General features: G+C 38.9%; 3 protein-coding genes across 6 annotated transcripts; all 3 read right to left on the bottom strand.

Moving 5' to 3' along the window:
- Positions 1-205: 205 nt before the first annotated feature.
- Positions 206-25,746, bottom strand: LOC135466007 (protein sel-1 homolog 3-like). The gene is made up of 25 exons (XM_064743392.1): positions 25,735-25,746; positions 24,833-24,958; positions 22,346-22,922; positions 21,798-21,918; positions 20,318-20,442; positions 19,720-19,835; positions 19,009-19,067; positions 17,362-17,494; positions 16,787-16,925; positions 15,895-16,097; positions 13,428-13,562; positions 12,512-12,629; positions 11,833-11,894; positions 10,985-11,104; positions 10,177-10,314; positions 9,563-9,625; positions 9,075-9,255; positions 8,301-8,418; positions 7,151-7,234; positions 6,810-6,900; positions 5,736-5,826; positions 5,220-5,326; positions 4,767-4,894; positions 3,693-3,795; positions 206-3,092 (listed from the first exon to the last, which is right to left on the bottom strand). Exons 1-25 carry the CDS (start codon positions 25,744-25,746, stop codon positions 2,967-2,969), a joined length of 3,276 nt encoding a protein of 1,091 aa, XP_064599462.1. The 3' UTR covers positions 206-2,966.
- A 4,639-nt stretch (positions 25,747-30,385) lies between these two features.
- Positions 30,386-42,000, bottom strand: LOC135465594 (RE1-silencing transcription factor-like). Of its 4 annotated transcripts, none has more exons than XM_064742858.1 (6): positions 41,290-42,000; positions 35,547-38,394; positions 33,945-34,590; positions 33,194-33,416; positions 31,592-31,671; positions 30,386-30,835 (listed from the first exon to the last, which is right to left on the bottom strand). In XM_064742858.1, the coding sequence occupies exons 2-6, from the start codon at positions 38,367-38,369 to the stop codon at positions 30,816-30,818; spliced, it is 3,792 nt and encodes a 1,263-aa protein (XP_064598928.1). In that variant the 5' UTR covers positions 38,370-38,394; positions 41,290-42,000; the 3' UTR covers positions 30,386-30,815. The 4 variants fall into 4 exon arrangements, with proteins under 4 accessions (XP_064598928.1, XP_064598925.1, XP_064598926.1 ...); XM_064742855.1 differs by having other exon boundaries at positions 33,912-34,590; XM_064742856.1 differs by having other exon boundaries at positions 33,912-34,590; positions 41,602-41,632.
- A 4,642-nt stretch (positions 42,001-46,642) lies between these two features.
- Positions 46,643-63,017, bottom strand: LOC135465703 (heterogeneous nuclear ribonucleoproteins C1/C2-like). Its single transcript, XM_064743016.1, has 8 exons — positions 62,946-63,017; positions 60,403-60,829; positions 59,149-59,218; positions 57,787-58,034; positions 56,265-56,393; positions 55,456-55,574; positions 52,020-52,061; positions 46,643-47,227 (listed from the first exon to the last, which is right to left on the bottom strand). The coding sequence occupies exons 1-8, from the start codon at positions 62,946-62,948 to the stop codon at positions 47,105-47,107; spliced, it is 1,161 nt and encodes a 386-aa protein (XP_064599086.1). The 5' UTR covers positions 62,949-63,017; the 3' UTR covers positions 46,643-47,104.
- Between the last annotated feature and the right edge of the window lie 9,072 nt (positions 63,018-72,089).

Consider the following 72,089-nt stretch of genomic DNA (forward strand, 5'->3'; position numbering starts at 1 on the left):
GCCTCGCTATACAGTTAGACGTATATCACTAGGATAAATTAGTGTATTTCACTTTAAGTTTGGTATGGAAAATGCGCTTTTCTCAAACCAAGCCATATAATTTTTCTCGCTGGAAAAGATTCCATTAAGTACTCGCAGATACCTTACAAAAGGCAAAAAAAAAATAAATAAATAAATAAACAAAAAAAAAACAGTTACTGTGGAACAATTTCAAAAATATAAACAATAACAAAATAACTGAAAAAAAGACACAAAAAAACACAAATCAAGTTAACAAAAAGATAAAATATAACAAAAACCAGTCGACATCAAAGAAAACTAGGAACAAATTCATGGATTTCGCAAAATAAATAAACCCGAAGTCTTAAAATACTAACTAAAATGGATGTCAGAACAGAGAGCCTTGAGGACCATAAAACTATACAAAACCTAAGGGAATCAGGAAGAGCATTGAGCAAAACGCTGTATATATGGATTTCTCACTAAAATATTTGGTACGCTGTTCTAGTATCATATTTGTATGACATTATTTCATACTTGTATACGTAAATGACGGAAGCACTTTTTCCTGAACATTATAAGATGAGCAAATGTTCGAGATTTGGAATTCAAAAATGTATGTAGAGAAGGCCTAATTATGAGAGTGTAAGATGCAAGTGTTCAGCCACTGACCATACAAAAAACAGTGTATCTGAGAAGCTTTACAGTCTTAACCCATTCAGGAACAACCTATCTGGCAATACAGATTTGGACATGTAACACACGTTTTGCCTCTTTCATTCCATAAAACTCTGCACACGCAAAACAAATTTGTATGCAGCAAGATATATATATATGTATATATAAAATAGTGTCTGTGAACAGTTGTAGGAAGGAAGATTGTTCACCAACAATTAAGAGTGAGTTCAGTCTCCTCTTCTCACAATATTACCTCTCCTCTGTTAATTTAATTCTTTAAAATCCTCAATATCACATAAACGTAATTACTTATCTACAATCATTCCTTCAACACATCTCATAATTCACAGAGAAAACAACGAGATTCTCGAACATAGAACAAGTGCATGATGATGCAGGTTTTTTGAACTTCCACATTAAAACCAAACTGATATGGACACCAACACCGATCAGGAAATCTTAGGGAAAAAAATTATTTTTTAATACCGGGTGATTTGCAACATTGTTCCAACAACTGAGAGACCAATCCAGATGGCAACAGTGAAGACCAGGTAAATATCAATAGGACTTTTCTTTCTATTGATATCCAAATAATACCTGGGTTAATAATGTGGTTCAAGTAAAAATGAAAATTGTAACCCTCATGAATTTAAATGTACACATCATGGATTTAAATGTACACATCATGAATTTAAATGTACACATCATGAATTTAAAGCTGCAGCTGAAATTAATCACTCCCACTCTGTCTACATTAGGTTTCAGTGTCATAAACTCAAACCAGCTTAGTTCACGGACAAAATACATATTTACATGTATAAAAACACCACAATATAATTAAAATTCTAGTGTGCACAATTCAATAAATAAAAAAAGATGTACATAACATGACAAATGTTTAGTTTTCTATTTCTATCATTAAATATTCTGTTCAACAAAGTCAGCAATGACATGGTATGCTAAATACACAAACCATCATAATGCTAAAAAGAAAAAAAAAGTCTTTTAGTAAAGCAGTTAGGTTAAATTGTTAATTAGCTCTTAACTGATTTGGAAGAACATGTTAAAACAATTGTAAAATTAAATATACGCACAAAGTGGAAGTATTTTTCCATAAAATACACATAAACAATCCTTCATAAACATTTGTTCTACTTGCTATTACTTGTTCCGTTGCTATGTCACATTAAATAATCATTTAGTGCGTCTCACTACTGAGAGAAAAACAAAAGGCATGGCATGAAATGAATGAAAAATACTGAGTGTACAATGATGACGTGAGCTTTGAAAGAACTGAACAGATACATGAATATATAATGTGAATTTTAATGAGGAACCAACCATAAATCCTCTTGATCTACTCCATGGATTAATATGTAGCACATACATATAAGAGAAGACTGATTTATTGCACTTAAATCTGTATGCATAGTGTATCAAATCAGAAAATATCCACACATTTTTAACACATTTGAACACTAGTATTTGAATGGGTGATTATGCCTTAACGCCACACTGGCAAAATTTCAGCCATATTATGGTGACGCTAGTATTTGAGTCCCTGCACATATACAATAAATCTGTAGGTCAGATATTGGTGGTAAATCTTTAAGCTTAACAGACTACATAAAATTCAGTCACCAAACACTCTACCTACTGGCATTTATGATTAGGTGTATACATCATATTCCTATCCTACTTTTATTACTCATGTGGTTTTGATGGACAAAAACATACTGACAGTATACAAGACTAATTATTTTTCTGGATGGACTTCAACTGTTCTCTAAAGCAACACTGGGAACTGTCAGCCAAAAAACTTAGGGTAAATTCTACCGGAGAAATCTTTTCCTGCAACATACGTTAAATTTCGAAGGGCATTGTTCACAATTATGATAATTATTTTACATGTTGATTTCTTCATAAATAAAATCTCATCTTCAAAAGCTTTAACACAGATCAAAGCAGTTATACCTGAATTTTCCCTAAAAGTTGAATACAAACCTCTACGGGAGTTATTATGTCTAAAGACGTACATGTAATCACAGTTTCAAGAGTTCGCATTGTCATTATGCTTTCAGTATACTGACTCTGTATTGTTTTTCCTGTGCTTTTCCTAACAAAACCTGACTTTACAAACAACAACAAGATTACAGATGACCTCAGATTTTGCTTAAACGTCAACAAACACCTTTAATCCACAAGACAATGAGATATGCATAAATAAATGAATGGGTGAGTCTTTCCATAACACAGTAGAGAAACATCAATGGAAAACAATCTGCTGGCTAGACTGTGTCAGGAGTTAATTCCCCTGTTGTCATGGTTGCTGGATTTCTCAAACCTTTAAAATAAGTATAAATAGAGAGGAGAGTTGCAGATGTAACGACTGTTATTCCTATTGCTGATGACACCTGAAAAGAAAGAAAATCTCACAGTATATGAAAATGAATGGAAAAATGATTATAGAACACATATTGTGTCCGAAATAAAAGTTTGAAATTTTAATCCAAATTAGAAATTTAACCTGGAGTGCTACTTTTATAAATATATATGGTCCAAACATGTTTAAATTCATATTATATCTGATCAGGCCATTTACACAGTGTCAAGTTGCACTGTACAAGGGCCATAATGACCATCCTCCAGCTATATTCATTTAAAAGCAAAATTTTTTAATAAACTGTCAATGGTCATATAATTTGTACAAATTCAATTAAGATGTCATCTTGTCATTTCAAGCCAATTGCACAAAGCCAGTTTAGATTTAGGACAGAGTGTGAAATTTAATTTTGACACATATCTGGTAACCACTGGAGACAAACATGAGAATAACTGTCCTGTGTTTACATACAAACAGATGCACACTTTGAAGTTCCTGGGACATGAACTACACGGTATATTGAAAATTTCAATTTGGCTGAAGTCAAAATCCATTTCCGGAATTGACCCCTATATTAGTTATGCCATTTATTCTGCCATTCTGAGATGTGTCTCTTAGGCCTGTGACTTACCGTCATCCACATCCTGTAACGTGTCCAGACATCCAGCAGCTGAATCCTCCAGAGGGCCAGGCTGCAAGGGAGGTAAGCCTCAGTCTTTGGAGACTCCTTACATCTAAAGAAAAACAAACAATAAAAGCAAATTTAGTTATTGTTATTCACTGATTTGATTGATGATTTAAAGGTGTGTTCAAGACTATTTCACTTATACAGCAGGACCCAGCAGAGCCATAGGTAAACCCACGACCATCCGCAAGTTGCTGACAGGCCTTCCCACGTGACTTCCCACGTGCAATAAATAAATTGCAGTGGGTTTGGCAAACTTAACTTCATTACTCAAGGGCCGATCAGCAGGAAATTGTGAGACAACTATACCATATACACATAAATATATACATCAGCTTTTCAAATCTTTTTTATTTCATCTAGATCCTGAATGACATGAAATGTCTCAGAAAGATTGAGAATAGTCAGAGAATAGACAGACAACAGACATGGAATAGATTCCAGTCAGAATGTAGATCTTGCATACATTGTCAAGAAAACAAATTTGCAATAGATGCGACATCTCATCCACCCATTTCTCCCCCACGCCATCTTCTCTTACATCTTAATCTGGAATTCTAATGAGGCCGTGCTTTGCGCCATGTCAAACCAATCAGAAACATGCCCACACATCACTCACAACCTAAGTGCATATGGTTACAAGGCAATACAGTGTGTTTGCATGATGTAAACGAAAACAGCATCATGCATGATGTAAACGAAAACAGCATCATGCATGATGAAAACGAAAACAGCATCATGCATGATGAAAACGAAAACAGCATCATGCATGATGTAAACGAAAACAGCATCATGCATGATGTAAACGAACACAGCATCATGATCATTCTCAGGATACTTTATCTATACATATATATATTTGATCCAGTATCGTCTCTTCTTTTAAGTAAATGACACATGTTAAAAGTTACGAGGTCAAAAAGCTGAATAAGCTAAAGACAGGAATAGAATGAGCGACTTAAAAAGCAGTGGTAGACACAACCATCTCAAGACTGGAGGAGGTATTCAATGTGGCCATACCTGCTATAGAGTTCAGTGAGAAGTGTGACGTTACTTCTCATGGCTCGGCGCGGCACCCTCAGTACACGTAGCACACCCTCGTTAAGTTGTACACCCTCCTCTACCATGAAGGCCAGGTTAAATATTGCCTATAACAAAAAAAAAAAAATCTTCAGTGCAAATTAACAGTGGAATAGAGTTGTTTTACGTTGTTTATAAACGTTTATATGCAACTCAAATAAAACTTGCTTTAAAAATTTTAAGTACATGATTAATCTCAAAATTTGGACGTGCATAAATCAAAAATTCCAAATTGAATACTAAATCAACATTTCAATTAAAGTGTAAAATAAGGCTGATCAAAATCAAATAAAAATAGATTACTTGAAAGAAGCTAAACTTAAAGTGAAATACAATACAGTTTTATTTCTGTCAACTGAATATGATACAATAACTACGTTCGGCACAACATACATGTGGATCTCTTTTTAGCGCAGCCCTGGTGTAAAAATCCACAGCGCGATCTGCATCCCTGTTACCCTCACAGCCATACCAGTGATAATCTCCCATCTTTATTAAAGCTACAACAACAACATGATGTAAGTCATCACATCAATAAGATAAATGATATAAATAATGAAAAAAACACACAAATTCCACTTTTACTCCTATTTTGTGCTGACACTAAACCATTAGTTTGGGACAAGTGGTTCAGATAGTCGTGCAAAATGAACCCCTTTCAAAATTCACGAATTTTTTACTGATATGACAATTACCAATTTAATGTCTAGAGGAAACCAGAGTACCCACAGTGAAAAAACACTACTGGCTGACTCTCCTTTGTGTGACTGTCATATTCATGGAAATTTCCAGCAAACTTCATCCCAGAATGGGAACTGTATTACATAACTGAACTTGTCTCTAGTCTTGTACTGTATTTTACAAAAAATATTGTTGATAAAACAGCTATTAAACTCCCTGATGACTTACCATATGGATCTATGTGTTGTTCTTCTCTCTGAAGAGAGATGTTAAAGCGATGCCATTGACATTCCTTTTCCACATAAGTCACTATACCTTCCTAGTCAAAAAAAGAAAAATATACCATGCTTAATTAAATATTTGCATTTCCATACACATCCCCCCTAATGATTATACACTCTAGAGCACAAAGCACAAAAGTATTTTACTGCGAGTGTTCCCTTAGTCCGACCACTACTGCATCTCTGAAGTTGTAAAATTCAAATTAACACTGTGTATAATCTGCAAAGTGCATTTTTATCATGCTTTGAGAATGAGAAAATAGTATCAAAAAGTCTTCAGACATATGCCATACCTCCATCTGCAATACGATAAAAATTAAGAATATAGCTTTCAGATATGAAATTCTCTATTCTCTAAAAATAATCAGATTGCGAAATTAGCATAAAAAGGTATTTTATTTATTTATTTATTTCATTGGTGTTTTACGCCGTACTCAAGAATATTTCACTTATACGACCGCAGCCAGCATTATGGTAGGAGGAAACCGGGCACAGCCCGGGGGAAACCCACGACCATCCGCAGGTTGCTGGCAGACCTTCCCACATACAGCCGGGCATAAAAAGGTAATTAGACAGCCCTAAACATCTACATGTACCATGCCTCCCATACTAATTTTAGAAACTCATACATGAATTGGGCCGTGGTACTAGCCCTGTTTTGGTTCTGTGTCACTCACCAGTACTGACAAACCATAATTAAGAGTATTTAATAAAAAAATTCCTCCCACAGATAAATGCTGTTGCAGAGCACATATAGATAAAGAGTATTCCTTGCACATTGTGGTTGAATGTATGTTAAAAAAAAACCCAATCAGCTCTAAAAACAATCCCATTATAGTAATCCTAGAGTTCCATCTGTGGCATAAAGTGGGATAACTAACTTACCTGGGAGCAATCAAGAGGAGATAACTCTAACATACAAATTCACTTTGCTGACTTGGAGAAGATGTTTTCATAGTTGTGAATGTGCAAGTCTAAGGAACAGTATGTTACAGAGACATTTTTTTTTTTAATTACATACCTTATTTTCCTCACAGAGAATAGCTAGGTTAAAATTGCCCACTTCTATTCCACTTTCAGCAGCGAGTAAATAATAAAACAGAGCCAGAGGTCTGAAACACAACATTTGATCAAACTCACAAATAGTCAAGCTATTTATAAAGCTGCAGTATTTCACTGAACAATTATACTACATGTAATTACCTGTTTTATTCATCAAATAATTGAATTTCTTGTAGCTCTATTTCAGGCAGAATTGAAAAATTTCCTTCAAAACATCAAGTTCAACAGAAACCATTTTCTAATTGCAGTATATTTTAAAACAACATAAAAATAAAAATGGATGGAAATATAAACACTTACATGTTTCCTTCCTTGTAAGTTTTCAAAGCTTTCCTCAAAACATGGCCTATGTGAGGATTCTTTTCAGCCATAAATCGTGCCCATCTGCCGAAGGAAATAATAAATTTTGTCAAACCATCATGCAAGTGTCATGTGGACACATTTTCTTTTTTCTGTGAGATACTGTAGCAGCATCATTCAGCTCGAGCAAAGATGACCTTTTAGAGGTGGCTAAATTTTAATATGCAACAGTGAAAAAATTAGAAATACAGGGGAATTCTCCTCGCTAACACTTCCCTGTCCAAACTAAGCTGCATAAGGCTTTGTCCAATATTATGTGATTCAGTCATATAACTTTTTCGTTTAGAGATAAACTGCACATAAACACCCTAAATGTATATATCACATTGGGTGCAGGGAGTGAAATCACTTTTCAATGACTTGATGTTAGATCTGAAGTACACCTTTCCGGTATATTGTTGATTGGCATATTACACCATGCTAAAGAATATTACCTACATATGATGGCAATCAGTTTTATAGGCAAAGAAACCCTGAGAGCAAACTACCAGCCTTTTGCATGTAAGCTGTTTGGTCTTTTCACCTGTCCAGAAATCTCATTGAGTATGCTATACATGTGACTGACAAGTCAATACCCACAAACTGCATGTAAGACTACCTGAAAAGTACTACAAAACCCTGTCGGCTACTTATTGCCATTAAGGCTTTGCAAAGGAATCTGTTAATTACCAATTTTTGTCAGTATATGTTACATTAACGCACTTCCTTAGTCAATGGGTACGCTTCCTTCCTTTCTCATTTTCTTGTTTTTTTCTTTCTTATTTGCATTGGCAGTACAACCTGTTTATAAACATTTGACTTCTATGCACTTTTATGTTACACCTCATACAATCAGTGTTAACTTTTGAAAATCAACATGCACTTAAAACTGTACTTAGGTTTAACGAGAGCCTTTCTTTTACCACATGGCCACAAAATGTAACATATCACTGGAGGTGTGGGTTTAACCCCGGCTTTGGCGATTATTATACCCCAGAAACTTTGGTCTCCCCCACCCATAAAACTGACTGCCATTGTATAGCATGATAATTCTGGAATGTAGTGTTAAACAATAAATTAATATTTAAATAAACAACGAGTAGTGACTCACTCGACAGCCATGACAGTGTTTGGGCTTAGCTGGTCTGTGCCCTTTATCAGGAACTGTGACAGGATCACTCCAGCGTCAAACTGGTGACGAGCTGCTGCCCACTCAAAACAACTTAAACGCCTTGTGCTAAGGAGAATAAAGAAGAAAGAGAATCAGGGGGTATTTACAGTGTAACCTAAATCTCCATGTTAAATGTCCAACAGTGAATGCAAGAATACAGAGATATAAAGTTAGTATATTACCTTGTCAATAGTGGGGTTAATATGTCAGTGAATTATCTTGCCAATACTGTGGTTGGGATGCCAGTGTTTTACTTTATCAACAGTGTGGTTGGGATATCAGTGTAGTACATTGTCAACAGAGTGGTTGGAATGTCAGTGTAGTATTTGTTAATAGTATTTTTGGGATGTCAGTATATTGCCTTGGCAATAGTGTAGTTGGGATGTCAGTATATTACCTTGTCAATAGTGTGGTTGGGATGTCAGTATATTACCTTGTCAATAGTGTGGTTGGGAAGTCAGTATATTACCTTGTCAACAGTGTGGTTGGGATGTCAGTATATTACCTTGTCAACAGTGTGGTTGGGATGTCAGTATATTACCTTGTCAACAGCGTGATTGGGATGTCAGTATATTACCTTGTCAACAGTGTGGTTGGGGTGTCAGTATATTACCTTGTCAATAGTGTGGTTGGGGTGTCAGTATACTGCCTTGTCAATGGTGTGGTTGGGGTGTCAGTATTCTACCTTGTCAACAGTGTGGTTGGGATGTCGGTATATTACCTTGTCAACAGTGTGGTTGGGATACTTCCCCGTCAAGTACATATGTCCGAGGTTATGTCCAGCATCAGGATTGCCCAGCTTGAAGGCCCTTTCTAAGAAAGCTGCCGCCTTCGTGTAATTCTTCTCCATTTCCAGGGCATGCCAGCCTAGAGCGCTGAGGGCATTTGGGTTACCCTGAAACATACCAGATTCAGGAGAAATGGTTAATTAAGGAAAGCCTCTTGTTTCCCTGTACCAATCTAGAGGATGGTTCCACAAAGCCATTTCTACCTTAAGTCACAATTCAAAAATCTTGATACACTGCAGCTTAATTTTTCAGTACTGGAAGTTGAATTTTAACACACCTGTCTCAAGATGACATTGATGAGGTGGTCAGAAATTTTCTAAAAACCCCAAAATAACCTTTCTGATATGAACAAGTCATATTCTAAATTGTTAAATTAAGTCAGTATGTAGATAAAATACAAATGAAATAACCTACCCTTTCAGCTGATCTCTCCATCAGCTCCAAGCCTTTAGTTACATTCTTTTTTGTACCTTGTCCCTACAAAAATACAATCATTTAAATGACAAGTACATGTATAAGTATACCTAAACAAAATAACTGATGACCAGCACTAATAATCATTATTAATTATCACACATAAAAAGAAATTGTCATGAGAATACTGTTTTTTTCAAATTACAGTTTCCACTCACCTTAATACTAAAAATAGTACGATGTGGAAAACAAAGCAGGACAGACATTTCCACAAGGGGGATGAATCAATCAGAATAATGCTACAATTAAGCTGATATACAGTAATTACAGTTTCCATTCAGATGAAAAACAGACGAAGTCATACAAGTATTTTGAGCAATAACAAGCAGGCCTGGGCAATGAAGGCCAGAAAATTCTTAAGAGGGTCTGAAAATACCTCACACTACCTGCAAATTACATCAGCAAGCACCTGTTCCAACAAAACCTGCTGCTTTTGTTTTGTTTCGATTTTTTTTCAATTTTAAAGAACAAAGTCTGAAATGAACAAATCAGAGGAAAATTCTCATGCCTGAACAAGAAATTAAAACCAAAAAAAAAAAAGGGCAGATACTCACCCTCATGAGAACAATCCCATAGTCGTACATAGACACTGGGTCTTGCTGTTCAGCTCCCAGTCGGAAATACTCCAGTGCCGCCTGAACATTACGCTGCAAACCCTGACTACCCCAGAAGAGCGATCGAGCGACATATTGCTGAAACAATTCATTTATTTATCTCATTACTTTTTTATGCCGAACTCAAGAATATTTCATTTATATGACAACTGGTTTTGCTGAGCAGTCCATGCCAGACCAGCCTAAAGGTTTTGAGTAGCTAGCCACAAGCGCGCCATTAACTCACTTACAGCTGGCTCTTAGAATTATCACTATGTTTCTCCACTATGGTGGCCAGTTCACTAGAATACTCTTTCAGAATTCCAACTTCAAGCCACAGGCACACCCCAGCCTAACCACTAGCACACTAGTGTCGCATCCCGAGGATATGGTCAGTCATTTGCTATATGCAGTAATTTAATCTTTAAATACACACAGAAACCAAACTAGAAGCTGTAATTTCAGACAGACTGATACATCATTGAAAGTTCCAAAGCTTTTGGGTTTTATACAAAGGGTTAAAAGATGAGAATAAAGACAATCTGCATTGTAGAACAGTATTAAACTGTTAATGGTCATATAACAAAGAGATTAAATAACTTAAGCACTACAATACCAAAGAGGCCCGTTTCACACAGCGCACTTAACGCTACATGCACGTATCTTGTTGATGCTATATCACCATGTTTCACGTGAATGTAGCACTACAAGCGCTTTTTGAAACGGGGCCCAGATGATTATAGCAGTGCACTGTACAGCACTGATTTACCTGCGCTCCCAACACTCCCTGTTTAGCCTGGTGTTTCATCCACATAAAGATGTCCCCTTCTTCATCCGTTTGTTCTTTCATCTGAAGTTCATCAGTTAACCTCACTGACTCTGTCACAATCTGTAACAATGATGATACAATGATTCAGATACATTCATTCAGTCACAATCTGTAACAATGTTGGTGTATCTGACACAATCTGTAACAATTATACACCCATTTTGTAACATTCTATTTCATGATGATCTGATTCTATCACAATTTATAATAATTATACACTTAATCTGTTACAATTTGTAACAATGATACACCAATTCAAAATCTATAAGTATTTATTGCACTGATATCACAATATGCAACAATGATTTAATGTTTCAGTGCCAGTAAGACAATCTCCAACAATCTGAAATAATGTCACATAAAATGATATGAGTGAGTGAGTGAGTGCTTATGGTTTAACAGTGTACTTAACAATTTTTCAGCCATATGACGACGAAGGAATCCTTACAGTGCATGTAATGTGCCTCCTTGTTGCAGGACCCATTTCCAACGCTCTTTTATCTAGTGCTGCTTCACTGAGCCGACTTACGGTAGGCAAGTAAGCAGCCCCGCCCGAGCCATTATATCAATATGGGTCAACCAGTCGTTGCACTATCCCCTTCATGCTGAACGCCAAGCAAGGACGTTAGAACTTCCTCTTTTAAAGTCTTAGGTGTGACATGACCCAGGATTGACCCTAGATCTACTGCTCCCGAAGAGGAAAATGATATGAGAATTCACTGCACCAGATACTTGTAACAATAATATTTGAGGAAATGAAACTTAAGACATATATGACACTGTCTTACATCTGTGTCTTTGTGTATTTCTCTGTCCTCTCTTGCCTGTTCAGCCACATACTTGTAATACACTGAAAACAAATATAAGCATTCACCTTTCTATAAATCCAGTCATTATATTAACTTGGAATAAAGACATACAAACTTGTACCTAAAGTTATTACTATATTCTTGAAGCAGTATGTCATATGACCAACAACAGAGAAACTTTTAACTGACATTCGGAAGTTCAGTAACTAACAAAAGTTTTATTATTCAGAGTAGTAACAGATTAAAGTAAAACCAGCAAATCTGGCCCATTAATGTTAAGAGGTAGAGAAATTATGGTAACCTCCATCAAAACATGAAACAGAACTAACTTGTTTTCTCTTTCTCAGAAACTGCAATCAGGATAGTTGTGCTATGTGAGTTTGAAGGCTACTTATATACAGCCATATTTAGCTTAAATGTGAATTCTAAAATTCACATTTTCAGTATTGTTTGAGAAGTGCACAAAATTGCCTTCTTTGGTGTATATTATATGCATTATTTACCGTCTACTCCTCTAAAATTCTATTTAATAACATGTAGATGATAAAAACTGTTCTGAATACATGCAACAAGGCAAGCTTACACATTAAATCATGATTAAGGACCTTACTAAACCTATCATGAAGAGAGAGAAATTGAGACAAATGTGACGACTCACTAAAAGCCTGTTCCTTGTCCAGTGGAATGCCGTCCAGACCTAGGTTGTGTTTACTAGCCAGGGACATCATGGACAGGCGGTGTCGTTCAAGCGATGCCAGCATGAGAAAAGCGTGGGACTGTAGGCAAAAGTAAAAAGCTTGAAACATAACTTTACAGAATTATTCAATGCCATTGTTTTGTCATATTTTGACAGAATTTAAACAACTTTATTTATTTATTTATCTATTTATTTATTTATTTGAGCATTTGTTTAATGCCATATATGTTTAATGCCATACTCAGCTAGAATGGTCATCTGTTTTTACGAGTGGAGGAAACTGGTAGGTCATATTGGTTGAAAGCAAACTTCATACAAGCCCACACAAAAGTGAACTGTTGATCCCCTCATTGCCACTATTAAGGGCCCTACAACTATGGAAGCAGGGAAAGCTGGGAAAGCTGGGAAAGCTGGGAAATTTAGAAAATTCCCTGTTTGAGAATAATATTATTGACTACATGTCTCATATAACCTTGTGACTTGCCCTTGGTCATTCTTTCCCGGTCTGCTCTCTTTAACCGCATATTAAACAGGCAAATCTGGAGAAGGCCAAAACTTGGCTAATTCAAAACCTCTCCAAAAACTTGCATTGAAAATTTCCATGTAGTAACATGTACTTGTAATTTTGTCATTAATTTTACATCACATCAACATAAGCTTTCTATGGGGGGGATGAAGGATTTGATTCGGCAAAATTAAAAAAAGATGGTAATCAATAGAAGCGGTAAATGTTTTAAAGCTAGTCCCCAGAAGCATCACATGTATGTGTGTAATGACATCAAGACAATGATTTCATGTCTATGTGAAAAACAATTAAATTGCCTTTCATTACTTCCACATTCTCACAATTATCATCATTATAATGTACCAGACTTACCTGTATCTCATCAGACTTCACCCAGAATCCATTGTTCAGTATGACCGACAGCATGTACATGGCATCGTAACTGTCGTAACACGCAGCCTGTTTCAACAGTCTGATCACTGAGGGCACACTTTCCACAGAGTTGTCCTACACAGACAGATAAAAGTTGTTTATGTGACAACAACTAAGTCTACTTGTAGTCTACAGTACAGCTGGATCCTAACCATCAATCCTAGGAGCATGGTTGATCTACAGTACAGCCTAATCCCAACCATCAATCCTAGGAGCATGACTGACCTACGGTACAGCCGGATCCCAACCATCAATCCTAGGAGCATGGTTGACCTACAGTACAGCCCAATCCCAACCATCAATCCTAGGAGCATGGTTGACCTACGGTACAGCCAAATCCTAACCATCAATCCCAGGAGCATGGTTGACCTACAGTACAGCCCAATCCCAACCATCAATCCTAGGAGCATGGTTGACCTACAGTACAGCCCAATCCCAACCATCAATCCTAGGAGCATGGTTGACCTACGGTACAGCCAGATCCTAACCATCAATCCTAGGAGCATGGTTGACCTACAGTACAGCCAGATCCTAACCAACAATCCTAGGAGCATGGTTGACCTACGGTACAGCTGGACCCTAACCATCAATCCTAGGAGCATGGTTGACCTACAGTACACCCCAATCCCAACCATCAATCCTTGGAGCATGGCTGACCTACAGTACAGCCATATCCTAACCATCAATCCTAGGGGCAAGGTTGACCTATGGTACAGCCAAATCCTAACCATCAATCCTAGGAGCATGGTTGACCTACAGTACAGCCAGATCCTAACCATCAATCCTAGGAGCATGGTTGACCTACAGTTGACTCAAGATTAAAGGGAAAAACATTAACATGCTGACCTTTACACGTGTCAGCGGTTCAAATTTTATAAATTGTAGGTCTTGTGTAATGTATCGACATGACTCATTACATATACATTTTCAACAGAGGCTTTTTAAGGTTTTTATATAAGGACAAAAAAGTCAAATATTTCTGCGTAACTTTGTACCCAACATGAAACAGTGATAAATTTACTGCTAAGCCAAAGAACTCGTGTCCGTTTCCATATTATGAAATATTGCCATGGTTGAACAGAGCCGTCCTGTGCAGCGTGAACTTTATAGAAAGCAAAGTGTTACATACAAATATATTTGTCGGCACATATATAACTCTGCCATAAATGCCTCTAAGTAGGCATGTTATTTAATAATTAGAGAAGTAATTTATATTAAACCAAAACATCGTATACTCAAGACGCCGGGTACAAACTTGAATCCCCTGTCCTCATGAGAACGGTGTATACGGGTGGTGGGTCAAAACAATAGGGATCCCAAACAGTAAGCTATTAAAACTCGAATTTTGTGCAAAAATCGTGTACAAGTAAATATGCTGCGGGCCCTCACAGTGTTCATAACAGACATGACGGTGTACAGGAAAATGGTCCGTATGTTGCGTTAAAACATCTGATGATCATGGGCTGAGGGCATGCTGACAGTCCGCCAAGGGTCGGCCAAGGATCCACTTAAAATGGCCAGAGGATCACGTCATATGAAGGTGCATGGGCGGCATATCGTACACTGACCATGGGCCGACCATCAGCATATTCTCCAGCTGCAATGGGTGCAGGATTGATGGTTAGGATCCGGCCATACTGTAGTGCTGCCTCACTGGAACAACATGCCAAAGACATGATGATGCTTACCTGGTCACATTATACTGAAACCAGGCCAACCAGTACTTGGCCTATTCCTCTTATACTCAGTGCCAGGATCCAAGTTTACTGATGTGAAAGTCTTATGTATGTGTTACCTAGGTAGTTATGACTAGGAGTTGAACACCAAATCTATGGCTTTCCAAGCCACTGCTTATTAGGAGGCTAATGTAGTAAAATGGGTGAATAAAACAAACTGAAGCTAACTATCAATAAGGAAAAACACAAATGTTGCTGGGCCTGCATTGTATTACATCAATCTGAACCACAATGGCCAAAAATTTTTTAAAAAAATCAAATTCCATGAGACATTATTTTTCTTTCAACAAAGCAGAAAGGGCATTTTACTAATTATGTACATTGAGAATAGCTACAGTAACAGTACAATAAACGACTTACAGCACAGAGAGTAAAACCAGAGCAGCAAGATACACTGTAGCTGTTAAATGGTCACGTCACCAATGAAATCTGTCCCCTTGTCTATTTATCTCAGTTAAGGTTTCATCTTCACTGTTCATGTAAATGCTAAAATACTAGGAAAGTACATGCCACTAGAACCATGGCTTGAGCAGAATTAGGTAAAAAAAGAATCCAATTTATTAGATAATAGACTTCACTGTTCTAGAATTACTCAAAATGCTGTGTTGTCATCACATTTAACATGCAATAACATTAAAACAGAATGTTCTACTGCAATTACAGGTACTTACTATTTTGGCCACAACTTTTTTATAAATGGCATCTCCTATGTCTTTACGACTGACCATCTGACCACTGAGTATCAGCTGTTTGACCAGTTTGTTCACAATTCCATACTGTTTTGACCGCGGAGCCTCCCATATTGGACACTGATTTCCTTCTGCGGCAAGTTTCTGGTTAACTCTGATGTCATCAAAGAAGTTTGGACACGAAACTGGTGACATAAAATAAAGAACATGGTGAACTCCTAAAATCCTGTCCATGTTAAGAAAAATGTTCTTGATCACTCAACACTCTGGCATTCTCACTGGTCACTTACTCTCCAATCAGGTTATCTTTAATGTCAAGTGTCCTAGCTCAACAGTCTGGCAATCTCATTGGTCACTTACCCTCCAATCAGGTTATCTTTAATGTCAAGTGTCCTAGCTCAACAGTCTGGCATTCTCATTAGTCACTTACCCTCCAATCAGGTTATCTTTAATGTCAAGTGTCCTAGCTCAATTGCCATATTACATGTGCCTCACTTTTTTCACTTGACCATGACGTCATAAAGTTAGCGCTCTAACTTTGATGTGGCTTTTCTTTAAAGCTGATTGAAAAGAACTAATAATATCAATAATGAGATGATGAAATGAATTCAAGTGACTATTAAAATCACAGAAATGTTCAACAAGAGACCACACCTGTAACTGATTGATTTATTTATTTGATTCTTGTTTCATGTCATTCTCTGGAATTTTTTCACTTATACTATGGTGGTCATGCCATTTTATATGTAAAGGACACCGAACCACCTATGGTAAACCACCAACCTTCTGCAACATACTAACAAACTTCCCTATAAATGTATTTTACTCAGTAAGGCATATTCACTTTCTGGTAACCATGGTAACATGCTCTTACCTTCCTGGTCCCGGATTTTCTTCAGAATACGACACTGGTATATCCGGTGTTGTATTTTACTTGTGTAAGTCTGACAGCGCTCTCCTCGGGCGGTTATCCCCAGCTCGAACATTGGGTGATACGGGCTGGGACGAGGAAGCTGTAAACAAGGTAAAAATATGGCATTAGACAACATTTTACTCAGGCCTACATTATCCTTGCTAGCATATATTTTAATCACCAGGTCACATAAGACATGGTTTCACTACTTTATTTTAAATTCTAGAGATTTTCCTGCTTGGTTCTTGGGGCATTTGGTAGCCAGCAGTGCTATGTTGTGTGACTTTTAAAGCTTTATCAAAAATACTTTTGCTACATAAACTACTTGTATTTATTTATTTATTTATTTGGTCGGTATTTTACTGATGAATATTTCACCTATATGATGGTGGCCAGCATTATGGCGGGAGGAAACCGAGCAGAGCTCGGGGGGAACCCACGACCATTTGCAGGTTGATGACAGACCTTCCCACGTACAGTACACTACTTGTAATTCTGACATTTACATTAAGGTATATAAATCAGTTTCAAACTACCTGGCCTGCATAGAAGGCTTTGTTTCTGTAGAAAGTAGCCTTGCCGATGTATCCTTTGAATGAGGGCATCAGCTCTGAACCACCAAAGGTAAAAATGTCCTCTGTGTCATCATAAACAACATCTTCATAAATACTGAAAGCAAAAATAAGCACGAATTACATGAAAATACGAAACAATTGATAATGCACACTCTGAAGGCATTGCTTTTTAAGAAAATGAACGATTAAAGTAAAAATTTATTTATTTATTTATTTGATTGGTGTTTTACGCCATACTCAAGAATATTTCACTTATACGACAGCGGCCAGCATTATGGTGGGTGGAAACTGGGTAGAGCCGGGGGACCCATCTGTAGGTTGATGCCAGACTTTCCCACGAATGGCCGGAGAGGAAGACAGCATGAGCTGGACTTGAACTCACAGCGACAGCATTGGTGAGAGGCTTCTGGGTCATTACGGTGCGCTAGCGCGCTAACCAACTGAGCCACGGAGGCCCCCTCAAAGTATAAAGAATATCTCACCAAACCTTCTTCCTGTAATTAGGCCACACCAGTTTTAGTTCACGTTTTATGAGAGAGACATCAAAAAATGAAATGAAAATAAAATTGAGTGATTGAGTGAGTGCTTGGGGTTTAAAGTCACACTTAACATATGATGACGAAGGAATCATTAGAGTGCATGTAATGTGCCTCCTTGTTGCAGGACAGATTTCACTGCTCTTTTATCTTGTGCTGCTTTACTGAGATGACTTACCGAAGGGAAGTAAGCCGCCCCACCTAAGCCATTATACTGATATGGGTCAATCACTTCTTGCACTATCCCCTTCATGCTGAGGGCCAAGCGATGAAGTTACAACTTCCTTTTTTTTAAAGTCTTAGGTGTGACTCTACCCAGGATTCACCCTGGATCTACCCCTCCCGAAGACACTCTACTAACTGTGCCATCGGGGCTGGTAAAATAAAATTGAAAGTCCACCTTTAGATTTGCCCCATCTTAATATTTTTTATGATTTTCCTATTTTTCAAGGCTTTTCGTTCACATACATGTCTTTAACCATGTTAACAGGAACAATTGCGCCCCAAATTAGATGATCTTGCATTTTTAAAACGCTTAATTCATAACCTCCTCTGCCACTATGAAAAAGATTCATTCTACCCATTAAACAAAAAATAAGGTCAGTGCAACGACTGGTTGACCCGAGGCACCACAGTGAAGCAGAACTGGATAAAAGAGCAGTGGAAATCTGTCCTGCAACAAGGAGCCACATTACATGCACTCTAAGGATTCCTTCATCATCATATGAATGAAGAATTGTTAAGTACGACGTTAAACCCCAAGCTCTCACTCACTCAAACAAAAATTTAAATTGGTGTGGCCTTCCTGTTAACTGACAACTCTTACACTTGTATCGAATGTATCCCATTTGGCAAATTGGTACCCGACAGAGGCCATAATCCTGACCATGATTCACACACGTAAGTGTAAAATTCTAGAGTACGGACTTACATGTCAAGCCAACAAAATAACTAAAAACATAAATAAATAAATAAAAACTACTTGTACATGAACAAGTATCGGCTAAATAATGTATGCAATAGAGCCTACAGAAAATGTTTATACCGCAAGGAGCGATGCAACAAAACTTACTTCAAATATGTGTTCAGTGATTTGTTGAAGTTTTCTCCATACTCCACATCCAATGCCCACTGGAAACAAAAATAAATTTGAATCATAAAATGGCAAATGTTCCCATACATGTACTTGTACACGTCCTGAAAAGTGAACAACAACAACACAATGACCAGTGGAAATAAAGAAGAGCAGTCAGTCACTGGATAAAAGCAGGTTGCATGCACTGTTCTATACCTGTCCTATTGTTCCCATTATGTCCTTTTGTCTCAAGTATAACTTATAAGTCCCTGATGAATATTCAAACAAACAGCTGGGAAGGTAGGATTTGAATTCAAACATAGATTAATTGTTTTTGTGTCATGGATAGGCCAGATACATTTGTTTGTTTGTTTGTTTTCTTCTTTATATATATTTTGGAGTGATATCACAGTGGTGTCTCCTTGTTTGTTCGCAGCACTGCCTCAATGGAATACCATATCAATGACACCAGACATGACACCCCAGTCAGCCATAATTCATATACATATACAGAGTAGACCAGTTCTTGGCTTATCCTATTTAAACCACATTTGCTGAGCTCCAAGCCAGAGAATTGTGAATAATAATAACTAAAAAAAGATATTACTCCCCTCACCGTGCCTGTGACCTCATTGGTCAGACAGAGGCTGACCTAGTAGCAGTATTAGCCAATCATAGTTCTGCTAGAGGTAAGAGATGTAAATGTACCTGTTTTTTCCTGAAACTGAACACCATATGAATCCACTGTAATTTTGGAATGACAAAAGGTGTCAGCACTGCCATTGGCTGTCCACTCCTTAACATAAACTGGATGTGTAATTTTCCTGCAAAAATGAATTTAAAAAAAAAAAATGAACACATTAACAAAATAATAAAATAAGTTATGTTCTTCATGGGAAATGTTACATTATACTACTTTTATTTTATTTTGTTTTATTTATTTATTCATTTGATTGGTATTTTATGCTGTACTGAAGATTATTTCATTTATACAACGGCAGCCAGCATTGTGGTGGGAGGAAACTGGGCAGAATCTTGGGGAAACCCATGACCATCCGCAGGTTGCTGGCTGACAGCCAGAGAGAAAGCCACCACGCTATTTTCAAAGAACATACAGTTTGATGGGAACTGATAAGAATTACAGGACAGGGTTATCACTTAATTAGTACTTAGATCTGAAAACATCAGATCTGAGTACTTAATGTAATGATTTTTGAGGATATGAAATTGATCCATAGATTGTACTCTTTGCTTCCAAGTATTATGCCTATATGATGACTTTTAATGAATGCTTTTGTAGACGTACCTTCAGGATTAAAACAGAGAAGAGGAGAAAGGAACAAATCATTTCTGCTGAAGTGATGCATGAGGCTGCAGAGCCTGGCCCCTGGGCAGTACTCCAGTATGTAAACCCACATGGACACTGTGAAACTGAAACAGAAAATAAAAACGGCTGGCTGAGCGAACAATATATAATTAAAAGCCGCTCTGGCCATAAAAACCTCCACCCCAGCAAAATGTGCAATTCCACTGATCTACATAAACAAATGGACAACACTCTACATTTCTGTCCTATCTCTTAATAAGCCCTGTCAACATTTCAGGAGCTCACCAGTTCATGCAGGTTATGGTGGTGTGTTCTCACAAACTAAGACGGCTAAAATCATAATTTAACTGTACCTATACCAACAGTACTGTTGAGTTTACAGACCTATCTATGCAAGATATGTATATTCAATGTGGCAACTCCTCTAATATGAAAATCACGTCTTTTACTGGCATTTACAAGAATACCACCACCCCCGACAACACAGAGGCACATTATGCACTCTAAGGACTCCTTTGACGTCCTAAAACTGAAACATTGTTAAGTACGGTGTTAAACTCCAAGCACTCACTCACTCTCTCAACCATAAATTTAATCCAGAACTTAATGGAATGGTCCTTAGTCCAAGGCCAAAAATTCATCTAAATGTGGATAACTTTTCCTAAAAAAGTTGTCAAAAGGAGACAGACAGACAAACAACTGCAAAAACTTGACCTCCTTTGCAACAGGTAATAGTATATAATGTAATGGAGGTTACTTTTATTAAACTAATATGACATGCACAGATATGTTATTAATTTATTTATTTAAAATGAATAAATAACACATTTACACCATATTTACGCCACACTCAAGAATATTTCAAGAATTCAAGCTGACCACAGCAACCAACACAGTGAGAGGACAGACCTGTGGAAAAACTATGACCCCTGCAGGTTGTTGAAAAAACGTCCCATGTAAACCGAAGAGGTAGCCAGCACGAGCGGGACTTGAACTCACAGCGATCACATCGGCGAGATGCTCCTGAGGCATTGTGCTGCTCCAGCATGCTACATGTAACAACTAGCCCACGAAGATTATTTAAGTTTTACATTCGGGGGTATTCCAGTTCCATCCATCAATCAAACTGACTCTCACTGTACAAGTGAAAAAGTTCTTGCAGTGAAAACCACATTAGAAAAGCTGTATACCATCCTCAGATACCATACAACCTATTCCAATATCTCCTACACGATGTACATCTAAATGCAAAGATATAACTCACAATTAAAGCTTACACTTTTTTCCAGGCATATGTATGAGTTCTAATACATGTATCTTCTAAGATAAAAACAAGGGATGAACAATCGGAATGTCACTTGCATATCAACCAAGCTGCACAATTTTAGACACAAGACAGAAAATCCCTTTGTATATACAGGCACATCCACTCTATTCCACTGATGTCAAAGTGACTTACTCTGGCAGCTGTGTTGTTCTCTGTCCTTCCAGATTTCTGTCGGTGTATCTGTCAAAATGTCTAAACACTCCGTGAAAGGAGCCAGAAAAAGCTGCTGGATAACGGACAACTTCTACTGTCTCTGAAAAATAACATAACAATACGTCACTAAGCAGCATGCAATAAAGTTATTACCTATTACCAGCGGAAGAAAATTCAAATAAAATTCTTAAATTGTATGGTGCCTTGAGGTAAAGACAGGCATATCTACTCCATTAGGTGGACTAAGCAAGTGAAAAAGAAAATATTCGTGTTACATTAACTGTATATTCGTCTTACAATTACATGAGCATACCAGATGTCCCGAACATGAGAAGAAATCAAATTTTTCTTAAGTAATTACAAACATTTCTAACAACTAGCTGCTTTTATCAAAAGAAATATAAACAATCTGTCTCTAAAATGACAACAAAAAATAAAATAGATAAAAAAAAAATTTTTTTAAAAATATTAACACTTTGTAGTAAATACAAAAAGAAAAAAAAACAAGTAGGCAACAACAGACTTACCTATTTCTTTGGGACAAAATCCAATTTTTGACCAATCGAGCATCCTGAATACACTACTTGACCATGAAAGGCATATTCTTTGATCTGGAGGCCTTATATATGGTGACACCACAGAAGTGTTGTAAGATACCTTTACAAATGCATGTTTATACGGTTCCTTTCTGGCAAGGCCCAGTTTAGACCATCTATGAGAGTCTATAACCCAGGCTCGTATGACCACACGAGACAAAATCTCAATATCTGGGTTGTATCGGTCAGGTCGATACGCATATTTGCCCGCCAAGTGAATGTGGACATTTTTATGGAGCACAGAACTGTCTTTGCCACCTGAACACTTCCATACTTTTCTGTAAATCTTTTCGGATTTTCTTCTCTCAGTGTCAGCTGTAATTTCCACTCCAGTTGTTCTGGTACGGCTGCACCTGTACTCAACAGTCAGAGTCACACTATTGTCAATCACAGTTGGGGAGTTCAAAACCTGGATCAAGTCCTGGTTCCGTAAGGAGTCTTTGCTTATCACAACTGACATCGTGTCTGGCTTGGCTCGTTCATTTTGCTGTGAACACACCACTGCAACCTAGAAAAACAAACAAACAATCAAAATAAAAGAAATAAATAAAGAAGAAAAATCAAAAAAGAAAGACATAAATAAAAAATGTGGCAGGATTACAGATTCCTCACAGATAACAGAACGATGATTTAAAACCTAGCCATGAGAAATACTGTATTTCAACTACAGTTTAGCATTTTGCAAGTGACTGTAATTCTTCAATCTTTTCACATGTTTGCCAGGTGTTTAATTTTATTCTGATGGCATTATTCATTAGCCGACTGATAAAATTATACATTTTGTGAAGCCCTGAAACTGGCCAATCCAATACATGTAGTTTTGTCTCCAAAATCAAATTAAAAATATGCATAAATTGGTTTGAAAGCTGATCTTTCATTTGCAAAAAGGTTGAGGAATTAGGGTTCACATTTTGCTTTATTCTGATTGGTTCATCCACCTATAGGGCCACTTAAGAGGGTTTTTATTAAGTTTGATTAATTTCTTAACAGAAAAACTTAAAGTCTTGCATCAAAAGAATCATTTTAAGACCTTTATGTTTAGGTGCTTCTGAAAGTGCATTTTGACATAAATAACTCTGGATGGAGTGCTTTACATGCCCCCACCACAGCCACCACCACCATCTTTTTCTTTTTTCACAGTTTCTTCAGACATGAGTAGCCTGGGTACTAACTTATCGATTTCAAAAACAAACATAAACTAATACATATTTTATACATATATTTATTCAACTTAAAAATAGGTGACACTAAAATAAATGTGTGGATCTATGTATTATCAACTGTAATCCAATTCAAAACTGATGGTGGAGATATAAGTAGGCACAAACAATTGGACAGGATACATGTCCATGAATACTCAGCAATGTACACCACCAACTGCAAATAATTCAGCTGTAACAACTTACTAGCTTCAGCTCAACTTGATAAGAAATTTACATTGGGCAAAAAAAAAAAAAAAAAATCGATCGTTATTGATAACATAGCACCAGCTCAATAACCCACTGCAATTAACACTATCTGACCCTATCAACAACGGAATGTTAAGATAACCTGCATGGTCATTGCTATTGCCATGTTTTTATGGTTATCGCTATTGCCATGTTTTAAGAGAAGGTAAATAAGGTATCATTATCCACATTTTGTTAACATTCTCAATAGCCCTGTTCTAATTACATGTTTGTATGTCATATCGTTAAATAAGAACCGGTATAAAAAAAAAAAACACTTTCAGAAGTTGACTTTGAACTATTAACTTTCCAAGTCATTGTGAAAGGGTGAAAAAATGTTTTGTATAACTAGTGTGAGGATTTTGTGACTTTTCACACCATCATTCTATATATCTAAAACGCTTTAAACTGACACTTAACTTTAACTGATTAATTCTACATATACATGTATACAAATATACAGGTTTGGGTTTTAAATTTGGGTTGCCTTGAGGTCTGATTAAACCAAGCTATGCACAGCAAAGTCACTGTGACGTAGAGTTATCAAGTTACAAGTCATCGAGCAATGATAAAATAAGTCGATAGGCAACACATGTTACCACTTAAGCTAGCCTGCCACGTTGTTGCACGTCAAGAAGTCACCGTGTACCTAAATCAAAGATTGTGCGTGTAAACAAACCAAAACTGTATTGACGACTACAAGTTTCAGCAGTTCTGATGCACACAAATAATGACAAATAAATTGAGGAAGATGTCAATTTTTAAATTCTCTGCAAAATGCGGGAATTTTGGGACTACGAAACAAGAAAAGTTCGCTAAAAACGGGACCGGTGATTCCGCAAATGCCTACTATCATGAAAACCTACATGGCTTCAACTTTGCATTACTAAAACTATAACATAGGATGAATGTCAAATATTTAGTGACTGATGATATAAAGAAATGTTTATGCACTGCTGTAACGCCTTACCTGGGTTGCAAACACCGTCAAAAAAGCGAAGAAAGCGCAGCGTGTTGATAAAGTTTTAACCGAACCGCCATGTTGCCGAGATGAAATGACGTCGGCAAGTGGAGGGAATCCCTTCGAACTGTCAAACTAGGATAAAAATAGACCATTGTCAGACAGTCTGATTGGTTGGTCTACGTGTATGTCACCTGCAAGAGCTGTTGCGATCGACTGTTTTTTTTATTTATTTATATATGCATCTCAAGACAGAGGAACATACATATTTGTACATATATTCCAGTCTGCCATATTCTTTGCCACTGAGCATAAGATATTAATTATCATTATGTTGGGGGGTGGGGGGAGGGGGGTAGGAGCATTTTTTCATGAAATGTAGGAAAACTAGGAAAAAAAAAAAAAAAAGATATCTAATATAGACAAAGCGAAAGCCGCCTGCTATAATAGATTGTAGGCGTATGGTTAATGGGATTTGTTTTTAAACACAATTTCGCACACTACTATCCTATTATTTCCACTCGCGGGGTGGTATTTTAGCCGGTATATAGATTGTCTATACGATTGTAGATCTACATATATACATCCGTTCTTCCCATGCAGCTATACAGATAAAATTCGTCTCCAGACATCATATCATGGCCTTTCACCAATTAATATGATATGACCTCCATTTGCCACGAGGTTTCTCTCTCTGAAACTTTGCCATGTGTCCCAGACGTGGGAAAGTTCGTTCGCATTAAAACAGTTTCATGCAAACATATAACTGTTTCGCCTACCTAAATGTATGAAGCCATAAATTAATGAGGTTAAAAAGTCTTTGAATACATATTTTAGCACCAACCAAACTGTCATGTTACATTGAAGATTGACATGTATGCACAAAGAGCTTTACAGAGATTCGAACTCACGCTTTCGCGCATGATACCATCGAAACATATCGATCGAATCCATGCGGGTTTGAGTGTGCAATAAAGGTGAAACCGATGTATGTATGTATGTATGTATGTACATATACGTGTGCACGTATATGCATGTATACTTGGGACGTGTATGTACGAGTGTGTATATATAAGCCTCCGATAGGTGTAGCCTATACCGTGATATGAGGGTTATATGAATAGGTCTGCCCAATATGTTATGCATGTATACCGCCTACATAGGATAAAGGCCTCTGTATGCAACATTTAACTTTTTACCTTTTTATGTGCATTTATGCTATACACTGCTACCTCCTCTAAGTAAAAACATTCAATGGTTTCCCATTATTCGATTCTGCAACATACTGCTCTCTATAGACTGCCTTGGGTGATACTACAGGTACACAAAATACCGATGACACGTGATCTACATCATGATTAATACGCTCAAAAAAAAAACGGTAAGTTTTAACAGAAAGTCTGTTGTCTGAGTCATGCTACAATGTATTCTGTTTACAACACAACATTCTGTCAAAGTCAATACAATATTATGTTAGTCTAATAGAATCATTCAGATGAATTCATAGAATATGTGTGCTATATTTAACAGAACAATTTGCTGTATAATAGCAGAATACATTTTAGCATCACTCAGACAAAAGACATTCTGTAAAATTTAACAGATTTTTTTTAGTGTAATATCATCATACTGGTCCCTATATAGGCAACTATCGGGGTAATAATAAACAGCATCATATAGATGTGCAACAGCCATTGCATCCAAGGTATAATGGGCCCCTACATGACTGCATGGGCGCAAGATCATATATAGATTTCAATTTAATATATATAGATATATATATAGTTACAAGCCGTTGTATACAGTTTCAGCTATACTGTTTTGTCAACCGCTTAATAATTGTCACCAAGAGGAGGGCCAAAAGTTCCCTGTACAGGCCAGGTTTTCAGCTCAAAGCCAGAGAGGTGTCCTACAAGCGATTGAAAGACTAGCGTCTCTATAACCGTGCACTGTAGACCGCGGCCCGCTCACGCGGCATCTTTTAGCAAAAAACAAAGATTCTGTGATCACGACACAATGTTCTCGAGTAGCATAAAGATTATGCAATAACTGAAATTTCTCTATATACGTTCAGCTCAGTTTGTTAGCGCGCTAACGCAGTGTAATGACCCAGAAGCCTCTCACCAATGCGGTCGCTGCTAGTTCAAGTCCAGCTCATGCTGGCTTCCTCTCCGACCATAAGTGAGGAGGTTAGCCAGCAACCTGCGGATGGTCGTGGGTTTCCCCCGGGAACTGCCCGGTTTCACCACAATGCTGGCCGCCGTCGTATAAGTGAAATATTCTTGAGTACGGCGTAAAATATCAATCAAATAAATAAATAAATAAAATCTGTAAACGTTCACGTTTTTACAAGAAATTGTGTGCTCTTTCTAACATTATGGATAAGTTTGCTGGCATTCTAATGAGCAGTGTTCGATTCAACGCATTGCACATGCGTGCAAATACATATATATGGTCAAGGCAGCCAGAATTTGGCGACATGGAGTCACGTATATTCTGATAGCCTGCATTTAATATTAAGGGATTAGTGTCCAGATTCATAATTTATTCATAATTAGCTACCGGTGCATATATTGTTAAACTGAGTGTAACAAAAATATCTAATTAGTGTCCAGATTCATAATTTATTCATAACTAGCTACCCGTGTATATATTGTTAAACTGAAACAAAAATATCGAAAAAGGATACATTATTCTGGGTAATATCGCACTTAAAATCACTAGATAATGAGGCTGGTGTTTTATGCATTTTTTCCCTCAAGACTCGGTAGTCTGCGACGAATACGTCATACAAGTCCAACGTTTCGCTAGAAGAGTGACAACATGCATATCGAATTTCTCCATGAACTATTTTGCTGTGCTGCATACGTTTGTAAAAACTGGTCATCGAAGAATCCTGGAGATAGTTTTTTTGAAGTCTCTAGACGATTTGGCCGTATTAAAGGAAGGCGTGCATTTACAGCACAAGAAGAAAGGATTTTGTATCCACCACAAACAACCGTGCCTGATCTCTCGAGTTACAGCTGAAAGCTGCGACAGGAATACAGCCGAACCGGACGTCCACATCCTATCTGCATCCTACACGACTCAATTCGGAAAGCCGACAACAGTATGTACCGGTTAGTCCTCATCGCATATAGGTAGGAATGTTGAATCCCACTAGGAATAGATTGATATTTATTGTTAAGCGGACAGAGGGAAAGAATAGTAAATAAATATTAAATCTTAAAATAAACACGTGCACAGAGTAACACAGGGTATAGCTACAGCTTACCAGTCTGTATATTGCCAGTGCGGTTGGAAATGCCTACACAAAGATCAAATTCAAAGTCCGAAAAACTCAGAATCTGAAGTCTGGCCAGAGATACCAGTGTCCTAAATCGGAACTTAAGCACCATCCACTATGGGTTTCAAATTGATACGGCGGTATGTTTGCTTCTGAGTAGCTAGTATCCATCTGAAAATGGCATCGTTTTGATACGAATCCGCTGGTTATTTAGGCCATACAGCTAGGCTCGAGTTGCTAGTCACCCGCTGAGCTGTAAAGGCAGACAGAGATCGCTAGGGCAGTAAATCAATTGTTTTTGGTGGATTTAAAGTCATTATTACGTAACTCTGAAGCCTTCCCGGTAACATACTGTTTAAACACGTTGTAATCTTTACAATCAGGGCCAGTACCTTCCAGAAACTAATCCTTTAACATTTTCACGTATTTCACGAATTTCGAAAAATACTGCATGCATAAACCAGGATTGTTTCCACATGACTGTTTATTAAATATGTGTATACATGCTTGGAGATAAACGTCGTATACTTAACAATTTTTGACGACGAAGAGTCATCAGGTGTGCGTGCTTGTGTTGTGTCTTCTTGTGGCAGGTCGGGTGCATGCCGCCAAAGTGCTGCCGCTACTGATGTATCATACCGAAAACACCAGACATGTCACCCCAGTCACATTATACTGATAGCATTTTCAGTAACTGTAGAGTTTTGTCGAAACAAAACACTTCGCCAGATAGGCTATCAGATAAACCTTCTGGCTTCAAGCCGATGGTAAACATGAAGATGGATTCGAACTTTCGAACATTCGAAAGTTGTATCCCGCAAAAATGACTGGTTCGTCGTTATTAAAGTCACTAGTCTATGTTTAAAGGTACACGTATATATGATGTAAAAGATTTGAGCAACTGACAACAGTGTCGCTTGCAGCCGCTAAAACTTCAAGAAATATAACTATTATACCAGTTCTTTTGAGTTCTTGTGGTTCATCTATCCTTTCAACAAGGGGGCAGACAAAAAAAATAAATAAATAAACAATTTAAAAAAAATACATATAAAGAATTGAGTTCCATTTATTAATTTATTTGATTGGTGTTTTACGCCAAGAATGTTTCACTTATACGACGGCGGCCAGCATTATGGTGGGAGGAAACCGGGCAGAGCCCGGGGGAAACCCACGACCATCCGCAGGTTGCTGAAAGACCTTCTCACACGGCCGGAGAGGAAGCCAGCACGAGCTGGACTTGAATTAAGTTCCACTGATCATGGAAAGACGATTTGAGGTTTGTGTGGAAGGAAAGCAAGGATATTATCCTCCTAAGAAAAGTAAAGTTTCAACACCAAGAGTAATAATTTACCTCCCTCAAAATTGTCTGCAACAATAAGTTTACACTAAAAGTAATACTGTCTCTGCATTTGGATCCAAAACAAAACGTGACCTTTCTCACTTAAATTGGGTCAAAGTTGTTAACTTTTGATTATTTTTGCTTTGGCGATGACCAAATTAGGGTTAGTGCTCAATGTCCTGTCAGAACATCGTCGCCACTGAGGGCGCGCCATTGAGTCTATGTTTAACCCTTTTAACGGCATATCACTGTGGGCAGAGGAAACCACGCAGAACCAAGAGAAACATGTTCCCAAGCCTTCGTCACTCCACGTAAATCCGAAGACAAACCAGCGAGAGATTGAGTCACTCGACTTCTGACAGGTCAAGGGCTATACAACTTTGTGGATAAGCCATTAACCTCTTTGATCAGTAAGGTCCCTGGAGCCGTATTTATCAAGAGTCTAATCAAAGAATTCGGTCAAAAATTACAATTAAAATATTTTGCTCTGTGCAGTTTAAAATTTGTACACTGACTGTCTACTGCATTACCAACCACAATTTGAGTTCCTTCCCGTTTGAGTTTGGCATAAGCATTTGCAATTCATGACTTCAGTCTTACGTTGCTTGACAAAATACCACAGAACCAGGAACCTATCTTAGACTTCAGTCAGGGGGCCTTGACAAAATACCACAGAACCAAGAACCTATCATAGACTTCAGTCAGACTGGGTCTTAAGTTGTAATATTATTGACGAACTTAGACTTGAACACTAATATTAACTTTTGTATTAAAAATAAAAATCCCCAAGGCTGGCAACGATTGTAATACAAACGGTTTTGAAGTTAAGAATATTTCTGACTAAAATCTGAGACAGTTTCGTGGTCCAGCGGGGAGGGGGGACATGATCTCTGTTTAATAATGAATCAAAACCACCACTTTCAAAGAATAGGTTTTTTATTTTGAACTTAACGCGTGTAAAGCAAATGTTATATATAAATTGTATGTGGCTCCAATTTCATATCTGAGCACATTTAAATTTGTACAAAAAAGAAAAGAAAAAAAATTATTTCATTTTTGAATATCTTCCTCTAACCCTTTGCTAAGGGAAAAAACATACAAATTGAACTTTTCAGCTGTCTGGCAATGGGAAAATGTCACAGTTGTTGGATGAAGCAGAAAATGGTCTTGGAATACAAAGTGATGGAAACTTGTTAAGTTGGGACAAAATGCCAATACAAAAAAAAATACTGCTTAACTTATTGATGTATAATTTGATTACATGTAACCGTGTATCAAGTTTTATTCAATAGTGTAAATGCAATTTAGGTATACTTGATAAATATATAGCCACAGCACAATCAGCATCGCCATCTTCTCAGTAATGTTCACTTCTTCCCAGTCAATCCTGAAGGAAAACGAAGAGAATGTCAAATATAGTCAAAGGTCAAATGAAATAATGTAGCCATACATAATCTTACGATAACAATGCAGCATTTTAGGTAGAAACTGTAAAATTATAATTTTCCTCTATTTAACTGGCTTGTATGTGTAGTTTACTTTGTACAGTAGTTTGCTTAAAAAAACCTGACATGCAATACCTGTTTGATCCTGAAGTTTCGTTTCAGAGATTCAAGACTTTCCATTGTTTGTTTCTAAGATTTTCTACCTGCCTGTTTGCTTGACTGCTTAAATCTGATTGATTGTAAGACTACCTACCTGGATGTTTCTTAGACTGTCTACCTGGTTGCTAATGCATATGCTACATGCTTGTTCAGGAGATTGTTTATGAAACTGCCTTCCTGTTGTTTGTGAGATAGTGTACCTGCTTGTTTGTGAGACAGCCTTCACGTACCTATTTGTCTGTGACATTGCCCAACAATTTGTTTGTAAGATCGTCTACTTGCTTCCTTTTGTCTGAGAGTACCTACTTGTTTGTGACATTGCCCACCCATTTGTTTGTGAGATTCTCAGCTAGTTTTAGAGATTGCATAGTGCCTGTTCATGAGATTGTCTACCAGCTTGTTTATGAGATTGCCTACCTGCATGTATGTGAGATTGTCTACCTGCTAGTTTGTGAGATATCCTACCAGCTTGTTTGCGAGATTGCCCATCTCCACTTGTTTGTGAGATAGTCTACCTGCTTGTTTGTGAGATTGCCTACCTGCTTGTTTGGCAGCATTTTCCAAACGCCTTGATCTCTTTGGAGAGCTGACCTCTATATCAGCCTTACGCTTTCTAGCTCTGAAATACAGAAAACAATTTGCATGCACGAATTTGGACAACAACTTTCCCTCCTGTAATAATCTCAGTGCTGCCAAAGAGAACTGAAGATGACTGTTGGTCTGGGTGAACAACTTGGCTCTATGAACCATTATACATACACCTCAGCATTCATATCAATGACAGGTTAAAAGAACACATTTATACAACCTATACATTAAATAAGAGAGCTGTATTAACTGTGTGGAATTCTATTTTTTTCACATTTTTTAAAGATTTGTAAGAGAGAAAAACTGTTTTAAACGTCGTTATTTTCTATAAAATCCACCGATTTGAGTCACGCCAAGTTTTAGGCTTGTTCAATGAAAGACCTTTCCTCCTCTTAAATATTCATTCCAATGTCTCTTGCTTCAGGTTTTACTCCTGCCATATGATTAACAGGCATTTCCAGTATTGTGACAATCATGCATTTTAAAGCATGTGAAAGTAAACTCTAAAGGAATTTGGGATGTACTAGAGGGTCACATCATGCATACACACGTGGCTGTACAATAGGCTGCCAAAATGCGTCTGAAATGCCATGCCCTCAAGCTACTGGGCAAAGATAAGCACAATGAAGTATGTAATCTGTTAAAATGGTGGCCTAAAGGGTATTTCTAAGACTTTGATGTTTAACTATTAAATACTCCAATAACAAGTACTGCTGACAGAAAATTGAGATGTTTTATTTAACCTTCTGTATAACTCTTTCATTTAAGGTATACATATAAGTTGTATAAAGGTGTTCTTTCCTCTAAACCTGACAGGTGAAATATCCATATTAAGGACACTTAGTCTCAGGAAGAAGTTTTTAATGGGCTGATCAACAGACTAAAAAACCCACAGCCTGAGAATTCTATCAATCTATCAAGTAGACAAAACCTTATTCAAATGTAGCTTTACTGACATGTTCCCCAGAGTTTTACAACGTATACATGTACAAGTGAGGCTATTTCACATACATACAGACATGTTAATATATATACTAATAGTTAGAGAAAACTGGACAGATATCGGGCAAAACCAATTATACACCTGCAGAGCTGCCAATAAAAAGACATATCAGCTGGTGCAGAATGGATTCGAAGCTGCATTGTGATTGTTGAAAGAATGTAGTGAACAATACAAAACTGAGTCATTGAAGTATGACAGGCACTTGCCAAACCATGATATGGGCTAGTCATTGAAGTATGACAGGCACTTGCCAAACCATGATATAGGCTAGTCACTGAAGTATGACAGGCACTTGCCAAACCATGATATAGGCTAGTCATTGAAGTATGACAGGCACTTGCCAAACCATGATATAGGCTAGTCACTGAAGTATGACAGGCACTTGCCAAACCATGATATAGGCTAGTCACTGAAGTATGACAGGCACTTGCCAAACCATGATATAGGCTAGTCACTGAAGTATGACAGGCACTTGCCAAACCATGATATAGACTGACTTTGGACACACATTCACATCTGACTACAAAAAAAAAAATCCTCTGTGGCTCACCTTAAGCTTTTGTCCTCTTGACTGTCTGGCTTAGGGCTGGCTGTGACAGGGGATACCACACCTTTGGGTGAGGATCGAGTGGTCATTCGGCCACGGGGAGGCAGTATAGGTGTGGAGGATGGTGTTGTCTGGACTTCTGGTTTCTCGCCTTTAACATGTGAATCAACACACTCCTCCACCTTCTTTTTAGGAGGACGTCCCCGGCGTCTTGGAGTTGGTGCTTCTGTAAAAATTGACAAGCAAAGAAGTTAAGACTACATCTAAATGATGGTATGCAGTTATTTAGTTATCTGGTAAATGCCTTTCTCTTCACTAAAACTATCACAATATATTACTGATGCTTGGCCATATGCACATTGAAGTTTAGTGAGAATTGCCTCAAAATCACACACAGTAAAAAACATTAATCGTACATTTCTACTTTTTACATGGTGTTTTAATAAGGTGTAAGCAGGTAAATAAATACATGTAGGTAATAACAAAACGTTAATCAACAAAGTATTAGCCAGTAGACAGTTGGTCTAGTTTAAATCATAGGTTGCATTCGGAGGCACACATGCATAACACAGATTCACAGACTTTTTTTACACCTATAATGTGCAAGTGCATGTACGTATAAAGGGTAAAGTACTTGCATTTCTCTTCACTCCTGAATATTTTTAATTAAGCACCAGGTCAAAAGTATCACAGTTTTAAGTTTACGGTGTACTGTTTTTACCCTGTGCAATTTGTGGTTTTGTGGCCACATCACCTTCCCCTTTCTCTCCTTGGCTTAGAGCAGGCATGCTTTCTTCAGCGGTCTCTGGAACTGCATTAAGAGTAGTGGACTCTCGTCCCACAGACTGAGATGGCTCAGTGACACTTTCAACTGCCGGAGACGGTTCCACTGCTGTAGTCGCCTCTGATATTGTCTCCACTACAGTCCTCTTCACTGCTGACATCTCCACTGCTGTCATCTCAGCTGGGGACATCTCCACTGCTGTTGTGTCCTCTGATGTTGTCTCCTGTGCTTCAAGTGCAGATGACTCTTGATCTGCGGTACTCTCATCCACCACCGATTCAATTGGTTCTGAGGTCTGAACTTCTGTAGCTTTCATTTCTGGTTCTGAGGGTTCCTCTTGTGGGAGCGTATTCAACAAAGAGGCTGCTGATTTACTGGCAGTGGGAAATTTCTGGGCACCTCTGTCCGACCTGGACCCTGCGTAACTCTTGTAGTGCTTTTTCACCTTTTTTAATGGTACATATGTTCGCTGCGTTCCATCAGATACCTCCTGAATTGTAAATGAAACTCCCTTGTGTGAAGACTCAGTTTTCCTATTTTTTGGTGCTTCAGGTGTACTGTCTTCTTCCTCCGATTCAAACTCAACCTGGGTTCCTGCCTCCTGGCACACTTGATTCTGCAAAAGAAATTAGCAAACTGTAATCCACCTATTTATGACTAGTTGTAACTTCTACATTAAACTCAAAGAATATTTCATTTCTATCATGGCATATACTACCCAACAAACTTGCTGATATAACAAGGTTCACTGACCTACAAAGAACCTTGACTATAACCAACAAAAAAGTGCCCTTTATCATCCAAAATAACTGAGAAGGCATTGTAATTCAAAAAGGTAGATGCCACTGCTGTTTGAAGATGCCCCAACCAGACTTAAATTTTAAAGGCATGCAAAAACTGAATCGATGCTGACTGACTGATTGACTTGTATATGGTGGATATACAATGTAGGAGTAGGATATCCTAGGTTAAACCCTACAGCCTCAGTCACGCTTGAATTATTCTGTCAAACCTAAAAATTCAGCTCCGGTTAGGCATTGTCTGGACTTCATAATTTCTCACCCCAGCGATGATGGGGCATCCCTTTAACAACATGTATCATTTAACTTACATGTACTGGAAAGGCTCCCGACAATACAGCACAATTTGTTAAAATGTTGCTTGAGAGATGTGAAATTTCTGATCTGTTAAGCACACATGTAGTTTACTGTAAATCTTCAACCTTTTCAACCAATGAAGCACTATTTTCAGTGCAATTTATGCATACAATTATGGTGACAACACTAAAAATTGTGTCAATAAAGAAGAATAAAAACTGTGCAACTTATTTCTCTACATCCCATAGTTCTCTCAGAATGTTTCAAAATATTGCTTCGAAAGATTGAAGATTTAAGGTATTTGTAGTGTCTGTAGGGTCTTCATTATCTTTTTTGAGCACAAAGCTACCCTGGAAAAATGGATAGCTATACTGTACCTGATCCATTTCCTACATAAGTAGTAGGCTTCGCGTAGCTAGTAAACCATCTTTAATGAGCCCCTTGAGTGAAAGTCATAACCTCTATATCTACTCACCTCATCCAGATGGAGCTCTTCCTCCTCTGAGGGGGCAGTTACTTGGGGAACAGAGGCTGAGGGGACTGTTTCTTGAAGGACATGCACTGAGGGTACAGACTTGGGGGGTCCATTCACTGAATCTGGTGTAGTCTCAGTGATGGAGCTATTCTCAGATGGACCAGTAAGAGGCTGATCAGGAATGGACTGATCAACAATAGATTCACCAGCAACAGACACATCTGTAATGGTCCTAACACCCTCATCCTCAGATACATAAGGGTTGCCTTTCCCTCCCACTCGCACCACTTTAACTTTAGAGTTGACAGGGAGCTGTCCCATGTCCTCTGCTGAGGTGTTTACTTCTGTAACAGTGTTCTGGTAAGTCTGCACAGCTAAGTCCACCATGTTGTCAGTGGACTTGTCTTCAACTTCACTCGGGTCTTCCTCCATGGGATCTTCCACAGGGTCATCAGGGTTAATCTCTTCCACATGGCCATCCAGGTGGACAATGACCACTTGTGGGGTTTTACCAGCGGGGTTCGTGAGGCGGCCCTCCTGCAATTCGGCCCGAATGTTTCTCTGTAGCATTTCAGTGGATGGGCCTTCAGTGGTTTGGAAGACCTTGCAAATGTGACTATCTGGGTCATGAAGGGCCATGTGTCTCATCAGGTTGCCCTTATGAGCAAAGGATCTGTCACACTCAGCACAATAGAACAACTTATTTTTAGGAGAGGGGGCGATGTATTCCGGTGTGTGGTACAAGTTCTTGTGCCGTTTCAAAAGCTGCTTTTGTCTGAAGGATTGTCCACAGCCATCACATTCATACGGTTTTTCACCAGAGTGTGTCAGCATATGACTGTCCAAATGACGCTTTGACAAAGCAGCATACTCACATTTATCACATTTGTAGCATTTCTCACCTTCATGAGTTCTTACATGCACCTTGAACTGGTAGCGATCTGGAAAGGTCTGAAGACATCGCTCACATTGTAAAGGCTCCTCTGCCGTGTGTAGCTTCTGCATGTGGATTTTCAAGTCTGTCTTGCGTCCGCAAGTAGTGGGACACAGTTCACACTGAAATACAGGCTTGTTGCCAGAGTGGATGAGTCGGTGAGCCTTGAGGCTATTGCTCTGGGTGAAGCGTGACTGACAGATATCGCACTCGTACGGTTTCTCTCCTGTGTGAATTCGCAGATGACGCTTAAGCTTGTAGGCATCCGGACTAGCATATGGACAGTGCGGACAGTGATAAGGGCGCTCCCCAGTGTGAGATCTCATGTGTCGCTTAAGTTTACTCAGCTCCACACTGGCGTAGTCACACTCTGTACACTTGTGTGGTTTCTCAAATGAATGGCGGTAACGGACATGGCGTACAAGTTCCCCAGAGGTTGTGAAACTGGATTCACACTGTCGACACTTGTGAGGCCGGAGACCAGTATGCGTGTTGACATGATTCTGCAGGGAGGCTAACGTTTTAAACCCACGGCTACAGATACCACACTTGTGTGGACGCTCTTGGGAATGTGATTTCATGTGGCGGGTTAAAAGGTAACGCTTCGGGCTGGTATAGTTACAGTAATGGCACATCAGCTGGGAAGGGGAGGTAGGTGATCCAGGCTTTTTCAAACGGATGATCTTTCTGGCGGTTCCGTGTTCATCAATTATCTCTTCAATCACCTCTCTTGTATCGTCTCTTGTAAAGTCGTATACTGACATGTCCACACCCATACCCCTTGTAGAGCCCTCTCGTTCACCCTCAGGCTGTGAGACGATCAGCACATAGCTCACTTCACCACCTTGGTTTAACTCTGATGGCATAATGGTCACAGTTTGGTAACTGTTCCCTGGAGTGTTCAGGATGACCTGACCATTGGGCAAAGTGGAAACCTCTGATGTGCCCATCACTTGTATGTTCTCTGTGCCACTACCATCAGGGGCCTGCACTGCCACAAGCTGAGGCTGGGAACTGTCAGAACTCTGCAAGGCCACCAGATGAGCTCCATGAAGTTCTGGCTGGGACACTGTCACGCTCTGCAGGCTTCCCAAGGCACTGCTGGAGTTCGCCGCAACGGACGCCAAGACCGCGACTGGGTCTGAGCCATCCATGATGGTTTCTCCTTGCACAATCTGCTGGATTTGCTCTTGAGTTGCCTGGCTCACATCATCCTCACCAGACTGCAATGTTTCTTCCGAGAACTGAGAAATGTCCACGGTGACATTCCCCTCTCCCATCTGAACAGCATGCTGGCCATCAGGAGCAACCATCTGAACTGTGTGTTCACTTACACTGGTACTTGTAGTTATCACATCCTCTGGAACCTCCACGCCTGCTTGAGAAATACTTCCCTGTTCGGCAACCGTTTCAAAGTCTGTCCCCACATGAACCTCCGAAGATCCTGAGAGCTCAGCAATCTGCGCATGGACGGCTGATAACTGCTCAGCAGCATCTAGGATATCCTCTTTTACTACATTCGACTCTTCTAGGATTCCAGATGTCTCAGGATTCATTGCTGCTTCTGCCTCGGCGGCTGAGGCCACAACGAAGCCCTGAATGGGCAGAGAGACAGGCACATCAGCACCATTTTGTTCCTCGCTATGTTGAAGAAGAGGTTGACCATCATAATAAACAGTGTCATAGTTAACAGTCTCTGGTTCTTTATCAGCTGATGTTTCTGCCACTTCTTCTGGGTTAGTCTCAGGATGAGGGATTTGGGTGAGAGTGGCTGCTTGAAAATGAGGCTGCTCACCTCCTTCTATCTCCTTATTGAAGCTAACCAGGTAATTTTGAATATCTGACAAATTCTGACAGTCTGGGTTTGGATCTGCCTCTGCACCACTCATGTTGCTAAATTACATGTAGTAAGGCCTGAAATATAAAATAAAATGTTCAAAAAACACTGCATCAACAAAAATGCCCAAAAGAATTGTTCAAAAGTAAATTAGCAGAAAAATATACATGTACACACATCTGTGATTTGTCTTTAACAATAATCACCCTATAATTTCATTTATGTTTCAAGACAAATGAGTTAACCATCACTTACACCATGAGGAACAAAATACGGTTCCACTTTTGAGTTCTTATCTTTACCATAAATGATGCACAGACATTATACACTATACAACACAAACACAATCAAGGTTCATGTTTCACGCAAAACGGTCTACATGTCTGACCATTTCATTTTGTGTATTTGACATGATCATCATTGATGAGAATATGGCACACATATGAACCATCAGACACAATCTGGGCAGCTGTGAAAAGTCTGACATACATAAATCACGATTAAATAATGATCCTACTTTCTTCCAATAAAAAAAAAAATCATTTGTGTAATACATTGTACATGTAATGATTTTTGAACACAGAGTAAAACACCAATCAAATTATTAATTCACTGAACTAAGAAATTTTCATCACTTGATATGGTCAAATGGTGGAATTTTCGTTCAAACTATTTATTTATTTATTGGTATATGATTTATTTATTTATTTGATTGGTGTTTTATGCCATACTCAAGAATATTTCACTTATACGATAGCACTCATACTGGTATATGATGCAGCCAGCAATATGGTATATGTAGGAGAAAACCAGCAAGCATCTGCAGGTTGCTGGCAGATCTTTCCATGTGTAACATGACAAGAAGCCAGTCCAAGTTCACAGCAACCACACTGGTGAAAGGCTGCTGAGTCACTGTGTTGTGCTAGCATGAGGCCCCAAAGGCAAACAATTGAAAAAATGTTAACTAGCTACATTAAAGGTTCAAAGCATTTTCGTAAATAAAATACACACTGTACTGAGTTTTTCTTGAAATCATCTAGTTTGCTGCTTTTTCTGACATGGAAAGAATTCTACATTGCATTTTTCCCCCTTACCCTGTACTGGCATGAAAATGACATCAGCTCACAAAAACATATTTTTCTCCATAATAATAAAAAAAAAAGGCCGCACATAATATAAAATTCAATCAAACAGAAATTCAGAGAAGATCCTGAATGTGTCCCCCAAATGTTTCAAATCTCTCAAAACCATCATACTGATTCCTACTCAAATTCTTTGAACTTTTAGCATGTTCACCACTTTCCTGATTACACATGGATATTTTGGGCCTTGTCCAACTACGCAGACTCTATTGGTTCAGCATTTTATCATGCTCACTGTATAACATTATCAGGAATGCTGTGAAAAGTGTATGTTAAAACATGAATGTGATATATGTGTGATGTTATACAATTTGTTCTAATATACGGACATGTATACTGCATTGTTTGTGCAAGTCTTGACAAAAGTTTCATTATAAATCGACTGTGTTACCGGCAATAAATATCGATATTATATGCCAAAAAATATTGATAGTATATATATATATATATATATATATATATATATATATAGAAATAGATAGATATACAGCTGTATATATAATCTGAGCCATCATCTATATATTAATATATATTCCATGTGGATAGGTTTTTTTCAAAATGATTGTTTTAATGGTAAATCTGATGGAATTCAAATGCAAATCATCCAAGAAAAGAAGGGGCCTCCGTGGCTCAGTCGGTTAGCGCGCTAGCGCAGCGTAATGACCCAGGAGCCTCTCACCAATGCGGTCGCTGTGAGTTCAAGTCCAGCTCATGCTGGCTTTCTCTCCAGCCGTAAGTGGGAAGGTCTGCTAGCAACCTGCGGATGGTCGTGGGTTTTCCCCGGGCTGTGCCCGGTTTCCACCCACCATAATGCTGGCCGCCGTCGTATAAGTGAAATATTCTTGAGTACGGCGTAAAACACCAATCAAAAAAAAAAAAAAAAAAAAAAAAAATCCAAGAAAAGAATGTTTTCTACCCAAATCAGATGAAATTTTTTCCATTAGCAGACCTCCATATTAAAGCAAAATAATGTTTTGGCCATTTCTGTGAAAGATATTAGATACTCCGAAAATTTTCCCCTTGAAATCAGCAGATCATTTGAAAATTTTCATCCCTGATAATCCTTTACGAGACAGTCATCATGTTACTTGGGACTTTAGAATATGTTGCAGTAATTTACAACCTATACATATACTACATGGATATGTGGTATCACTTTCTGTTTACCTGTGTACTTGCATGTGTTAAAACTTTTTGCTTGTTTACATATCCTTCATAATTTTTTTTTTTGTTTTGTTGTTTGTTTGTTGTTATTTAAGCAGATAAAAACGCATGAAAGTTTCGAATGGTTCCCCGACCTGACATGCTTGAAGGCCGATCTAACATAGTATTATGTCATGTCAATTTTTTTACGTCTATCACTGCCAAACACTTAGTACAGTATGTCATATCAACGTTGTATTGTTTACGACATAGCATATTTCTTCTGGTTTTTAGTCCTAAAATCGTATCGCCTCTCGGCCTGTCATCTGACCCAGTGATTATGTCACACTATTAGGAAATGTCGATTCGCTTGCATTCACGCTGCCATATCTGGTTGACCCTCGTTTTTCTAATCAAAGTGAACGATTGTTACAACGGGGCGTCCTTAGCAATGAAGTTTGCCCCCGTTGACAGAATAATTTTGGTTTTTGCTGAGGTGTGGAGCTAGTAGTACCTCCGAGGGAATGAAGCGCCACCTGACAACAAAATAAAGCGCCATCTACTGCCATTAACGGAAAGCAAAATATGCGGCTGCTGGCGACAAGCTCGACAATTAGTCTAAGTTATAGGACAATCCCATGATATTACAGTAAGCCTTTGGTTGGATACGTTTTACGGGATACCTACTTGTGTCTCTGGATGAGAATTTAGTCCGGGTACACCAGCAGAACAGGTTATTTCGTACCAAAACACCGAACTAAAACCCGCTGACCTTGAAATCAAGATGGCGGCTTGCCTTAGTTTGCCGAACTAGTTCTCGCGCTCGAATGCATAGTTGAGATACTCGAGGTCAAATGAAGTTCATGCGCAGTTTCTGTATCATAAGCCACTTTTTGTAATACACTGCATTGGTAAGACACTTCACTGAAAATTAGAAGTGATTTTAGTAAAACGTAAAATAATTTTCTTCAATTTTGGGCCAGGCATGGATTATCTTACCTAAATTTCTATTCGGACACTGGAGGGCGTTGTTGGCCGGGGAATAAGCAGACAGTAAAGTGCGCAGGCGCAAACCCACAGCTGCACGTGATCTGACGGCGCGAATTCATGCAGTGAAACGTGCACTTACAAACAGCTGTACCTTTAAAATAAGGGTTGTTTACGATTTGACAGTAATTACTTTATCTTCCAAACTAAATGTTTCGCACATAACTTTGAGGTTCCACTATTACATGTGTTTAGGTAAACCAGCTATATAATTTACAGTTTCCATTCGAGTAGCGATTGCAGTGAATTAAAGTCAATAGGTAGACGCCATAATATAATGTTGTGAACTACCAACTACATTGAACTTTGTACTGTGTTTATATAGTTCCGACTGTGTATTCGGTGTATGGAGAAGGCGCGTCACAGGGACAGTTTGTCACATACTGTACAGCACTAATGTGTTTTAACTTCTTACCAGACAAATTTTCCTCTCTTGAAAATAAAGGTGTGGTACCCACTCACTTGATGCAGACACACATTATATAAATGAGAACTTAATCACTCCCACTGCTTTTGACTATTCAGTTAGTATAATGACAAATCAGCAGGGGTTCTTCAAATTTTAGCATGCTATGAGCAACATTTTGGTGCACTTTGTGGGTACCTAGTTCCTAAAAGTGACAGGACCTACTTCGATTTCAGAATGGATTTAATTATTTGATCAGTGTTTTGAGCAGTGCTGAAGAATTCGTAATATAGGTAACAGCTGCCATGTTAATGCCTGGGTGGAGAAAATTGGGCAGAGCCCAGTGCAAAGGCATCCTGTACCAGCTAGGTACTGTATAATTTGTCATGATTGCAAAAATGTGGCCAAACCAGCAAAGAACTGGATTTGAAACCACAACCTCATTGGTCTTGGGTGAGAAAACCTTAAATTTTCTTGGTGACAGTCCTGGGACCACACAGCGTTAATCTAGCACATAAGCCTATGTGTTTTTAACAGGCATGATGCTAGTTGCAATGATGATGTTTTCATAGTGCTAAGATCTTGGGCTTTGTGCAAGCGGGTTATGGGTTGAAATGAAGCACATTTCATTTTTCCGCCCATTTTGTCCTAGTTGTCCAACTGTTTTACCACCTGGTCTGTCAGCAAATTTGTGCAATCGGGAAGTATAAAACTACATTCGATTGTTGTTTATTCAATAATTTTCTACTTGTACTGAGGCAATGTAAAGTATGGGTTGAGGAAACTGAAGTACCCAGGGTAAACCACCAACCTTTGGCAAGTTTTTTCCCCATGTGACTATATATATATATATATATATACATACACACATATATATATACACACAGTGGTGGAAGGCTAGTGGTCTTCAATGAAGGTTACATTGAGCACATGACCAAATAAGCTTTGTCAACTGCTTATTGTCAGAAGAGCTGTACAGGCTGTGAGAGTAGGTTGCTGTTCTCAGGTCAGTGAGATGCATGAACACCGTGACACCCTGGATGCCAGTGAGTTTATTTGATTGGTGTTTTATGCTAACTTGGTAGATGAGACGGAATACTGCCACGAAGTGTTACAAATGTGTAAGGAGATATAATTTGAAAGAAAGTACAGAAATAATTTTAGTCTGGATTAAGTTTTATATAAATGATGTGTATTGGGCATTTTGATCATGAAACAGAGAAATGTAATAAAGTTTAATGCCTGATTTAACTGTTGTCTCTAGATGACGACAATATGCAGACAGTTCTAAATGTGGATGTGCAACATTCTACGTGTATTTATTATTTACATTTACAGTTTTGACTTCATGAATATTTCTTTGATCACCATAGCCAAGAATTTATCACTTACAAAATGGCGGTCAGTTTTATGGGAAGAAACCAGAGGTGAAACCACCGTCCTACTATTGGCAAGTTACTTTCTGATTTATTGATTTGATTGGTGTTTTACGCCGTAGTCAAGAATATTTCACTTATACAATGGCGGCCAGCATTATGGTGGGAGAAAACCGAGCATGGCCTGGGGGAAATCCACGACCATCCACAGGTTGCTGCAAGGCCTTCTCACGTATGGCCGGAGAGGAAGCCAGCATCAGCTGGACTTCAACTCACAGTGACCGCAGTGGCGGGAGGTTTTTAGGTCATTACGCTGCAGTAACGCACTAACCAACTGAGCTACGGAGGCCCCCTTTCTCACATGTAAGACAAGAGATGAACAGCATATTTGTGCAGGACATCTGCAGGCTGCCAGTATGACATGGACTTAAACTCGAAGTGACTGCAAAGTTAATATATACTAAAATATTCCAGCTTCTTGTAAAACATACTACCACGTTAAAACAAAGGGGTTTTGGTTAAAGGAAATTTAATACAGATACATGTAGTACAATGTTTCAAGTATGAAATGATCTCTAATGACAAGTACAGTGGCCTAGCTAATAGCACGTGTACACAAAACCAACAACAATTCACCAAGAAAACAGCAAGACTATACAGAGCAGCATACATATGCAGCTGGATTGAGTGGAACAAGTTACATGGAACTAATTCGTCTTTTTCAGCCAAAACGCTTCGAAAAGGCCATGCTTCAACAAGTATGGTGTGACATATGCTCGACACCCTTTAGCCACCAGTATATGCATTTTCATCTATCGCAACAATATGTACTTTACTAACAGTTTCTGTGTTCTCCTGTTCTGTTATTTCAATTTCTCTGGAACCAGACTATCAGCACTGTATCTTAATACAAAAAAGTTTCTTGTCATGCTAGGTTCAGAAAAGGACGGCAACCCAACTTATGCGTAATATTCCAAATCAGAAATACATTTAATGCCCGACTGTCCAAACTAGCATTAGACAGGTTGTCAAAACTGACTTTACATGTGTTTTTAAGCCTTCAATCGAGATTGCACTGAGTACGCTATATCATCTATATTAACCTTTTAGCTGAAGCTGGGCATCCTTAAATTGGCCTTATTACCCTTTCTGAAGGGCACTAACTTGATTTTCAAAAACCTGTTCAACCATGATTACAAGATCCAGATAAAAATTTACAACCGCAAAGTTAAGTATTGATGAACAAGACATCAAATTTTCCCGATGCCAACAAATACATGTCGTAAATAATCCAGTCATGAATTCTTGGTGCACACCAGTTATCAGCCTAATCAACAAAGCCGACAGATTGATATATATATATATTGATTTAGTGTTTTATGCTGTAGTCCTACTCAAGAATATTTCACCGATATGAAGGTAGCCTTATCATGGTGGGAGGAAACCGGGCAGAGCCAGGGTGAAACCCACGACTGTCTGCAGGTTGTTGCCAGACTTTCCCACGTACGGCCAGAGAGGAAACCAGCATGACCTGGACTCACAGCGACCACATTGGTTTGAGGCTCCTAGGTAATTGCGTCGTGCTGGCATGCTAACCACCTCAGCCATGGAGACCCCCAGCAAACTGAGCTTCCTGGTATTGTACTATTCTGTGAGTATGTAATGAAACCTACACTTACAAACTTGAACAGTATTTCAGAAATACTATGGAAGCTACTAAGCTGAGAACATGGCCCACAGATCTCAGACAGAAAGTGAGCAAAGCCTTCTTTGCTAGTAATTGCATGTACATGTACCTATACTGTTGGCCTATTCTCTTTTGACAACTTGTTAGAGCAAAGTACAGTGTTTCACCCAAAGTTTTCTATTTTTAAAGTAACAGGTTTTGCATGATTTTGACTGATTCACCCACCTTCTAGAGCCATTTAAACAGTTGTTTGTGAAGTTTGATTAATTTCAATATGACAAATAGAAGTGCTGGCATCAAAAGTGTAATTCTAGGGCCCTTATGTGCTTTTAAAATGAGTGCATTTTTACAGGCCAACCTTTTGGTGGAATATACTACCAGTCTGGCTACCCCATCATCCCCTGGGGAAAAATCTCTGCAAAAACGATGAGGGTTCATGGCAAATGATTCCTGCTATTAATTCGCTTAAAGATGTACAAGAACAGTTTTATGTCATAGATCCAAGTAGCAATCATTCTTGATCGTCTTTCATACTTCCCATTTATCTAAAACATTACATTTCAACTGATGCATGTCAAATGTACTCCTTTTTGAAATGAAACTAGACTGGATGACTGGTCAACTTCTGATCTGAATGAAAATAGAAGTTTATCTTTCCTCATACAACACTGCTGTCAACACATGTCCAAAATGCTCCGACCAAACAGTTAACATTGGGAAAAGTTCAAGATCAACTGCAAAGTACATGTTCAAAAATACTCCAGCACACTGGACCATGTACAAGAATGTGTAGTGCATGTTTTATTTAATGGAATTCTTCTGCCCTCCAGGAAGGGATGTCAATCTTGTAATTCAAAAAACAGCAATGCCCTCTACATGAATAACAATATTAGTGATTTCATGTTGCGTTCGGAAACGCACCTATGAGTTCACGAAATGTGAATCCCGTTCTTTCCACCGCATGACCTCGCTCGGAAACTCGAAAGTTATCTGAAGGATCATGTTTGTGACCTTCACCAGCAAGACAGAAGCACGAACTGCTTATGCAGTCACCATCTGGCTTTTCAGGCACGACTGGTGAACTGTCCAAATGATTGCGTCTAGTTCCTTCAACCAAATTCACGACCTGAAAGGTGTTTACAACGGTTATCGAACGCAGCATTAGTAACACATGTGATTATGAATATTCATCACTGACATTTGCATATCTTTTTAGATGGCCAGAGAACCCCATTCCACACCCACCCCACAGTTCCCAGTGAATACAAATCTGCACTTGATTCTCTAAATAGCAAGACAATGACAAATCAGAGAAAACGTCTAACAAACATGCTAAAAATTGACGAGAACTTACTGCCTCTGATTAAAATGAATCAATAACAAGAATATGAAAAGCTCATATGTACATACATGTAAATCTCTACATGAATACTGTTCTTACAAGATGTCTGATCAAGATTTTTCTAAAAAAAAAAAGAAAAAATGATTTTCGTGACATGGCATGTTAAACTGAAGGAACATCTTTCTTTTTTGGGTTTTTTTTGGGAGGGGGGGGTGTCCTCACAAGTAAGAGATGACAATCTTACATGTTTATTGATACAAACCGAATGGTATATGGCAATCACCAAGTCATATCTATCATATACAGAAGTAAAATGGGGTCCCTAAGCCAAGATGATCTTAGGACCGGTCATCATGAGAGGTCATTCAGTTATCCTCAGATATCTTATCTTCTCTGGTTGTAAGAGTACAGATACATGTAGGAAAATTTCCACATCTTGCAATAAATTTGACCGCATGTTCACTGATGTATACCATACTCATTGCTGTAGTATAATTTTGACACATGACGGTCCTTCATTTCTACATCCTCATTCGGAAATAATATAAAAAAAAAAAAAAGAATTCCAGCCTGTCAATCCATGCTGGACAAGACTCGATGCGCCCGGATGCAAATCCAGGTATGGCGGCTTTGGCATCTTCTCCTCAATTGTCGCCAGCACCGCTTTCATCAGCCTCATTCAGGAGGGCCTCCTCCTGAGCCTCGTCCAGGTGAATGTCATCTGCTCCATTCACGTCATCCAGGGGATCTTTGTCGGCCTCGGGAGCCTGTGATACCAGGAACAGAGATATAAAATGTTAAAGGCTATTAAAAAGTAACAATACTGTATTTCACCCCAAGTTTAGTATTTTTCAGTGGATATATTTTGTTTGGTTTTTACTGATTCACCTACTTCATTGGGCTACCTGAAGAGTTTTTAATAAAGTTAAAAAAAAAAACAAAAAAAAACTTTAGCCATCAAAAGTATCATTTAACGGTATATATGTGCTTCTGAAAATTCATTTTTACATACAAAACTTAAGGTGAAATACAATATTCCATCATGTTCAGTAAAACTTTTTTTTTTCATTGTTGTTTAACACAAAATCAAGAATTGAAGTTTTCACTTACATGATGGCAGTCAGTTTTATGGATGGAGAAAGGGATAAAACCACAGACATCTGACAATGAAGTTACTGCCCAGGGATAAACCATCGACATCTGACAATGAAGTCACTGCCCAGGGATAAACCACCGACATCTGACAATAAAGTCACTGCCCAGGGATAAACCACTGATATCTGACAATGAAGTCACTGCCCAGGGATAAACCACTGATATCTGACAATGAAGTCACTGCCCAGGGATAAACCACTGACATCTGACAATGAAGTTACTGCCCAGGGATAAACCATCGACATCTGACAATAAAGTTACTGCCCAGGGATAAACCACTGATATCTGACAATGAAGTCACTGCCCAGGGAAAAACCACCGACATCTGACAATGAAGTCACTGCCCAGGGATAAACCACTGACATCTGACAATGAAGTTACTGCCCAGGGAAAAACCAGCAACATCTGACAATGAAGTCACTGCCCAGGGATAACCCGACATCTGACAATGAAGTCCCTGCCCAGGGAAAAACCATCAACATCTGACAATGAATTCACTGCCCAGGGATAAACCACCGACATCTGACAAAGTCACTGCCCAGGGATAAACCACTGATATCTGACAATGAAGTCACTGCCCAGGGAAAAACCAGCAACATCTGACAATGAAATCACTGCCCAGGGATAAACCACTGACATCTGACAATGAAATCACTGCCCAGGGGTAAACCAGCGACATCTGACAATGAAGTCATTGCCCAGGGATAGACCACCGACATCGGACAATGAAGTTACTGTCAATGGGATAAACCACCGACATCTGACAATAAAGTCACTGCCCAAGGATAAACCACTGACATCTGCCAATGAAGTCACTGCCCAGGGATAACCCGACATCTAACAATGAAGTCCCTGCCCAGGGAAAAACCAGCGACATCTGACAATGAAGTCCCTGCCCAGGGAAAAACCAACGACATCTGACAATGAAGTCACTGCCCAGGGATAAACCACTGACATCTGACAATGAAGTCACTGCCCAGGGATAAACCACTGACATCTGACAATGAAGTCACTGCCCAGGGATAAACCACTGACATCTGACAATGAAGTCACTGCCCAGGGAAAAACCAGCGACATCTGACAATGAAGTCCCTGCCCAGGGAAAAACCAGCGACATCTGACAATAAAGTCCCTGCCCAGGGAAAAACCAACGACATCTGACAATGAAATCACTGCCCAGGGGTAAACCAGCGACATCTGACAATGAAGTCATTGCCCAGGGATAGACCACCGACATCGGACAATGAAGTTACTGTCAATGGGATAAACCACTGACATCTGACAATGAAGTCACTGCCCAGGGATAAACCACTGACATCTGACAATGAAGCCACTGCCCAGGGATAACCCGACATCTAACAATGAAGTCCCTGCCCAGGGAAAAACCAGCGACATCTGACAATGAAGTCACTGCCCAGAGATAAACCACCGACATCTGACAATGAAGTCACTGCCCAGGGATAAACCACTGATATCTGACAATGAAGTCACTGCCCAGGGATAACCCGACATCTAACAATGAAGTCCCTGCCCAGGGAAAAACCAACGACATCTAACAATGAAGTCCCTGCCCAGGGATAAACCAGCGACATCTGACAATAAAGTCACTGCCCAGGGATAACCCGACATCTAACAATGAAGTCCCTGCCCAGGGAAAAACCAGCGACATCTGACAATGAAGTCATTGCCCAGGGAAAAACCAACGACATCTGACAATGAAGTTACTGCCCAGGGATAAACCACTGACATCTGACAATGAAGTCCCTGCCCAGGGAAAAACCACTGATATCTGACAATGAAGTCACTGCCCAGGGAAAAACCACCGACATCTGACAATGAAGTCACTGCCCAGGGATAAACCACTGACATCTGACAATGAAGTTACTGCCCAGGGAAAAACCAGCAACATCTGACAATGAAGTCACTGCCCAGGGATAACCCGACATCTGACAATGAAGTCCCTGCCCAGGGAAAAACCATCAACATCTGACAATGAATTCACTGCCCAGGGATAAACCACCGACATCTGACAAAGTCACTGCCCAGGGATAAACCACTGATATCTGACAATGAAGTCACTGCCCAGGGAAAAACCAGCAACATCTGACAATGAAATCACTGCCCAGGGATAAACCACTGACATCTGACAATGAAATCACTGCCCAGGGGTAAACCAGCGACATCTGACAATGAAGTCATTGCCCAGGGATAGACCACCGACATCGGACAATGAAGTTACTGTCAATGGGATAAACCACCGACATCTGACAATAAAGTCACTGCCCAAGGATAAACCACTGACATCTGCCAATGAAGTCACTGCCCAGGGATAACCCGACATCTAACAATGAAGTCCCTGCCCAGGGAAAAACCAGCGACATCTGACAATGAAGTCCCTGCCCAGGGAAAAACCAACGACATCTGACAATGAAGTCACTGCCCAGGGATAAACCACTGACATCTGACAATGAAGTCACTGCCCAGGGATAAACCACTGACATCTGACAATGAAGTCACTGCCCAGGGATAAACCACTGACATCTGACAATGAAGTCACTGCCCAGGGAAAAACCAGCGACATCTGACAATGAAGTCCCTGCCCAGGGAAAAACCAGCGACATCTGACAATAAAGTCCCTGCCCAGGGAAAAACCAACGACATCTGACAATGAAATCACTGCCCAGGGGTAAACCAGCGACATCTGACAATGAAGTCATTGCCCAGGGATAGACCACCGTCATCGGACAATGAAGTTACTGTCAATGGGATAAACCACTGACATCTGACAATGAAGTCACTGCCCAGGGATAAACCACTGACATCTGACAATGAAGCCACTGCCCAGGGATAACCCGACATCTAACAATGAAGTCCCTGCCCAGGGAAAAACCAGCGACATCTGACAATGAAGTCACTGCCCAGAGATAAACCACCGACATCTGACAATGAAGTCACTGCCCAGGGATAAACCACTGATATCTGACAATGAAGTCACTGCCCAGGGATAACCCGACATCTAACAATGAAGTCCCTGCCCAGGGAAAAACCAACGACATCTAACAATGAAGTCCCTGCCCAGGGATAAACCAGCGACATCTGACAATAAAGTCACTGCCCAGGGATAACCCGACATCTAACAATGAAGTCCCTGCCCAGGGAAAAACCAGCGACATCTGACAATGAAGTCATTGCCCAGGGAAAAACCAACGACATCTGACAATGAAGTTACTGCCCAGGGATAAACCACTGACATCTGACAATGAAGTCCCTGCCCAGGGAAAAACCACTGATATCTGACAATGAAGTCACTGCCCAGAGATAAACCACCGACATCTGACAATGAAGTCACTGCCCAGGGATAAACCACTGACATCTGACAATGAAGTCCCTGCACAGGGCAAAACCACTGACATCTGACAATGAAGTCCCTGCCCAGGGAAAAACCAGCAACATCTGACAATGAAGTCACTGCCCAGGGATAAACCACTGACATCTGACAATGAAGTTACTGCCCAGGGATAAACCACTGACATCTGACAATGAAGTCCCTGCCCAGGGAAAAACCAGCGACATCTGACAATGAAGTCACTGCCCAGAGATAAACCACCTACATCTGACAATGAAGTCACTGCCCAGGGATAAACCAGCGACATCTGATGAAGTTACTGCCCAGGGATAAACCAGCGACATCTGACAATGAAGTCATTGCCCAGGGATAGACCACCGACATCTGACGATGAAGTTACTGCCCAGGGGTAAACCACCGACATCGGACAATGAAGTTACTGCCCAGGGATAACCTATCCATCTTCAGTAATTAACGACAGCCTTTCCCCATGAGCAACATGTGGAAAGCGAGTAATCTTCAATGATTCCCTGTTTAAGGGCGGTTTTGTGCCATTGAGATTGGAAGACAAGTGTCTTAATGATTTGGCTATGAAGTGTTTCTTGTACACCTACAGTAGCCCTGGAGGATCAAATGAAATCAGTTGGACTTTGCAAAATAACTGTTCTATACTTGTATGAATATAGGAATACTGGATCCAGCAGAGATATATTCAATTTGCTATCCCACTTTTCTGTAAACACTGATTTCTAAATTCTGCACAATACTAAAGCTAATATCAACATCGACCTAGTACTACTGAAGCCCTGGATACAGAGCACATTGCCCGAAGAGACCAGGGAGAAAAAATTCCTCCACGCCAGTTGAATCTGTACATTTATCATCCATCGTTATTTGTACGGATTTTCAACACAACACAAACTCCACGATGTACAACACACTTCACAATAACCTTACAAAAATATTCATAAATTCACACCAAGAGTTTGTTTCCCTGTATTTCTGCTGAGCCATTGTGTCAATAAGAGAGACAGTTCTTTATGGCATGTTTACTTTACCTCAGTTTTCGCCTTTACATCACCCTGGCTGGCAGATTGGGCCTAGTAATTGGAAACAAAGGAATGAATTACTAACATTGTCAAAGAACAGAACAGACAAAATAACTTTAAAAAAAAAAATAACTTAATATCAGAAACCCTTCCCCACGTACTTACACTTTGAAGTTTCTACAAAACACCAAACCTACAGTATGAAAATCTCATACATCTGAGTTTCTGAGCACACATTTGTTTCAGAATTGTCATTTTATCATTTTTATCGAACATCATTTAACAATTAACAAATGTGGTCCTCCTTCATGGTTACACATCTTGCCAACCCTAACATCTGTTGCAGTTTGGTTACACCTCCAGGACACCAATGTATAGTCCCTCCATGCTGTGAGCCTCACTGCATGACACATTGCAAGCATTTCTTTCCATCAATGCACATGTTACAGTAATGTAATCAGTCATTCTTGGAAAGCCCATTGCTGTAAGAAAAAATGGGCAGTGACATAGATGTTGAACAGTTTCTCTGAAGTTTAAATTTGACAGGTCACATGACTTGGCAGCTGATGAAAACAGCAAGTACGTCTGGTAAAAACTCTTAAAAAAGCTTAATATTGGTTGAATATACGATAAGTGGTTAAGCGATAAACTCTTGTTTTAATTTTGTGCACTCAAGTGAGTTGTTTCAGACAAATACTGCAGTCTTTTTTTTTTCGGAAATATACATGCTTGATTTATTGCCATATCTGCAAAAGAAAATTTTTTTCCTTTCGGGGAACACCTAAAAGCGGACATAACTAATAGCTTTTGAGCATATGGTTGAGCTTCAACTGCCTCCAAAACTAAGTTATTAACAGAAATGTTTTCGAAATGTACACTATGCCACCTTGTTTGTCAAGCACAATATTAAGACAGGCAATGAATACTGCCACTATAAACTTTCCTGAAGCAGCGTGCCTTCTGATTTCTAGCTTCGGGTCTGTCAATCATTATACTCAATTATTTACCAAGAAGCAAAATCTATACCTCAAATGAAATATGCTTCAATAGGCTTCTTCTAACGTGGTAGAGACAAGAAGTGAACAAACTTCAATGAGGCCTTCTGCAGATATAGCAGCATCACCAAAAATGCTTACACAATACCTTAATACAAACTTTTAATTCAAGTGCATGAAAAGTGGAAAACTATAACCAATAGAAATAAACACGAAATATTCCCCAATGTACTTTGTACACGTACCTAACGTTCGACGCTTATTAGGATTCAAGGGTTCAAAAATTTCCACATTAATATTACATTTGTAGCAAATTCTATTAACCTTTGCACAATTCTAGCAAGACCTTTAATACCGTGAAAATTGTTGAATGTTAAAAAATGTTTCAGAAAAAGTAGACAAAATTATACAGGATATATTTTCTACAGAATGAACATTTCCTGAACAGCTGTCAAGGGAAGTTGAAATCAATTGGAACACATCTTGAATGTATGTTCATCATCAGTTAAAAACCATGCATTTACATGAAATTTTTCAGCCAAAAGCGAGTCCAGAGCTGAAAGAAATGACTGCATCAAACAAATATTTAAAGCACAACACATATTTCAGACATTTTGATACAGAGTTTATCGTTTTTTAAAGACAACAATTGTTGTTGTGTTAAGTGGCTAAAGTGATAATGTCAACAAATGAATTCAACTTTTTTCCATTTTTTCTTTTAGACTACTGTATATCACTAGTGAAACTTCACACTATCAATGCTGCATTAGATTTTATTTCTTAGTTGATTGTTTGACAAAAAATAAATATAAGGCAAGAGCAAACTTCAAACAGAAACCAGTAAAAAAAAAACATAACTTGTGAAGTGATAAAAATTTAATTTCATTCCTTCAGATTTGAGCACCTCCCAATGAATGGAGGTGAAAATATTTCTTTTCTTTATTTTCTGGGAAATGATACTTAGAAGCTTCAAAGCTTAACTGTAAATTATGAACTACCAGTATAACTTCAAGAGATGGAGAATTTGTGTTTCATTAGATACATGTAATTCAAACTTAACAGCTTTGTTAAACTTTCAATATATATGGAACGGTTTCTTTCTATCCTATGTCCAATCGTCTTACTTATGAACCTCGAACGAAATTTCCCACAGGTATAATGGTAAAATTTTTAATTCAGTGTTCAACAGAAGAACATCATTAAAGTCTTCATTTATACACAGGGTTTGTACGCTTTAAACATTTCAAATTTTCAGTGCCTTTCCAGGCTCAAAATTTGCATTTTATAGGCTTCTAGAACAAATATTTTATGTAAAATAAATGTAAAATAACCTTATTTAGTTTAACTCTTGTCTTTCATTTATGCAAAGCAGTGTAATAAACAATTTCAAAGATGTGGGAAAATAAAGTGCACACTATGAACTGTAGACCAGGTTGAATCTGCGTTTCAATTTCAAGGTGTTTCCAGGTTTAATGACCAAAACCTCTGACCTGAAAGTTATTTTCAAATTCCAGGCTTTTCATGGTTTTAAAAGCCCTGTACGGACCCTTTGTACATCTAAAATGCAATGCTTCAATCCAACGAGGAAAGAATACCAACGAAGCAAAACAATATTTTTTTTTATACAAAATATTTTCTGTGGGATAAGTTGTGTATGAAAGAACAAAAGTTCAGATTGCAAAATAAGTAATTCGTTAAATAATGAAAAATAAAATAAAAAAAAAATCCAGATAAACTGGTAGCTTTATTTCCAAAGAGCGTACAATTACTACATTCGTTTGACGGTTAAAACGAAAGTTAAAAAAAATACAATTAAGAAGAAACTGTGGCTGCAAATCCTGAAGCGATGGATCAGAGTTGAAAAATAGAAAACTGCTGATCACTCTCTCTGTCACATCAGATTGACACTGAGTTTCATCACTAAGGAAGAAAGCCTTCTCCAGGGCTACATCTTAGAATGAAGCACACAAAATATGCTTGAAAAGTCTGAAAAATCTTTTTTTGTGATTTTCAAGCTTCTCTCTGCAAAATTCAAAATCTAAGCATGTCAAATGAAGCAAAACATACAACATAATAGTGTCAAACTCTGCAAAAGTTCTTTAATACAGATGTCATTTTCACGAAGTCATTTCTAATATTGTTTCTACTAAAAAAATTTTAAAATATACCTTTTTATAATTATATTCAATAAAAAAACATATCAATTCAAAAATAAAATTTTATACAAAATATTTACTTTAACAACAAAATCTCTCAGCAACTTCTCAGAAATCAAAATCTACTTGATTATTTTACAAACACACAAAAAAAATATTTAAAAAAAAATTGAATATTACTTAAATCAGCTGATAAAATTCTAATTACAAAGAAAAAGATAAATTTATCTTTCAAAAATTTTTGGACAATAAGTTTACTAATGAAAAAATGTGTAATGCCTAGGCAAAGCCTACCTGAGTAGAGGTTTTGTATATGTTGAGAGAATGCTCCCCTTGACAGTGCTGGACAAGATCCCAGGCATTCAAGAAGGTCAGAGAACAGTTCGCACAGTTAAGTGGGGATGGCTCTAGATCTACGGCAGCAACCACAAACAAAAACACTGATGATAAAAATCTCTCAAAAAATCGGCTGCGCCTTTGAGGCTAGCCAATCAACGAAGAACGCCAGGGTAGTTAGGGGGTATTTTTCAGATAAATAAAAAAATCTTGTTTCTGGATCTTTACCCAAAAGTCCCAAATGTCCCATATATAGTTAATTAAAAAAAATTCTTATTATTTATATTTTAAAAAAGTTTCTAAAGTTTCCTTTATTAAAAAGTCTCTAATGTTCCAGAGCAAATAAAAAAAAATTTCATCTGAAAAATCCTCAGGTTTAAAGCTAAAAAAAATAAGCCAAAACACCGAAAAATTGCAATAACAAGCATTTAAATATTGGTGACAAGCATTTACGTTTATTTTACTTATATTTGGATGGCACCGATATAAAGACTGAAAAAATAAGCTCTGACAGCAGTAAAACCTTGCAAATGACATTAACCAGTTTAAAACTTTGAGAAAGAAAAATATCTGTTGCTGGCACTAAACTAAATTTTACACATTTTCCATAGCTATTTTATGCCTTCTACTTCAAATGTTGATAAAAATTCTAGCTGTAATCACTTAATATTACTGGTGATCATAATTAATATATTCATTTTCAGGACTGAATTTTTTGTTTAGCGATGATTTGCATCTGTGTGATATGTCTCTGTCTTTACTCCTACCTTTATTACTAGGGGACTGACACTTGCAGTTTGTCTTGACCACACAGGCCACTTTCTTATGCATGGCCAATCTGTGGACATTTGGAAACATGGCACGACACCTTCCACATATCAATATATCCCCTGAAGCTGCAAATATAACAAAACAACAGAACAGTAAGGATTTCTGCGTTAACATGACTTAACAAGATTGTTTGCAAGTTATGGTAATTAAACTTGCATTTTTCCATCAATGAATTTAACATTCTGCAATTCTCCAAATCAGCTGAACAGATTTTACTCAACTGGTGCCAATATCAACATGAAATTGTCAGTACAGTGAAATACATTCATCATATTGCAGGTATTTGATACGATTTTAACTTTGGTACGAGTGACTCTTCAGTTTTCTCCAAAATATCACAGAATGAGGCGACCAGGATTTCAAATTTTGATCCTCAGCTTTGCAGGATACCTATACATTAGAAAACACAGGCTTTACTGTTGTACAAGTAGGACTGTGATGACTGTATTAGTACCCTCAGCAAACTGTCAAACTACTTTCCCTTGTGCATGCACACCATGATAGTGGTTTAATACAAGTCTTCTTCAACAAACATTGCCTGCGCTGAATGCCATACAAGCATTCTTCACTGCCTATTGTCGACATCAAAAAAACAGTGTATTTGTAACAGTGAAAGCAGGTTAGCAATGTACCCTTGAACAGCTGATTTCAGACATGAGTAACACAAGTTGCATATTTATTTTTTCTATTTGATTGTTGCTTAAAAGAAGAAAAAACACTAGATCAAATGAATATATGAATGGATAAAGTATCCCACATGAAATTTACAAAGCATAACTTTGTATTTTTGTGATGGTGCACAACCAAGATATCGCAGTTCAAAGTAAACAATAAACAAATTCAGTCACATTGCGACAGCAGAAAAAGCCACCATATTATTAGTTTTATTTATTTATTTATTTGATTGGTGTTTTACGCCGTACTCAAGAATATTTCACTTATACGACGGCAGCCAGCATTATGGTGGGTGGAAACCGGGCAAAGCCCGGGGGAAACCCACGACCATCCGCAGGTTACTGACCTTCCCACTTACGGCCGGAGAGGAAGCCAGCATGAGCTGGACTTGAACTCACAGCGACCCCATTGGTGAGAGGCTCCTGGGTCATTACGCTGCGCTAGCACGCTAACCGACTGAGCCTTATTAGTTTTAACTAATCAGGTGCTAGTTATTTCTATAACTCAATGATACATCTGTTGCCCTGTTTATTTCACCAAAACTTTAAAAATGTTTTTAACTGTATGTGCATTTAGTAAGAGTGACGCAATATCGTGACATTTTCAATTGCACTAAAAAGGTGCTTTCCATGGCCTCACAAGAATTTATTATTGGAAGTGCATTTACAGCTGTCAGTCAGGTCTGTTTCCACCCCTCTTCCAAAAAAACTGGAGTTATATTATTTGTTGTCTTTTCTTTTAATACCAATCATGCCATCACCATATGAAAGTCTAGTCACTCACATGTATTAAGAGCTGTGGAGCCAGCAACTTGCTTGGTCGCAGCTGTCTGTGGTTTGGATGTTTTGGAGACACTAGAGGTCATTGGTTTCTTGATCACTGCCTTCGTCGTAGTTGCCCCCGGGGTGCTGGAAGATATGGTAACCAAGGTCCGCTTCATGGACGGGTTGGTATCTGTACGAACCTTCTTATTCGGTGGTCCACTACCCTGCCAGGAAGGTTTGTTAGGCCCAGAAATTTGACGTGTATTACTGCAAAAACAAGCACAAATCAAAGACTGAAAACCTCACATTGAAGTGACCGAACTCGCAGAAGCATAAAAGGATCATAAAGGTATTAATTTATTTCTTATTTTATCATAGGCCCTATAATCATACCTTATAGGGCCAATTTCAAGTTTTTGGTGAAGTTCAATGAATTTCTCATCAGGGACACTTCACTGATGGCATCAACAGCGTCAATTTAAGGCCATTATGTTCTTCTGAAAGTGCACGGCTACATGCTGAACTTCAGGTGAAATACACCATATGAGAAGATGCAAAACAACCCTCCATGACCACAAAATTCCATATCACTTAAAGTGAGTGAGTGAGTGTTTGGGGTTTAACGTCATACTTAACAATTTTTCAGTCATATGACGACGAAGGAATCCTCAAAGTGTATGTAATGTGCCTCCTTGTTGCAGGACGGATTTCCACCGCTCTTTTTATCTAGTGCTGCTTCACTGAGACGGTTTACCAAAGGTAAGTAAGCCGCCCTGCCTGAGCCATTGTGGGTCAATCAGTCGTTACACTATTCCTTTAGTGCTGAACGCCTAGAAGCATGGCTTACTTATGCACCTTATAAGATGGTAATATCCAATAAGTTACATTTTCGAATGGTGAAAATCACTAACTTTTTCAGGACTACTTTTTTAAGGCGACAGTAATTTTATTTTGTGTTTTACAGACAAGCCAACACTAAAAAAAAACACAAATGTAATAAAAACAAAACTGTAAATTCCTTTTTTTGACTATATGTGATCTTGATGCTTTTATGATTTCCCTGTTTTTGAAGGCTGTCTGATCATGCATATAGGGTCTTCAGCAGGAAAATTGTTGTGACAGTCCAAAAACAAGAGAATGAAAACAAGGTATCCAGAGAATAGCAGTAGCTTGCCTGATTGATCAGTTTGTAAAACTGCATTATGTTCTAGTCATGTGATACATATGCAACCCTATTACTGGCCAAAAACATTAACCAAACTGGACAGCAACAGCATCTGATCTGCCTCTCACAACACCTTTTCTTACTTCGTAAAAGCGAGCCAAAAAGACTCATTCTTTAACTTGGTGTTGCCTAATGAAGAATTCATTATAGACTTACACTGCATTTCCAGCTCCTCTCTTCTGACCTCTGACATTGGCACCCTTGGGTTCACTGGCAACATTGGCATCTGCGGGGGAAACAAGGCACATGTTTTTGTTGTATGAGATAAGAGTACAATCTACAATGTCACGAATGAACAGTCACAGGTAATAAATACAACATAAGTTGTAAGGATTAATCATCATGTGACCTGCTATAACAAATTCGTCACAAACTCCGGATACTTGGGAAACATGTTATACACTGTAGCCTTGCTGTAGGCGCCGTTTTAGGGACAGGTTCCTGGGCACATTATAGACTACCTCGCACTATAATGAAATGACCTTGGGATCCAGGCTATCTTACAGGTCGTGATTTTGATACTGAACAAAGTTTTATCAATGCAAAATATGTTTTGTCAAATGCTTTCTCATTGTTAGTTTACTATAAACGTATGAGATTTTTTGTAACCTAAGGATTCAGGCATTTCAGTGCTGTCATATCCCTCTAGCTAACCTTGTATCGCATAATCACAAGTCTGACCTGATCTACAGAACCAGGTGCATGTTCTCCCCACGCGTAAATAATGCTGCAACAACATCACACTTGCGTTTGGAATCAAACTCTCTCGCAAGAAAATGTAAACAGTTACAACCGCTTCCATTATTCATAAAAAAATCCATTTCTCTTTGCTTATACTTTTGTAATATTCAAAAGCCTAAGCCTAAAATATCAACTAACACATGGATGACACACCAACAGTAGGAAATGAAGCTAATGATGTCACGTCATTTATGTTTATTTCTTGGTGAAAAATCTTTATTAGCTGTTCTCACATGAAAGTAAACAAAGATTTTTGTTGGACAAGATTTGAACCACGTTATATCCGAAAACAAGTTATATCTTGAAAACACGACAGTAGGTTTGGAGGCATTTTACACGTGAAACAATACTTTATTGGATTATAATTAAAAACATTTGTGTGGTGAAAGGAGTGGGAGGTGTTACGTGGATCTAAGCAGCTAGGGGGTAGGTGGAGTGGTTAATGGAGCCGCTAAATGTGTCACACCTTTGAGACAAACCTGCTTGATTCTGATTATGGTGAGCAGCCATGAATATGGCGTATCCGAATATTTCTCAACCAAAGAAAAACAAATCACAAAGGATAGTTGTGAAGACTACTGTTTGAGATTATATCTGAAAATGAAGTCTTTTTTTTATTATTCATCCAAGTTGTTTTCAATAATCCTAGGAAAAGCCAAACCAACAAACCTAATCGCATGTTTGCGTAGACTTTTCCATCCTCCAGGACAGCTGCGCGGCGAGCATCGCCTGGATTTGTGTACTGTACAAAGGCATACCCCTTGTGCATTGAGATTCCCGTGATCACACCATAGTTACAAAATATTCGCTCCACATCTTCCTTTGTCATAAGGTGTGTGTTGAGATTGCCCACAAACACGCGGCAATGAATCGAGTTTGGATCATTAGTCACATTGCCCACATCAGCTGCTGGCCCCAGGCCCATATTAGGTCCATGGTCTATTCTGCCATATCCTGGTCCATGGTCCATGCGGCCTGGGCCCATTCCACCTCCCATGCCAGCTGGTCCCATTCTGTGTCCTCCTGGTCCCATACCACCGCCAGGTCCCATGTTTGGCCGGTTTGGGCCCATTCTTGGTGGGAAGTTTGAACCATACTGAAACAAATGAATATATGAATGAATACATAATTGCACCCCGTTGCCATATCATGGCGAGAAGATGTTTAAATCAGATAACAGGACAAACTAAAACAATAAGTGAGGACCTACAGGCCATCCACTTTTTGAGGTGTGCTATCCCACTCCAACACCTTTGCACATCTGAAGTAAAATCTTGCTGTGCTAATAACACACAACATCTGACATACAGCAGGGGTCAAAATGAGATGAGGTTTGTAGACATTTTGTGCATTCACATTGAAAAAGACAAATCAAAGCATTAACAGACAGTCTTTTGACAACTTACATGGCTCTGTGTTGCTACCCTTGCACAAAGAGTGGCTCTCAGTTAATCAAAACGATTAACAAGTCAGAGTCATCTGATTTTTTTCCAATACTCGCATCAGCGAAATGAATCCCTTATGGTTTGTGGGACATAATTCTCCCTAATATTGAAAGTTAAAACTCCAATTTTCCCCAAACGACCTACGTCTGAACTTCATGATACAGCCGAACAGATAATTACAGTAGTACAAATCGCTCGTTGTAATCCTAGCTTATAATATTTCACTATAGCTGCATTGATTGTATTGTTTTATGATCTACTTGTTGTTTGGCAACTTTACTGTGAACCAACCTGAGTTAAAGAAGTAAATTTACACCAAGGTGAGCAATCTTTTTCATGAAAGATTTGTACACAGCACTTATACTTCAATAAACAACCAACAGCAGACTCGCTCATGAAAGCTTCAACACAAATCAAAAGTATGGGTAAAAGTTTTTTGATCGATGTTGGTTAGAATAAGAACAAGAATGAAACATATTTTAATATTTTTATAAAAGGGTTTTTGACAGTTTGTTACAGACAACTTCATGTAACTTCGGGTCTGTAATAAATCATTACTCATTCATTAAAAGCTGGAAGACTTGGGGAAGAATTTCCAAGTGTGTCAGTAAGTCAAATGTTTTCTAGTTTCTTAAACTAATGAAGGTATTTATACAAGTAAATGTTTCATAAATGCAACACAGGGTAACATTTCTTACTGAGGATTTCATTTTTGTGGTGTGCTAAGCCACAGGCAGTTGTAAAGACTAGGTTGCTCATTTTGTCAGTCAATGAGCCCCTCCTCAGATATTTATTGAGAAAAACTGGATCTTTAATGAGTGGCTGAGTGCTAGGAGTTTTTAAATGAATTGACTTCAATCTACCACATGACAGCAACCTGCAGTTGTAAAGACTAGGGTGACCCTACTGTTAGTAGGTATTACAACAAAATATTTAAATCCTCCTCTCGGTGCCTAAGATTTAATTCCTATCGTTTCTTCCTTTGTTGGGACATGTAGTGTAGCCCGTGTATGGTTTATAAACACAAACGCTCATGCAATACACACTGAGGAAACATGATACACACATTGACTTCCATGGCTGTTGATCAAGGGAACCCTCCCCTTAGAAAGTAAACTGTCAAAATGAAGTGTAAAGCGACACCCGTTTCCTGATTTGCCGACAAAACAAAAGGGCATAATCAAAATAGAAAAATCTATTGAGGGACCATGCATACTTCACCAAAAACCGAATAATCTCCATTACACTTATAGCTGTAAAATAAAGACAAACAGTGATAAGAATGTATGACCCCTAGAATAGTTTGGCATCTTTGATTCTGCACGGGGCAAAGACTCCCGACTTTCAATTTGGGATTGGTTTGAAGAGCCATAAGCTTGCATTCTGACTTTTAACGATGCACAGTGAGGATCTGTAATGCCTATTCTTAGTCAATGATCCCTTCTCTGATGCTCATTGTGAAAAGATGCTTCTGCAATGAATTGACATCACTTTACCACGTGACACCACCCTCGAGTTTAAAAATTCCTCAGCAACCTCAACTTCAAAACTTCAAAACTCCTGTATACTGTCCCACAGGCTTTCAGGGAACATCTGAAAAGTGAAATCCAAAGATTTCACCTCATGTGTTGTTGTTGTTATAGCCCTGTAAAAATGGTGCGCTCATATGTTCGCAAAAATATTACCTAAAAACAATGCAGTCAAGGTATGTTGGAAGCTAAGTCAATGTCACTTCAACAATTTAGGATAATTATGGACATAACTCACCATTCTAACGACGATACTCAAAAAAGGGAACACTAAAAAAAATGTTTTTTCCCTAAAACTCCCTCCTAAAACCGCATGCAACCAGAAGCGGAAGCTGCTCAGAATTTAGTGACATCTAGCGGCAGGATCGGTTGTTGGAAGGAAATATAACTCCACCGGCATTTCAACTGACATCTGTAAGCCCATGCGTATCTCGGCGGCATACAACAGACCTGTAGGTGTCTTCATATGTGGGGCACATTGTTATTTGTCATAATAATTAAAAAATGGGTATAATACGATGAATTATACTTTTATAATTTTACATAAAACAAATTAGCGTTGAAATAAGTTCATAAAATCTGTACCTGAAAGTTCATGTTAACTGATCCCGCCGATATACTCCATCAAGTGCTACTTATTAGTATATTATTCCTCCTGAAAGTTATTGTGCAACATGCTAGGCCTACTGAATGACTTATATTATTAGCGTGGTATTTACTTATTTGATAGGTTACGATTTACGCCGTACTCAAGAATATTTCACTTAGTCGACGGTGCCCAGTATTATGGCGGGAGGAAAGAGAGCGGGAGGAAATCCACGCCCACCCACGTGTTGCTGGCAGACTTTGAAATCCACGACCACACACGTGTTGCTGGCAGACTTTGAATTCACAGCAACAGGAAACACTTAGCTATTTCTAAATATTGAGGTTTTAGGATGTGGTCTAATACTTACGTATAAGTACAGGTAGGCCTGCATGTGTATCGCAGCTTTCTTCTTGGGTGTGAAAATGGCTTAAAGCTACAGCGTTCAATCCGGAATTCAATAGCCCGTTGGTTCCCGCGTTCCCAGTATAATCATTTATGACCGGTCGCCGTCGTAAAAATGAAATATTCTAGAGTACGGCGTAAAACACCTATTAAATAAATAAAAAAATAATTCAAATGTTGCTTTTAAACTATTTTTTAAGTAAACATATTTTAACCACTGACACTGTACGCAGTGTTAACATCATTGAAACGAAATATATCAAGCACGCTACTCGTAAGTGTATTTCTGTTAAAGATAAAATTCAGTACATATATCGTACATCTATACTAACCTAATCTGTATACATCCTTGAGTATACAGTATACATATACAGCACCTTGTAGACCACGGAAGTGAATGAACAAGTATGTCCTTATTGATCTATGAAGTCCAAAATATAGCCATAGTTATATTTTATCACTGGCTATATTAGTGAGCCCATAGTTATGAGTTCATAGATAAATGGATAAATCAGTGCCGTCCCGTCTTTTTACAACAGAAAGGTTGATCCTTTCCTGTAGGCTTAATCCTTTCTACATATACTTCTATGTCTATACTTCTACACAAGTCTCCCATTGTTAATTCTCACGCAATGGGAAAGCGGAATATGTTTTTTAATCCAGTGAGGTGGCGGTAATGTGAAGCAGAACCGTGATCCATTGTTATGTCAAAATGTCACCGTGGCGCAACGTTAATTATTTATTTGATTGGTGTTACGCCGTACTCAAGAATGTTTCACTTAAACGACGGCGGCCAGCATTATGGTGGGAGGAAACCGGGCAGAGCCGGGGTGAAACCCACGACCATCCTGGGCTAGCGCGCTAACCGACTAAGCCACGCATCCCCCCCCCCCCCCCCAACGTGGCGGAACGTCTACAATGTTACAATGTAATAGTTTCTGTTGTAACGCCTTCCTGTCTTTATTGGAACGTCATAATAATCAGTTAATCGGTTGACGTCAATAAAATTGTTGGATTAAGGCCAATTTCCACTGCACGCCGCGCCGCAAAATCCTCACAGCGCGCCGCAAAGTCACGCCGCACGGGCAATTCCACTGCGCGCCGCGTTGCACATCCGAACGTCCCCAACGACAAACGAGCAGATTGTTGAAACAAGATGACTTGCCACCACCAAGCATAGCAACCGCGACGCTGCTGATGACGACTCAGAAGGAGACTTGCTTCTTTCGCTTACTGTGGCAACGCGACAGCAGAAATGCAGGAAACTAATTTTTAACAGCCACATTTCTTTTCTGTTTACACACGGCTTGGAAATAGAAACAAAGCTATCGAGCGGCGCCGCACAACAGGATGCGGCGCCGTATCGGAGTTGCGCCGCGTACAGTGGAAATGGTTATACATTACAAGTAGTGTTCCATTTTTTGACGTTGCGTCGTGCAGCGTGCGTCGCGGTGTACAGTGGAAATTGGCCTTTATACGTTTGTTAGGCTGACTAACTACAAACAGACGACAGGAGACGGCATGTAGTGGACTCAAATGTTGACTAGTAAAGTGCCTGGATCAGGCGTACAGAGCTAGGTGTATATTCCCACCTACATGTATTGGAGTGAGTGAGTGTGTGCTTGGAGGTTTAACGTCGTACTTAACAATTTTTCAGTCATACGACAATGAAGGAGTCCTTAGAGTGTATGTGATGCGCCTCCTTGCGGCTCTTTTGTCTAGTGCTGCTTTATTAAGACGACTTACGGAAAGGAAGTAATTAAAGCCAACCCGCCCAAGCCATTATATTGATACGGGTCAACCAGTTGTTGCACTATCCCCTTAATGCTGAACCTCAAGCGAGGAAGTTCAACTTCCTTTTTCCTTTTTTAAGGGCTTAGGTGTGACCCGACCTAGGATTGACCCTGGATCTACCGCCCCCTAAGCAGACACTCTACCCAACTGTGCTACCGGGGCCGGTTTAAATGTAATGGAGCCGCGGGTATGCGTACATATGTAACATGTAACACTTATGGGTATGTAACCCTACAAAAAGGGGGTTGTACAGGTCCCCATTGACTGATGTCAAACGTTCCTTTGCCAGGTCACTATAATGACGTCACAATAAGACAGGACGACCTTCACTAGAAACTATATACTAGTATACACTGTAACATGAAAATTCAAGGTTCTACTTCACATATAACGCCACCTCGTAGCATTAAAAATATTCAACCTGTCCATTGTTACGTTCAGTTCTAACTTCAAGTTACGTCTGTGGACTGAGTGAAAGCTAACGTAAGCTGACTGGCCAATTTTCACAACGTGGTGGAGACAATCAGATCACGTGGCCTGTTTGACAAGGCACACAGTTGCCACGGGAGCATTTACGGATGTTGACTGAACTACAATCATGAGACAGAAATAATTAGTTAAGATGGGATGTGTAATTTCTAAAAGGAAGAGGAATCGGGTTGCCCCTTTGGAGGAAGACGTCGTGTCTTCAGAAGGTGAAGTTACTGTGGTGGAGACGATTTACTTGCCCCTCGCCCTCCAGCCAGCCCTTGAAGAGCCCCGCAAGAGGGAGTCGGAGCAAGAGGTGCTGAAGAAACTCAAAGAAGATGGAGTCTTAAGATCTGAGACTCTTATAGAAAAAGACAATGGTAGTGTGGCGTTTTTCGTCTCACTGGATGGAAACCCCTACCCGTCATGGAAGCCTCGGCTCCTGGAGCCCATTGAGCTGAAATATGAGCGGGACAAAATAAAAGCTGATCTTGACAAGCGAATGTCAAATGCCTGCCGACTGAGGAAGGACACATTGCGACGAGTGAAGAGGAAGGCCCGCATCGCATCTGCAAGGCAGAGGCAAGCCGTGGCCAAAAGAGAAAAGACTGAAGAAGAACAAAGGAGGATTTACAAAGAAAGGTTAGAAATAAAAATGGAGAGAGCTGCTAGAAAACGCCAGCAGTCCCGCCAGGGTCATAGAAAGACAGATGGCGGGAATGACAGAGAGAAAGGAGACTGATGTGGCATGTGAAAATGAAAATGCGTGTGGAGAGACTATGATGGAATTTGGTCATGGAGACAGTGGATTAGGTGATAATGCAATATCATGTGGGTGCGAAGAAACGAAATCAGGGCATTTGGTGTGGATGTGGAGCAAGGATGCGGGTGTGAAATTTGGAAATTTGCCAATTTGGTGTGGACGTGGAGCAAGGATGCCGGTGTGACGTAAGGACAGTGGGTTTGGATGTGAAACCGGGACACGTCGTGCGGATCTGTAGCAAAGAGAGCGGATTTGTAGTCATTACAGTGAGCGTGAATGGAGCCAGGACATATTGTGTGGATGTGCAGCAAAGAGAGCGGATGTATAGTCAGGACAGTGAGTGTAAATGTGGAGCCAGGACACATTGTGTGGATGTGGAGCAAAGAGATTAGATGTGTAGTCAGGACAGTGAGTGTAAATGTGGAGCCAGGACACATTGTGTGGATGTGGGGCAAAGAGAGTGGATGTGTAGTCAGGACAGTGAGTGTAAATGTGGAGCCAGGACACATTGTGTGGATGTGGAGCAAAGAGAGTGGATGTGTAGTCAGGACAGTGAGTGTAAATGTGGAGCCAGGACACATTGTGTGGATGTGGAGCAAAGAGAGTGAATGTGTAGTCAGGACAGTGAGTGTAAATGTGGAGCCAGGACACATTGTGTGGATGTGGGGCAAAGAGAGCGGATGTTTAGTCAGAGCAATGACTGTGAATGGAGCCAGGACACTGTGTGGATGTGGAGCAAAGAGAGTGGATGTGTAGTCAGGACAGTGAGTGTAAATGTCGAGCAAGGACACATTGTGTGGATGTGGGGCAAAGAGAGCGGATGTTTAGTCAGAACAATGACTGTGAATGGAGCCAGGACACATTGTGTGGATGTGGGGCAAAAAGAGTGGATGTGTAGTCAGGACAGTGAGTGTAAATGTGGAGCCAGGACACATTGTGTGGATGTGGAGCAAAGAGAGTGGATGTGTAGTCAGGACAGTGAGTGTAAATGTGGAGCCAGGACACATTGTGTGGATGTGGGGCAAAGAGAGTGGATGTGTAGTCAGAACAATGAGTGTGAATGGAGCCAGGACACATAGTTCGAAATCAGAATAGCGGATATGGAGTGACGTCAACGGGTATAGGGAGATAACCTCTGTGGGCGTGCATGGATGTGAAGATCCATAGATCTGGATGTTGACTAATGAAAATAGATATTAGTTCGGAGTGAGGCTGGGAGTTATCCATGTAATTTAAAAAACCGAAAAATTGTGTATTATTAAGGTGTATTGTTTTTATGAAACTTTGATCCACCATCCAACTCAATGACAAAGATTAGTGGGTGGTTGTGAGCTGGTGCGGTTGATGTTTCTTAGAGTAAAATAATGGAGTAGAACGTACATACATTCGATGGATCTAAAAACGAAATGTATAACGCAAAATTATAGCATATTTTAATGGCTTGATTAAAACATATATGCATTGTCTTATTTGATAGTTTTCAGTATTGAAATGTTAATGCGTATATATACCGCGAATGAAAAGATTCACGTGCTGTATAAAACACAACACATCCACATGTGCAAAGGGAATACACTACAATGTAATGTTTTAAGCTGTTAAAGTTCATATATTTTAAACTCGTTTTCTTTTCTTTTTATTTTCTTCATGTATTATCGTCCAGATGGTTGACATGCAGTGGTAGTATATTAACACCTTCCGACGGTATATAAAAATATTGCTTGAGGCCTCATAAAATTTTCGAGATGTAGCGCGGTACAGCCATCTTCTACATTAAGATACTCCCGTACATGTTCTTGTTATTTATGCCTTATAACATTCCTTTTAAACCGGTACTATATTTATATAACATTTATGAATACACAGTGTAAGAGAACATAGGGTGCACATGTGAGCCTCAGTCCCTACCGTCGACTTTGGAGCATTCAGACTTGAGGGGTAAGGGCGGAGTTGAACTATACGACACATCAGAGTCGACTTCGATTTCGACCTTCATCATGTAAATCATAATTTCCTTCATCTAAAATGATCCCATGTCACCACCTGAGCACTTGCTGTAGGTACCGATGGTTGATCTTAGATCAAAATTATTACATCTGATATGACTTTTACCACGAGCGGATTTCGACCCACAAAATGATTTTAACATGAAAGTCTCATTTAATGTGGCAACAATACAGACAACGTAATCTTCATGAATGAGTCCTCCGCCATGCTCGTGATATATATCACTGGCCAGTCCGAATTGAAAAGCATATTGAGAGCATCACGTGATCTACATGATATTCCCTTTACAAAGATCTACAGAGCTTTACATTTGATTCTCGCTCGGCATGATATAGACTACACTGTGGTAACTGAGCTTGAATGAGATCAAGTTATTGTGAATTCATTAAAACTTTTAAATGAGCAATGTTGATAAATATCCTTCCCTGGTTTGATCCGTAGCAAAATTGGTAGACAGCGGCCTCCGTGGCCGAATTTGATGTGCCTGATAGCGCGGCACAATGTGTCCGGAGCCTCTCACCAGTGCCGTCGCTGTGACTTTTCAGCAACCTACGGTTTCCTCTCACCATTATGCTGGCCGCCGACGAATAGGTGAGATATTCTTGAGACCAGCGTAAAACACCAATCAAATAAGTAATTAAAATAATGGATAGGTAATTAATTTAGGCTGCTGGATGGCCTAGTGCAGTATCCAGTGACTGGGTGTTGGGTGTCGCATCTGGTGTCTCCGGCATGGTATTCCAGTGAGGCACCAGTATGTGTGTACGAACAGACCTATATTACTAGAGCTGAAATAAAGTTGAAAGCGATGCAATAAACAACGAACAAAACGGGAAGGTAAATAAATAAGTAGATTTTAATAAAAGTAATCTTAGCCAACTGTTAGCGACAGCTTCGCAGTGCCCATGGTAGGAACTGGTGTATTATGCTTAACGAACAGATTACTTATGGATAGCAAATTTCTTTTCATTTAGTGCCGGTGACGTTTCCACTTAGCTTGAAGAATTGTTTTCACACTATGGAAACAGTTTATAACGATTATTAAGGCTGTCCCATAATACAACCGTGGATTAATGTCAGACAGATGAGAGCTAATTGCCAATCACTGCCCAGGTAGTCTTTCACTGGTAGTGACCACGATTTAAAGGTCAGAAATCTTTTCTCAGCTAATCCTTGTCACCATCCCTTACAGCAGGAGAACTAGCGACCAGATTTACAGAAATTACGAAGAGGGTTACTTAAATGCACTAAGTCTTCTCCAAAGGTCAGAGGTTTACTCCAGGCCCGGGGTCAGAGAGTAACCTTAGACTTAAGTCAAAATTTCATATTACTTTAAAATTGTTGTAACCTGTAACACGATCAAAATATTGGTTCACAACGTAAATTCTGGGTAAGTCACCGTGGAACAAATTTTAGCTAAAATGACGGAAAGGAACATACCAAGCTTAATGATTGAAATTTTGACATAAGCCTAAGATCGCTTCGTGACCCCGGGGCCAGCCACACGATTTCTCTCAGTCATAAATCTGACCGCCGCCAGCATTTATTTTCAGCACGACGTTAGTATAAATAAATAAATAAACAAATAAACCAAATAAATACTCTGTTCTCTGCACCCACAGAATGTGTCTACTAGATAACCAGATAGTTGTAAGTGCAAGTAAAAAAGTAGTAAAAATGTTTTCTGTCATAAATAAAGTAGATCGAAAAACTCATAGTTGGAGTGTAAATAAATGAAATGAAATAAATATGCAATTTTGACCGTGGATGATACACCTGTCAAAGATGATTTATCATGACTTCATCACCGCTAAGAGAGATCACTAAAATCCTCAGACTAATTAATTACTCTTAACAGCTTACCTGTTGCCACCTTTACTTGACTACTATACTCACCTGTTGTAAACACCTCTGTTCATTGTTTCTCACATGTAGCCTTGCGAAAAATGCCTCCATTGATTGTTTCTCACTTACAAATCCGTTAGAATCTACCTGGAGAGTTACCACCCCTTGCTGATTAGTCCTCAGCCGTTCCGCAGTAAATTTTTGTTTCAACATCAATAATTATATTGCAAGTTTGTTCAATGATATTGTTTTAACAACGTTTTTAGGGGCTGTGTGGAAACGCCACCAGCAATAAATGACTAAATAAATAAATAAATATTTTTTTTTTTATTTCTTTGCTGTGTTAACGCCATACTCAAGAGAGAGTTTTTTCCCTTATACAATGGTGGTAATTGTTATGGGTCCTCTATCGGTTTCCCCACATTGCTAATAAGGGGCAGCATTTCTGTGGACCTAGTAGTCATGAATATGTTACATAGCTGATCAAAGATATATTACGTTCTTCCCAACTTGGTTTTCAGAAACACAAATCAGTACTCTTTCATTCACTAACCTTCTTGAAATCGGTATTTCAGAGTTTGCTGTCCGATACAGGCCAGAGCTATGCGCTACAAAGACAATTTTCCTTTAATCCTATCATAAGTCTGGCATCATGTTACCTATTTATTGTAAATAATACCCTAACGTCACAATGAATGCAAATGTATTTGTCGAAAGTCAAACTTCGCAATACTGCCATTTTAGATACGAGTCGGCGTCCGTTAAAAAGATAAACTCGTGGAACGTTTGGTTTGATTGCACTATTCAGAGCGATTGACAACTTCTGTGAGAGTCTTAACTTTATTTATTATTTTAATAATGAAGAGAATAAGTAACTTATTTGAGAAAAGTAGACGGTAATAATTTTGGTCCACACTAAAAAGGGAGACAGATGATTCGAAAATAACAATTTGCGAATGTTGGATGCAGTCCGACTGGATGCGTTGGTTATATTTGGGTTAATTGTGACGATGTGTTCTTTATTATTAAAAATATTTTTTCTCGAGTAATGAGGTAATGTGAATTCAGAGTTACTCACAAACTGTTTACGCGCGAACAACTTTAACAGCGCAGGCAACATTCAAGATGGTCAATGTGGAAAATGAACGGGAAACACGACTAACCAAACCCGGACTTAGTTATACAGCCTTTAAATGCTTGGCCTTTGCTAGGTATACCTTACAACGGGTGTGGGTTTCCTTCACCCACAAACCTGCGTAAGCCACCTCTTATAAGTGGAAAAATCTTATGTGAGGTGTTAAGCGAAAATAAATACAGAAATAACATATGAATAAAAAACGCGAACGATGTAATTTGCTTTGAAAAGGGACATGCGTTTATAAAGCCCTATATCCTTTCCGGTCGTACGTCTATGGTTATACCTGGATTCTAATTTCTGCTTGAATGTGATGCAATTCCCATGGATAAGTTGATTGTTTGCTTGTTTGATATTTGGACTGCTTGATCATACCTGG

Source organism: Liolophura sinensis, chromosome 5 (assembly GCF_032854445.1).
Source record: "Liolophura sinensis isolate JHLJ2023 chromosome 5, CUHK_Ljap_v2, whole genome shotgun sequence".
NCBI lineage: Eukaryota > Metazoa > Mollusca > Polyplacophora > Chitonida > Chitonidae > Liolophura > Liolophura sinensis.

Coding starts and splice junctions, on each gene's coding strand:
- LOC135466007 (XM_064743392.1), bottom strand. Junction 19,836..20,317: donor TCTCTGTTTTAATCCTGAAG/GTACGTCTACAA, acceptor TCATTTTTGCAG/GAAAATTACACATCCAGTTT. Junction 9,626..10,176: donor ATGGGATTGTTCTCATGAGG/GTGAGTATCTGC, acceptor GTATTTTTGTAG/GGACAAGGTACAAAAAAGAA.
- LOC135465594 (XM_064742855.1), bottom strand. CDS start 38,369: ATGAGTGGTGCAGAGGCAGATCCAAACCCAGACTGTCAGAATTTGTCA. Junction 31,672..33,193: donor CAAGAGGACAAAAGCTTAAG/GTGAGCCACAGA, acceptor TCTGTATTTCAG/AGCTAGAAAGCGTAAGGCTG. Junction 30,836..31,591: donor AAATGCTGCCAAACAAGCAG/GTAGGCAATCTC, acceptor GTTTTCCTTCAG/GATTGACTGGGAAGAAGTGA.
- LOC135465703 (XM_064743016.1), bottom strand. Junction 58,035..59,148: donor AGAGGAGCTGGAAATGCAGT/GTAAGTCTATAA, acceptor TTGTTTTTGCAG/TAATACACGTCAAATTTCTG. Junction 55,575..56,264: donor TCAGTCCCCTAGTAATAAAG/GTAGGAGTAAAG, acceptor TTGCTGCCGTAG/ATCTAGAGCCATCCCCACTT.